General features: G+C 34.9%; 1 protein-coding gene and 1 long non-coding RNA gene across 2 annotated transcripts; both read left to right on the forward strand.

The window, feature by feature from the left end:
• Positions 1 to 4,987: 4,987 nt before the first annotated feature.
• LOC130052964 (uncharacterized) lies at positions 4,988 to 9,273 on the forward strand. The gene is made up of 2 exons (XR_008801372.1): positions 4,988 to 8,689; positions 8,985 to 9,273. It is a non-coding gene; the product is annotated as an uncharacterized LOC130052964 (long non-coding RNA).
• Positions 9,274 to 15,714: 6,441 nt separating this feature from the next.
• LOC125677403 (uncharacterized) lies at positions 15,715 to 58,259 on the forward strand. Its single transcript, XM_056159301.1, has 9 exons — positions 15,715 to 16,220; positions 30,681 to 30,935; positions 42,952 to 43,368; positions 45,782 to 45,937; positions 46,596 to 47,114; positions 47,712 to 47,954; positions 48,101 to 48,328; positions 51,622 to 51,797; positions 53,508 to 58,259. The coding sequence occupies exons 1-9, from the start codon at positions 15,722 to 15,724 to the stop codon at positions 54,729 to 54,731; spliced, it is 3,717 nt and encodes a 1,238-aa protein (XP_056015276.1). The 5' UTR covers positions 15,715 to 15,721; the 3' UTR covers positions 54,732 to 58,259.
• Positions 58,260 to 72,089: the final 13,830 nt, after the last annotated feature.

Consider the following 72,089-nt stretch of genomic DNA (forward strand, 5'->3'; position numbering starts at 1 on the left):
TTTCATCTTGATAGCTTTCTCCCTGCAAAAACTTGGTGTGTCCTGCTGAAACTTGATATATCTACGTTGTTTTCAAGTAGTTTCCGCAACGACAATTTGCTGAAAGCTGATCAAGTTTGCGCAAATTTCGGTTTGCAGAAACTGTTCTGTTTTAGTATGCACATTGCTATACTGATAGTCTACCGCAAAGTTTTGATAAGTTTCCGCAATATTTTAGTTCTGTATCAGTTTGTACAATATGGTGTATACCAATTTTCAGCTTTGTGGAAACTTACTGAGACTTTATCATCGCCATGTAATTATAATAGGATGTTTGTGTTGCAATCAATATATAGAATTTTTAAAAAGATAACTGAAAACACTCGGACTAAATGCAAAGACAGCCTGTTACATGTATATTATAATTTGCGGAATGTGTTTTTCCCCTTTCGTTGTTAGTCTCACCCCCTCCCTTTGGAGGGATGGTGGTGGTGGTGGTGTCCATTTGTACTAATGAAGTATCACCTATAAGGTGTCAGTATATTCTGGTAGATTATTGCAATATACATCAGTGGCGGATTTAGAGGGGGCGTAGGCGGAGAAATAAATGACAAAATCTTTTAATTTTTTTAATTACTTTATTGGGAGAACTTAATATTTTCCCCCCCAAAAACCTTAAAATTTGGGTCATTTTATTAATTTCACCTTATTAAATTGATAGAAAATACATGTAGTACAAATGACTAAATAGGAGAAATATTTCAAGCCCCATAAAATTTGTAAAACCCAGGAGTTTCCGGGGGCTTCGCCCCCTGGGCCCCAACCAGGGCTTCGCCATGGACCCACTGCCTCATAAAGTGGCGCCCCGTAACCACAATTCCTGGATCCGCCCCTGTACATGTAGATATGAGGAGATACTGTCTGTATAAGTTGATAGCTCATCAAACGCACCTCCTGCGATGTGAAAGTGAAAATAGCTGCAATCCTCGCCGGCGGAATTATGGTAAGGTTCAATTTCAGCAACTATATATTTGCGATAATGTGCTCCACGAAGATTTCCTTAAAGATTACAATTATTCTAAATGAACCCTGTGCTTCCTAATCCCCGTAATGTAGTTCTTGTTCATCAGTGGCGGATCGAGAGGGTTGTAGTCACTCCACTTTACTTCCATAGTTTTAAACAAAACTGGTCATTTTACCAGTTTGCGATATTCACCCCTCTTTGGGGCCGGGGCGGAATAGGCACAAACTTGGGTCGCAATCCGCTCATCCTTTAAACAATTCCTGGATGCGCCCTTGCCCACAGGCACCTTAAATATGGATATTACTACCCCCCCCCTCAACTTTTTTTCATATTTTTTTTATGGGAATAATTTCTCTGAAGTGTATGAATTCGTAGTCTATTTCATCCCTCTTCGATTCATGTAATCGTTTCACGTTTTTTTTTGGTAAGCTTTAGAGATTGTCCTTCTACCGGTATAGAGATTGGCCTTCTACCGGTATAATAAAATTCATTTTATTATATACCAGTAGAAGGCCAATCTCTAAATACATGTATCCATACTTCCGGTGCCTGTGCCCTTGCCCGTGGAGAACAATACGTAAAGTGCACTTGTAAATATATTACCATTTTGTCTGTAATGATATTTCAGGGCCGTAAATTAACCTTCAATTTGGAGGAGGCAGGAAATTAGGCGGGGGTCTGGGGGCCGCCGAGGCCCCCAGACGCTGAGCACATTTTGTGCACACTGAACACGTTTCGTGCAAAATCCTTGATTCTAGGGCCTTCTAAGATGTTACTTGACTAACTCATTCTAAAAGAAAGATTTGGAATGCTTTTTAAGGGAGGTATCATGTTCTTAGTTATTGGAAACAACATAAATTCTAATGAACTTTAAATTTTAATTTTTTTTGGCTCAAAAGTTGGAGGAGGCAGCTGCCTCCTCCGCCTCCATGTAATTTACGGCCCTGTATTTACGGGTGTATTCAATACCACCTCCTAATAAAAACACAGGGGTGGGGGGGTGGTATCGTATAGACTCTCATTATTATCATTACAAACAAAATTACCGGTTCCTGTGATTAGACAAATATTGATTTATATTCACAAAATAAAAATTAAATCAAAATCGGAACCAGGAAAGCTTAATTGATTCCCAACTACATGGAAATGGACATAAGATTTTAATAGTGATATTGTTTAGCTACAGTTCATAATGCATAAGATATAATTGCAAAAGTCTATCTGTTAGTTGGATAATATCTTGTATACAATATAAGAATAACATAAGTTAACATCAACACTGTTCCAAGTATCTGATTTAAATCATTACTTCTTTTTACTGGCTAACAATTTATATTTCTATTAATTTGTCTTGAAAATGAAAAATCCATCGTACCACTGGACTTGTTTATAAAATGAAATTGATCCAACTTCGCCCCAAAATCACAGATTAAACAGTGGCGGATCTAGACCTCACTGTGTGTGTGTGGAGGGGGGGGGGGGGGCTTTTTTGGTCAAGCAAAGGAGATATGGTTTTGGTATTAAATGTTAATGAAAATTGAAACATCCATACTTCTTCATTATACTAGCCCGAATATTTAGAAATAATTGTCAAAGTGCACAAATGATCTTACAAAGATTTGGCCTAAAAGCAAAATATGCTTGACCTGGACCATTTAAATTGGCTTTAAAAGTGTTTCAGGTGTTTTCCCCCAAAAAGTCACTAAAATGATTTTAAAAGATTTGAGATGACCTTATAGAAATTAACAAATTTTGCACTAATCAAAATTTATAATCCATAGTTTTGAAATGTTTGAGTGGAGTATGAATGGTTGGTATGAGTGATTATATATCAATTGTACATCTTACCTTTAAAAGTATATATTATGATGCACTTAATTTCTATTTGTACAAATAAATTTAAAAAAAATTAAGCCTAAAAAAATAATTTAAAAAAATTATTATAATCCGAGGATTAATGTGCATTAAATTATACTTTGTTGTACAATATGAAAAAGGTACAAATTAAACAAATATTAGAAAGATATTACATATGTTAATGGTAGTATAAGTTAACCACATTCACTAACTGCAAAATTGTAGCTCTCTGAGAAAATATTGGGACAGATCTGTACCAATTAATATTTTCTCAGAGAGCTACAGTTCTGCAGCTATTGCATTCACATGATTATGAATTTCACAATATTTCATATGAATTTAAACGTAAAAATTAAAATGTATCCTTTGTCTTTGTATTGGGTGATGTATATTGCAACATAATTTTCAATGTTCATGCTGAGAATTGCTTTGCCATTATTTTCCAAATATCACCATATAAGCCTACAATATTACATATTATGTATCAAATAAATTATTTATAATATTGACTGAAATAGCATGATATGATGATCATGATATGAAATGCTTATAAAAGTATTAGATGGCAAATTACAACCTCACAAAGTCATTCACCCAGTAATTGTAGATAAGGAACAATGAGAAACAAAGTCAGGGGCTTGCTGAGCTGTAAAGAACATCCCATGTGTATTATACACAAAGGGATTAGTTGGGGTAAAATTCACCAGACAAAACCTGGGTACAGATATAAAAAAAAAAATGGACAAAATGACCATGCAAGGATAAAGTCAATATTAGAAGTTTATTAAAGCATAATAACAAAATGTCACAGGACATAATACTGATTTTTATATAAATTCAGGTGGGAAATCTGTTCCTTTTGTAAAGTTTACAAAAATGCATGTGTAAAATATATGTTATATTTTTATGAGATTGTTTTTCAATTTTATACTATAGATTTTGATAATTATTATTAAATGCTTATTCCTTTTATCATATCTATTGCAAAATATGAATTAAAATAGGATTTTCTTTTACTGATATAGAATACTAATAGGCTTTGTAATCATTGGGTTTACAAATTGCTACACAAGATCTGACATTTTTCACATAGCTTCTGCTTGCATGCATGTCATTTGATTCCATATCAACATATCAATTAATAAGCAAGATTCAAAATGTGAAATTACTTTGAAAAAAAAAAAAACACAACAAAAAACTTGATGACTGATAATCTATAATATGCATGATAGTTCAAATTTTCTTATGAATATATATGTATATCAAATGATATGTCAGAACAATCAATTTGCTATTATTGTACGTACATGTATATGCTTTCATAATTTTGCTGTTGTGTGATAATGAAATATTGTCAAATTAAAAAAAAATGTGAAATTACAATTTATTGTCCTTAGGTTTGTAATCAAGAATGAAGGAGTAAATGATAACCTAGTGGTGGATCCAGAGGGGGTGCTGGTTCAGGAAATTTTGCTAAAATAAAGTAAAAATAACACATTTTGAGGGTGGACCCCCCCTCCCTTGATAACCAAAATTAATGGTAAAATTCCCCTCTCTCAAAAATTCCTGGATCCATCCCTGTAAGCATTAGACAATCATTAATTTGTCATTCCATTATTCATAATTTCTTCATTGGACACATGGAGGCCAACTCTCACATGTGTGTATATAGACATAATTCCAATTATTTTGAAAATAAAGAGGTCAAAGTACCAATTGAATTCAATATAAAATATATAAAGAATATCTTATCATGGATATAAAGATTAAAACATTTCAATCATGTTAATTAATAGATTTTTAGGTCAATTGATTCTCTCATGTGACCTATTGCTAGTGGTCAGCTTCTGTTGTGACAGTAAACAAAACATCAAGCTTGAAAATATCATGATTCCTAGGGTAGAAATTCTGACTCCAGGAGGAACCAAACTTGATATATAGTGTTTATGTGTAAAACATTTAAATTTAGATAACATCTTCCTTAATGCTATTGATACTTTTAGGTAAAGAAGGAACAGGTAATTGTAAATTTCATGACCTCTATCAGTGATAATAATAATAAAATTTATATACATGCATCCTTATATAAAACAGTTTATTACTCTAAGGTGCTTTACACAATCTGATTAAAATAAGATCTTTGATCCGCTCCGTTATTGTTATGTCGTTTCAATAAGATCTTTGATCCGCTCCGTTATTGTTATGGAGAGGATCAAAGATCTTATTTATAACAATAACGGAGCGGATCAAAGATCTTATTTTAATGAGATTGTGCTTTACAAGGGCAAGAAGAGGAATGCAACAATAAAATAGAATTAAATGACATTATGACAATTAACTTATACATGTATCTGTAAATTAAATTATCAAAATAAAACACTAATGGCTAAAAGTTGGTTGGTTTTTGATACTAGCTTTAAAATAGATGGAACCAAAAATGGTCATAGTAATTACATGTCTTTATGATTTAAAAGAATCCTTCTTTAATTTTGTTGACACTAGAATATTATAAATGATGGATGCATTGTCAAGAAAAACAGAAAGATGTACAAAAATTGTGACACTTGCAACTCCAGGGTTCTGATTCAAAGTCAGATCCAAATAGTGTTAAAAGTGTATATCAAGTTTATAATTGTAAAATGTTTCATCAGTATAGACGCTTTTGGGGGAATGAATTACACCTTATACATGTATTATACTTCTACTGAATATTAGAATTTAGCATATAAATGCATGCCTAGAGCAAGAAAAGTTACTGTATTATATAGATTTCATTCATATTGAGGTTAGTAATACTTTTAACTAAATAACTCAGGTATTTAGTTAAGGTCAGTGTCTTGTTGATATTTTTGATGTGTGTATGCATGTACGTGTATGTGTGCGTGTGTGTGTGAAATACAAAAAAATCCATAAAGATTTGTTTCAGAGTTTTGAGTAGTGATCAGTTTTAGCAATCATCAACAGCTAGGGTATGAATCTGTACACTCATCTTTGTTAATTTCTAAAAAGACTTAAATTGCATTTCAAAAGTAGTCAAGTGTTATGTGAAGGAGATTTGAGGAACATATGTTCCTGCTAAATGTGTGTGATCATACATTTGGGGTGTCAATGGATGGAAAATCATCTGAAGATTGAAGTTTTGAAGAAATTGAAATACTTTATTGAATATTAATCAATCTTATTTTCATTCTAAAATCATGTACTCAAAGGAATTTTCTTTCAATTACATATGTAAGTGCATTAAATTGAATTATTTTTCTATTTCTTACTTACATTTAAAACAGTTATGTTTGTCATTTTGTTTCTCAAAGTAGAAAATATTTTCATGTAGATTTTTCTTCCAAGATTATTATTCCATAGATTTCAATTTAGAACATTCAAGTAAAAGAAAATAAGACTCTAAAAAAGGAGGTCTCCATGTGAATTGAGAGAAAGAAACGGAAATTATAAATTCTGTGGTGACATTAAATTTCATTTCATAATTTTGCCAGCTATAATAAGGTATGATATGAGATTCAGGGTGGTACATTTATGTGCATACATGTACCTTGTATCTCCAATTGAAAATTGATTGCTTTAAATCAATTTCAACATTATGAATATCCTACAAAAGTAAAACATAATGATTTTAAAGTTTAAAAAACACATTGTTTCACTCCTGAAACCTTGACCTCACATGGATATATATTGGTATTTAGTGTTGGTAGGTTTTGGTTCTTTTTGGGTGGATTTTGGATAATGTAGTGAATTTCAGTTAGTTGTAGCACAGTAACATGGAGTGAGCTTGCTTGCTTCCTGATATCTAGTCAATCACTTTTTAAGACATACATATTTTTCAAACTTGCATTGCACATATTTGTTTACATTTTTGGTAGGAGTGTTTTATATGCTCACTATATATGTCATCTTCATATATAGATGTGTAATTGTTTGCAAAAAGAAGAGACATCTAAATTCCTAATAAAAATGATAATTACATTTAAATCATAATTGTGCACTTCATGTACTTTTTACATGCAAAATAATTTCATATAATTATATGGTTTTTGTATTTTCTGTCCATATCTGTAAGTCTGTCTGTCACAAAGTCTTAAATTGTGCATTAAAATGCTTCTCCTCCTGTATGGATTATCTGATAAACTTGAAACTTTGTACAATGCTTCATTGCCATTTGCAGATGTGCACATTGTTGGGAGAGGATTTATTGTTATCCTAAAAGTTATAGTGGTTCGATCCAAGAGAGATGCGGGTGTAAAATAGCTTGTGACCATTTCTCCTAGTTGCAAACCTATTGCAGAGTCTTGAATTTTTTTTTTTTTTTTTTTTTTATACTATACTTTATTATCATTTAATGATGTCTAGATTTCTCTGACCCAGGAATCTAATATTTTCCTAAAATCTACAGTGGATCAAAAACATGTATTTTAAGTGTTGTTTTTTTTTTTTACCCTTTATTGAATAATCTTTGTAAAATTGCATGTGCAAAAGTAAAGATGCTTTGAAAATTCAATTACAAAATTAAACATTTCACTGGTTTGTTAAGGTACTCACTACACTAAAGCTTTATGACACTATGTTACAAGATGGCGATTTAAATGTTTTGGGAAAGTATTTGTATTGATCGATTTATTCGTCTATAACACCATAGCTAAGTGGTTAATTAATAAAGCATTGGGCAAGAGAGAGAGAGAGAGAGAGAGAGAGAGAGAGAGAGAGAGCATTGGGCTGGTGAACTACAGATCTTGAGCTCAAATCCACCAGTCTTTTGTTCATGTGTTGAAATAATATTTTTGAAAATCATGTTTTTATCCAAATTTGCATTTTTTGCTGTTTTTGGCATACACACTTATTGTATATCATCAGATCTTTTTTAAAATATTAAATCTATTTGTACTGATTTGAGAAACTATTTCCCGGTGTAGTGAGCCACCTTAAATGTAAACATAAAAAGACTCCAGTCTTTGTTTACATAACATAGAATGAAGGCTAAAATATTGCTTTTATTCCTGCATCCAGAAGGTTAAAATTTTGGCTGTGAATACAGATTCAGTTATACTTTTCATGTTTAACATTTAAAAAAATGAGAACAAAATTTAAAAAAAAAAAAAAAAAAAAACGTAAACGTCCTGTTTGAGAATTTTTCACTTGTATGGAGACGTCACCATTGCCAGTGAAGGGCTGCAACATTTAGGTCTATGCTCGGTGCTTATGCCCCTTTGAGCAGGGGTGGATTAATATTGTGTCACACATTTAGGTAATGTCATATAACTGTAAACAATGTCTCTAGAGGATTTGGGTGTTGCTCAACCGGAAATTTAATAAATGAATGCATAAGATTGGATCATACTTCTTTTTGGACTAGAACATCCAGGACTGAACTTTCTTAGGGTCGAGATGTCTGTTAACCGTTTATTCGTATTTACCTGTCAAAGTCTTTTTGACGCTTCAGGTATAGGAGAAAGTACTTTGACTTCAGAATGAATGTGATTGTCAGAGGGAGAATGATGGACCGAAGCATGCATTTTGTAAAATGATTCTTGTGTTGTTAAATCTTCGAGAATCTTGTTGGAGATGTCTGATTCGGTTCACGAAACAACTTAGCATCATCTAGCAGTAGCAGATTTCACCGTAAGCACTTAATTAACACTAATTTTAATATATTGTGCCGTTACCTATTTTCGATAGTATCCTAATTTCGATAGGTTATTATTTTTAACGATCATTCGATAATTGTAATGTCATTTTTCGGAATGTTTTTTCCCAAAATCAGCGTCAGTAACAAGAAGTGTCAGATAGCCAAAAAGATCGAGAATTACGCTTTTCAAAGAGGTAAGACTACAATTCTGTATGCATCTATTCTGAAAACGCCATTTTTCCCAATGCCAAAAAAACCACAATGAAAATCTGATTATTTTCCGTCGAAAACAGCGTCCTATTCACTTATGCTGTCGTCTGATAATAAACTCGATGCTGTGTTCTAAAACTAGATAAGCCTCTCTTTGGGTGAACTATCGGTTCAAGAGAACAGTATGGAAACGCATTATAGTCATAATACCATACGTTTTTTAAAAAATTCTCTATTTTAAAATTTGTTTTTATTGATTTCTTGTTTATTTCTTTGCAGATATTTTCCATCCAGAGAGGAAATTATAAGAATGATGATCCAGAGGCCTTGGGCAATGCTTTCCAGTCGGTAAAATATGGAATGAGTGTCCATGCTGAATTGTTACTGCCAAATGTTTCCAAGTCCCCTAGACAACTTTAAAATATGATAAATGGGCATAATAACATTGGGTGTGTGTCTTCAGGACCTCCACCACTATTTAAAATTGTTTGAAGTTGCTTTATTTGTTCATTATTTAATGTAATCAATTTGGTCGAAAAAATAAGAATTAAAAAATCATTCTATTTAATGTTGTTTTAACACTAACAGCGCACCATACTTACTATCGAAAATAGGTGACGTCAGTCAAAACAAATTTGATTATGACGGATCCAACGAAAGTTGAAATGCTACCTGAATTTTGATAGTTTTAAACAAAAAAACAGCATATATGCATTAGATAGAGTTTATTGATTAGAACAGATAAAATTCAGGTGAGAAATAATTGCTGAATATATTAAATATGTAAAAATAGTACTGCACTATCGAAAACCGGTGACACCAGGATATTGTAAACAAATTGTAGAGTCTGTAAGCTAGGCTATTCCAAAATTCCACAACATATCAGAGGAACCGGTAATTTAGCCTGTACATAATGATAAGAGTAGGGGTATATACCACACACCCCTAATAAAAGCACTGGGATTACTGAATCAGAATGACAATTGGGGTGGGGACGATAAAAGCAGAATTTTCGAATTATTTTGAAGCGAAGTTTTGAGTAAGAAATGGTGCCATTCCTTTTGGGTTATTTTTTTCATTGGGGATGGTACCATAGGGCCAACTATTATTATTACAGACAAAAATACCGGTTCCTGTGAATATTCACACCTGACGACCTGTAAAGGGTTGTAAATAGAGAATGTGAACAGCTGCATGTAAATAAGTTAGTGTTCTAACTGCATAATTTAATACCGTTCAATTTTATTCTAATATTTTTGTGATAGGGTTATATGTATACAATTGAAATTGCATGGGAAAGAGTTTAGTAATGCAGAGCTCTAATATAATTTAATTTCTCATGTTGTTTAGACATTTATCCATTAACACATGTATAGGTCTACATAATTTAGGAATGTAATTACTAGATATAAAGTTAATGTCATTCCTTAGCTTGCAAGTACATTCTTAAGAATCATGACAAACAACACTCTTTAAGATACAATTTTCTGCTTTATTACTATATTCATGGGATAAAAGTCCCCATCCTGTGTTTTATTTGGGATATTTATTCCCATTCATGCTCAAATAGGATATTCACTGCCATTTCATGTTCATTATGGGACATTTCCTCCTATGGGACATTGTATCCCATTTTGAATTTAAATATGGGAGTTAAAATCCTATGGGAGAAATTATATTTTTTCTCCCATGGGATTTTTGGTAGGAGTGAAAATCCCCCAAGTGGGATTAAAAATCCCTCCAAAATCCCATGGGATTTTTTGATTTCAGGTGAAATATCTTAAAAACTACAATAGTTACAAGTGTAAATGTTGGTGCATGTCTTGTGGACATAAAATCCCATCTTTTTTTGTAAAGGGTTTATTTGTATCCTTAATAAAAGGGTTGGCGAAACTCCGGACTTTTGTCGTGTCCAGAGTTAAATGTCGCACTGTTTATAGTAAGTACTCGGCTATTTCCGTAACCGCAAATGAAGCGAGTCTTCTTACCGGTTACAGAAAAGGATGAGCGCGTGATCCGATCAGTGATGATCGCCCCGCATATCCTTAAGATGGAACTTTCACAGTCTGCATATAAATTTCTTATGGCAAGATCTTTATATCATACCTTGATCAATTACCTTGGTTTTATCCAGAACAGCAAGACAATGTCAGTCATATCGTTGTTCGGGCATGCCTATGCTATTTGTATTAATTTTTAATTATGTTGTGATCCTTTGGGGCTAGGTTGTGGCCACAATATGGAATCAAAATTTCTCAAGGGAATAGAGATTGATGAAATAATCTCATTTAAATCACAACAGTTGAGCATTGATAGACCAAGGTGACTCAGGTGAGCGAGGTGGCCTATAGGCCTCTTGTATAAAGTTTACTTTGTAAACCCTGGGACACATGCTCCATTTTATATCAAGTTGCAGCTGATACAGGTGTTCGAAATTTGAAATTTTAAAGAATTGGGGATACTAAATCTAAAGTGGAATCTGTATTTTCTTAACAACACACGCACTCCCATATTTACGACTTTAAAAAATATCGAGACTCACTCCCGGTAAAATTACCACGAGAGCACATCCTTAAGAAATAAATTCATAAAATTTGTTTATTTATGCCCAGAAAATAAATGGTAAATTGGGAAGTCTTATTAATTGTGTCATATTCCTCTGAACTTCGAATATGCTAAATATTAAAACTGATACTTATTAATAAACATTTTGATTTACTGAATGATGTTGTGTAACTTTTTTTTGGCACTCTGCTTTTCCATAAAATAGCCCTTACAAGTTTATTGTTATTTCGGATTTCAAAACTTTCGGTTGACTATCACTGAAGAGACATTATTTGTCGAAATGTACGAAAGCCCAGAAGGCTCATTCGAGATTCGAAATTCAAAATACGAGATTCGAAATTCAAAATACGAGATTCGAAATTCAAAATCCAAATTAACCAATAAAAATGTAGGTCACAATAAATTAAAGGTTAGAATAGAGAGTACATGCATATACATGTAAACATAAATATGACAGAGAGCTTATTCTTCTAATATGTTTACCAAACAGCGAAATATTTCTTCTAAAACTATAAATGTTTTGATGTATGCTTAGGATGCAAACAGGCCCGAAGAAAGCGGTAATGAGGCAGACAGAAAACTTGTTCCAACTCCTGCATATTAATTCTGCACTGTATGTGATAACCAGGTCAAATAATGACGAATAGACATCGTGATATACCTTAAAGTGAAATCGTATATGAAGCCTATTAACCGATGAAACCCCTCCAACAATTGATTCTAGTTTGATTTTTTTTCAGTTATCTATACAATGTATATAAACAATGGAGGAAATTCGAACAATGAATATATATTTATCTCGGATCTATGTTGTGTCTTTTTAAAAAAACATGTTTAGACTCCAGGAAGCTGAACTACGTGCATGATAACGGTAGTATACTAATCTATACACGTTTTAAAAATGATCCTATGCACTGATTCATATTATATCAGCCTACGTACCACAGGGACTGGTAATTTTGTCTGTAATATAATACATGTAATACATATACTTGAACATAGAATATAAATGTATAAATATGAATCAATGGGACAAGCTATTTTTTTTAAAACGTGGATAAATTAGTGTTCTGTGGTAATGACTAATGACGACGTAGTTAAGTAAGCTTCCTGTGAAACATGAAACAAATATAAAAAGAGACAACATGGATGGGAGAAAAATAATTATTCATGGTTCGAATTTCCTCTATCATTCACAGGCACCTGAAGTATAGATATTACTACCCCCCCCCTTTTCATATTTTTTTCGATTCATGCAATCGTTTCACGCTTTTTTTATTTTATTATACCAGTAGAAGGCCAATCTCTAAAGCCTACAAAAAGCGTGAAACGATTACATGAATCGAAAAAGGGATGAGATAGACTGGGAATTCACACATTTCAGAGAAATCAGGGGCGGATCCAGGAATGGTGGTTACGGGGGAATCGCCACTTTATGAGGCAGTGGGTCCTGGGCGGAACCCTGGTGGGGGTCCAGGGGGTGAAGCACCCGGAAGCTCCTGGATTTTACAGATTTTATGGGGCTTGAAATATTTCTCCTATTAAGTCATTTGTACTATTTACTATCATTTAATAAGGTGAAATTAATAAGATGACCCAAATTTTAAGGGGTTTTTGGAAAAAATTAAGTTCTCCCAATAAAGTAATTCAAGAAATCAAAGGATTTTGTCATTTATTTTTTCGGGAGTGGAAGAAACTATGACTTCTTTTATCGTTTAGTACATTTTCCGAAACAAGATACCGCAATTTACCTTGAATTTGAAATTTTTAGGGGGGGGGGGGTCGACTGCGCCCCGTCTAAATCCGCCACTGGAAATTATTGCCACCCCCAAAAAAATTATGAAAGGGGGGGTAGTAATAATCCATACTTCAGGTGCCTGTGCTATCATTTACACACAGCGCATAAAAAAATGAACGGGTGAGGAAGATATTTGTACAGGCATCTGAAGTATGGACACTACTACCAACACCCCCCCCCCCCTTCTGATTTATTTTTCTGCGGCGATAAATTCTCCAAAATGTGTGGATTCTTTGTCGATCCCATCCCTATTTCGATTTATATATAATCGTTTCACGCTTTTTGTAAGCTTTAGAGATTGGCCTTGTATTGGTATAATAGAATACAATTTCATTTTGTTACACCATTAGAAGTCTAGGCTAAAGCTTACGAAAAGCGTGAAACGATTATATAAATCGAAATTGAGATCTGATAGACAAGGGATCCACATATCTTAGAGAAATTATCGCCGCAAAATAATAATAATTTTATAAAAAAAAAAAAATCAGAAAGTGGGGGGGATGGATGTTGGTAGTAGTGTCGACTTCAGGTGCCTGTGGATATTTGGTCAAACACTAAAATGGGCGGTTTGTTCACAGTTAGTTTTCCCCTCCCATTCCCCCTTTTTGAAATTGCCGGTTGGCTACGTGTCTGGTTAAACACTCGATAATCAATACCGGTAATTACATTGTAATGTTTCCTTCATACATGTAGTTCACAGTGCTTGGGTACCCCCCCCCCCCCCCCTTGCGTCGAATAAGCCACATGAGTTATAAGTATGTTTGTTGAACATCTCTTTAATGAATATCAACCATGTCTTGCATACCCAAAAAGTCCAAAGTAAATCAAAATAAGCCCTTTTTATGAATTTAAATTTTTTAATAAAAATGCTTCTTTTGAGCTATTTTTGGCCTTTTGGGGTAGGCAAGACATTGTGACATGCATCAGAGAAATTTTGAACAAAATTAATTAAATCAACTCAAGTACGCTATTCGGGTGATGGTGGCGGGGGCTGAACCCATGCGCCTGTGTCATTGTTGACACAGACATGTACAGTTATCTTCATGTAAAATAGGCCTAATTTCAGGCAGAAAAAAATGGTATGCAGGTAAACCTATAGATTAATCTAAAATCAGAATACGTTGCTACGGGGTGTCATAAGTTAATTTTATTCATATAACTTTCGATTTCATTTCAATTAAAGTGTACTCTTTGAGGTGTATTCGACCTGGTTCCACCCCCCCCCCTCCCCGCTTTCTATGAACCTGACTTTCTACAGGCCTATTTGCATATAATGACATGATTTATAATGTCAAAATATTGCCCATAATATGAAGCTGTGGGATAAGATAATTTTTAAAACGTGGATAGATTATTTTTCTGTCGTAATGACACGTGTAGTTTAGCTTCCTGGGCCCTAAAAAATTGTAAAAAGAAGATATATCGGAGATAAATATTTATTCATGGTTCAAATTTCCTCTATTGTTTATATATAATAGATAAGTACTTGACCCAAACACCCAGAGCTACGGGCCTGTCTGCATGCTAAGCATACATCATAACATTTATAGTTTTAAAAGAAATGTTTCGTTGTTTGGTAAACATATTAGAAGAATAAGCTTTTTGTCATATTTTAAGTTTATGCATGTACTCTCTACCCTTTAATCTATTGTGACCTACATTTTGATTGGTTAATTTGGATTTTGAATTTCGAAATTCGAATCTCGTATTCTGAATTTCGAATCTCGTAATTTGAATTTCGAATCTCGAATGAGCCTTCTGGGCTTTCGTAGAAATGCGCATCTGGTGCATTAGAATTGGTACCATATAAGTTTTACGTTTAAAAGGTGAGTCAAATATACAAGGATATGTTAGTATTGGATAGCTACATGTATAATTCATGGGCCTTAATGTGCCATCTCCTTTATTGAAACAATAATGTATGTTAAACACCTGTTTAGTATCATATGGTTATCATATATTGAACATATATACAAAACAAATGGATGTTCACCATGATTATTGTTTGAAGTTAGCAGCATATAGTCAACATGTAATAAAGGTATTTTAAACATATAAACATTCCAATTCTACGCCCGAGATAAGTTGCATTTTTACCTCTGCAGGGTGTGCACATCGTCATACTAGTATCTTTGTCGATTCCATCAATACGGAATGTGTAATAATGTAATGGAAAAAATATTTCCCAACAATTCTCAAGGTGTTATACCAATAGCTCAACACCTGAAGTTAATATGATCTAAGGTAATCGTTTACGTACCTACTATTTTATATTAGAAATATATCGTGATCTACAGTATCGGTAGTGAACATGACATTCATAAATTCCTGTCAGGCTTACATGATGCATGTGATGTACATGTAACAACATGATTATTCATTACAGATTATCGTGTTGTGCTTTGTATTAGTCTTCAAATAGCTAGACACATTCAAACGCGATCCCTTAACGTGTTTGATTTGGAAGGCAATCTGATTAAAACCAGATCCTGAGATCCGCTCACTTAGATCGCTACACTAATGTAGCGATCTAAGTGAGCGGATCTCAGGATCTGGTTTTAATCAGATTGGATTTGAAGACTGACCAACAGTGACTTCAGTTTATGTATTGTGATGCATTATCAGATTTAGCTTTTTCTCCTTTCATACAGATATGATTGGATCCCTACCAGACAACCAGAAAGCCATTTTGTACTCGCTGTTGTGTTATGACGGTAACCAAATCAGCTGGAGGGACAGTGACCAATGGTTGTCAACACTTAACGATATCCGGGAAAAACTCTTTGATGCCGAAAATGTGTCTGTAACGGATACAAAACATGATATCGACAAATTAAAGAGTATTAAGTTAATACAAAATAACGACCGACATCTAAAAATTACCTCTAAAAAGTACGTTGAGGATGCTATGTACGAGTTCGGGAAGAGCACAAACTCAAAGTTCTCTAATCACAGTTACATGTTAACTTTGTTGTGTATGACCATAGTGAGGGATTACTGCACGGCCTGGTCTAGGTATAGATATTCAAAACATGTTTATTGTGTTGATGGTCTCTATCCCTCCCTGGTGTACCGGTTACAGATGGACATCCTCATCCACCCAACAATAGAGGACGATGACTGGGGCTTACAGAAAGCAGCGTCCTGGATATGTAAGTATGAGAGCACTGTCTGTAGTAGTGTAAGAAGATGTGTCATTGTTTGTGATAGTTTAAAGATATACATTACTATATCTATAATAGTTTAAAAAGATACGTCATTATCTATAATAGTTTAAAGAGCTACATGACTATATAAATATATTAGTTTAAAGATATACGTCATTATCTATGATATTTTTAAAAGATACGTCATTATCTATGATATTTAAACATGACTATGTATGACTTATGTATAATAGTTTAAAGATATACATTGTTACGTCATTATCTATAATAGTTTAAAGATATACATTGTTACGTCATTATCTATAATAGTATAAAGATATACATTGTTACGTCATCATCTATAATATTTTAAAGAGTTGCATAATTATCTGTGATAGTTTAAGAAGTTAAGTCACATTAAGTATCACTCTATGTTTAAGAAGACTATAACCCTCAAAATGAATTTAAAAAGAAACGGAAATGTGTTTGTCTTCCATAAATTGCGTTATCGATATTTTGAGATAATGAAATATCCAAGGCGTGTTAATTCGATTATTGTAATTTGCATTAATTAAATACATAGTTTATGGAATTTGTAATATCCCCTATGCCCCCAATATATTCTTTTGATAACATTAATGAATGTTAAAAATATAATAATGAATGAACTAATGAATTGAAGGACGAGCGGGACCCCTTCCCTCCACTTTAGGAGTATGAAGTTTGGGCATATTTTAAGTTTGTATTACAGAGTAATTGTCTGCATGATTTGTATAAAGTAACATCCAACATCAATGTAGAACCGTGTTCAATGCGTACTGACTACACAGTAATTCACTGAATGTAAAATTAACAATACAAATCCTATGTTAATGCTCAGTTGTGACGACAGTTAACCCATGCTACACTTCCCTTCGTAAGAAATGAGACATCACACAGTAATGGAGGGTCTTTGTCCCTCAGGACGATTGGCACACAACCCAGAAAGCCCGTCATTCATTTCAGACAATCAAATTCGTCTTATTCCAAATATCGACCTCAAAAACGGAAATTTATGAAATGAAATCAGAAGTATATAGTATCCCGGGAAATGTTCTTCCACTGTTTCTTGTAAATATTGGAATACAAAGCAGACCCTGAAATATGCTGCTACACCACTTACACCGTACGAAACGAACTCTACACAGGATGATGGAGGGTTTACATGGAACTATGAACAATCTACACAGAACAATGAACGGTTTACACGGGGCGATAAACGGTTGACACGGTACAGTGAACGGTTTACAATGAGCGATGAACGGTTTGTTACCGGGTTCAAACTGGCCATACAGAAAAACACAATCGCTGCTTTCAATATTGTATTGATGGCACTGTGAATTATAGTCTGAAAGAAACATACCTTCACATTCAATCCACAATAAAATAAGACATAGTAACATGAAACAAAGACAGCTAATTTCACTTATATAAATATCACAGAAATTATCTTCGTGTTGTAGAAATGGTAAAAACTAAATTACCTATGCTATAAGTACATGTATCATGATTTGATAAGAATGAAATATAAATTGCCAATCTTTGCTATTAATTCAATATAAAATGAATATACCATATAAATACATACAGATAATGAGATGACGCTATACGTGCAGAATACACACACATGTATGCTATTCCTAATCATATATCCTCCCTTACCCAATCTGTGGTACCAGAGCAGTACGACCAATCAACACATCGGGTGACTCTATACAAGAAATAATATTCCTAATTATATGTATAGTATAATATGCAAAAGAATTGATAATCTCATATCATTCATACTTGACATCAATGGGATTAAAATAAACTGACCTGCACTGCAATAATTAAAGTCCCATGAAAAGAAATATCACAGTATATAGTAAATGCAACCATTCAGCTTAAATGAAAAAAAGTGTTATACTAAAAATAATTGAATAAACTAGAAAAAACTATAAGAAAACCACCTGACCTAAACTTTCAACCAACCAAAACCTCCAAAACTGGGATTTAAAAAAATTACACACATATATATCACACGGAACGATGAACGGTCTACATAGAGTGATGAGCGGTTTACACGGAACGATGAACGGTTTACACGGATCAACGAACGGTTTACACGGATCAATGAACGGTTTACACGGAGAGATAAACGGTTTACACGGATCAATGAACGGTTTACACGGAACGATGAACGGTGAACACAGGGTGATGAACGGTTTATACGGGGTGACGAACGGTTTATACGGGACAGTTAAAGGTTTACATGGATCAATGAACGGTTTCTGAAGAAGAAGATTTTTAATGTATTTGCACTATTTTTGCTATTATATCCCCTTGGAGAAGGGCGTTGTCCTTCATTTAAAAAAAATTGAATCCCCGTTATTAAAGGATGCTTTGTACGAAGTTTGGTTCAAATTGCCCCAGTGGTTCTCAAGAAGATTTTTAAAAGTCGTCAATGCATTTTAACTATGTTGCTATTACCTCCCCTTGGAAAAGAGTGTGACCCTTCATTTGAACAAACTTGAATCCCCTTCACCCAACGATCTTTTGTGCCAAGTTTGGTTGAAATTGATCAGTGGTTGTGGAAAAGATTTTGAAATGTTCTTAACTTACTTTCACTATTTTGCTATTATCTCCCCTTGGAAAGTAGTGTGGCCCATCATTTTAAAACCTTGAATTCCCTTCACCCAATAATGGTTTATGCCAAGTTCGGTTGAAAATGGCCCAGTTGTTCTAGAGAAAAAGATTTTTAAAAATTGTTGATATATTTTTACCATTTTGCTATTATCTCCCCTTGGAGAAGGGCACAGTCCTTCATTTGATCAAACTTGAATGCCTTTGCCCCTAAGATGCTCTGTGCCAAGTTTAGTTGAAACTAGTCTAGTGGTTCTCGAGAAGAAGTCGAAATTGTGAATGTTTACAGACAGATGGATGATGGACAACGGGTGATCAGAAAAGCTCACTTGAGCTCTCAGCTCAGGTGAGCTAAAAAGCTAATCTATGGAACTAAATTTAAAGACGTTGGTTTAGAATTACAAGTAACTCAATTTAGGCAAAGTGCTACTGTCCATAAAGGTGGATACTATTTAGGATATGGAGAGCTGTGAGATTCAAGTATATTGGGGAAGTTTATTCTCTTGTTTGCGTTTTTTTTTTTTAGTTCAGCCTGATGCGATTAATCATCATTCATAAAGAACAGAGAAATAACAAGACATCCCTAAGAATGAATGTCTCCCTCATTCCTTCTAACTATTGGTTAATACGATTCTAGTTGTAATAAAGAGATGACACTTTATATTCTATATCTAGCTGTGGTTTAACCTGTTACCTGTAAAACATTTCGTCTAATGGAATATTAGAATTCACTGAAATGAAGTAACAAAATTTCACACAAATTAAAGAAATCACATTTGAAAAATTAATCCACCAAATGAAACCCACCGACGGAAACAGATCTGAATACAGTCCACTCCACTTATATTGAAGTCGCTTAATATATTGAACTATCTGTTATATTGAGGTTTAAATAAATCCCCCAGTAGCAATATGTGTGTACAGTAGTTCAGCATTAGTTATATTGAACTTTGGATATAATGAACAATTCAGGTCGGCCCCCTGAATTTCATTATATCCGGAGTAGACTGTATATATATTTATAAGCTTTAGAAATAAGATAAAATTGTATGCAAAAATTATATCTTCATCGAATGACGATTATTTCACTTGGATATTGGTTTTGTTGATTTCAACATAACTACAGACTGATTAATGAATGGCCACTTCTGTATCGTTATATTGCATGTTTCAATACACTTTAAAGAAAGGGGAGATAATAAAAATCAGCCTTTTTCAAAGACAGGGATCGCATTAGATAATATACATTGTACATTTTTAAAATGCACTTGTATGATGATATAAAAATATAAAAATCAGGCAAGACTTATCAAACATATTTTCGGGGGGGGGGGGGGGTAATGTTTCCATGACGAGATTCTCAGCTAAGCAGTTCAGTTAATTGAAACTTCCACAACCTCTAGATCACGGGGGGGGGGGGGGGGTCTGTTTATGCGGGATATCCAAGCAAATTCTTAGTATTTTGATTAGAGATTTCTTTCTGATGTTAGATACCTAAAGGTAATACATCTTTATTCGTAATTATATTTCCTGGAGCAATATCATTCAGATTATTTGTTAAAAACAAACTCTGAGTAATGTTGGACACGTTTTCTCTCCATAATCGAAAGAAAAGGAAATATTTGCACTAGTTAGTAACCTGCTACTGTTGGGAAACTATAAACACCGATTTCAGCATACCTCATGGGTCTCAAGCCTTCTCTTAATTCGAAAGATCAGGATTTTCCGATCTAAAAAAGTTATACCAAACCGCAAAACAGTTCCCATAAACAATTTATATGGAAAGAAATAACTAATAATTAACAATCTAATTAAAACTAGAGTCTATGATCCGCTCATCTACTATCGCTACACATAGTGACAGTAGATGAGCGGATCATAGGATCTGATTTTAATTAGATTGTAATAAATAACGAAACGAGATCTAAAAAGTATAACAAAACATTTTATTCTCATATCATCACGTATTCGTTGATAAATAGTTTTTTTTTTTGGTAGCTAACCTATAAAACCCAATGCAGACGATAAAAATATACAATAGTATAATACACATATCATGATATCAACAACTTAGTCCTCTGGTTCATACCCCACCTCCATTTTATTTCTAGATCCGCGCCTGGACAATGTTAATTACATGTATATATGTATATTGTATTGTTATCTAATGTAATCTTTCAGTTGAAATCTGGGTTGGATTTTGCTATTTTTTCATGTACAATTCAATATTTCATTTTTTTTAAAATTTAAATCAACTTTTAAAACATCAAATAGCTGGGGGGTTTCGACATCGTTCTTTTTCCACTATTTTTACCGGCAAAGTTGGTCATTTTTAACGTTCGATCTATAGGCTAGTTCCTGATCCTTGTTTTAAATAGTAGTAGTGAATTGTAGAGGAAATATAATTAAATTAACCGAAGAATTGAAATAAAGGATCAACCCGTGTCCCCTTACAACCAAAATTAGAGTTTTGATTTAATTTTTGAATTTTGCAAGATAAGAAATTTCAGACAATTGTGAAACCAACTTCTTCTCCGGCTGCTCACATTAGATACGGCTGAACCCCCCCCCCCCCCCCCCCCCCCCCACTCCCCTTTTCCCCAACCCTAAAATCTTGACAAAAGTTTTCAATGCTCAATGTAATGCTCCAACTCAGGGGCGGATCCAGAGGAAGTTCCAGGGATAGCACACATCCCTCCTTCGTCAGAAAATTTTGCTTAAAAAGGTTAAAAATAACGCATTTTGAGGGTGGAACCATCCACCCTACCTCTTTTGAAAGCCAAAATTAATGGTAGAACCCCTATTTCAAAAATTCCTGAATCCGCCCCTGCAGTTTGACATCTTATGACCGTGTTCAGTTCTCGTGCAGTCCGTGTACATACAGCTTGATGGCGTGACGTGTATAGCACACACCGCTTGTCAAATACTATCGATATTCTGTCTTCTAATTATAGAATGCTTTGATATGCGAAAATGTATAGTGCAAAGGTTTTTACATTTAGAAATTATGGTCGGAAGTTTTACATATCATACCATGAATTATTTTTTTGTGATCATGAAAAATATAGTATATAAAGCCTTGTGCAAAAAAATAAACAGATATACGGAAGCCGATAGGTGCCAAGGTATAGAATTAATATTTATTTAACTGGCGGTCGCCACTTAATTTATGTGGCGGCCGCCACTTAATTTAACTGGCGGCCGCCACTTATTATATGGCGGCCGCCAAATAAATTAAGTAGCGGGCGCCAGTTATTTTATCTGGCGGCCGCCACTTAATTCATATATGGCGGCTGCCAATTGCAAAAACAATGTAATTCGTATCGCTGAGTAATTATTTTGGAAATATTTAGAATAGTACGCAAACACGCAGCATCGTTTTTCAAGGTGTATAGGGACAGTCAAAGGAGAAATTGACTTCTACAATTGTTGACAAGCAGAAAGGAAACCTAAAATGTATCTTTTGTCCAAACTTCGTACTCCTAAATTGGAGGGAGGGGACTCCGTTTATTCTTCAATTGATCAGTTAATTCATTAATCCATTTTTACCATTCATCACTACCACCAAAAGAGTGGGATGAGGGAAAAATCCACCAATTAATCTTATTTCACATGCGAAAATAATTTAGTTTGCACGTGAAAATAACAGAAATTGAACGTTGTCAAAAAAAATGGAGGGTCTGCCCCGTGGTTCTACGTGTTTAATAGTACAATCGAAAAACAATGATTTAATGCTCTTAATTGTGTATATATAAATGTCACATACATATTACTAAGCATTGGGAGGGATTGCACCCCTTTCATTTTGAGAGAGAGATAGAGAAAGAGAGAGGAGTTGAATAACTGGTGACAGTCATATAAATGATTTAAATTGAGTGGCGGCCGCCATATAATTAACTGGCGGCCGCCAGATAATAAGTGGCGACCGCCAGTTAAATTAAGTGGCGGCCGCCACATAAATTAAGTGGCGGCCGTCAGTTAAACAAATACTAATTCTATACCCTGGCACCTATCGGCTTCCGTACAGATACACAAAAGACGTCATTCTTTATTACAACACTACCGCAATAACAGACATAAATCGCGCAGAAACGCATGCGACTTCTCCAAAATTATAGCGAGCGAAGCTTGCGTAGCGAAGTGACGCAACGAGCTCGCTCCAATGATTATACAATCTTCATCAGCTGAAAGATGATGGGGACTACCCATAATGCTTCCGGAAAAATGTCGCTGTCAGTGTGTTATACTTCATTGACAACCCCGTAGATAAAAGAAATAAATAGTTTGGAAAGTACCACAAATGATTTATATTCCCCGTGTTAAATGAATTGCCTATTTTAAAGTCGTGTTGTAAGATGTTATGGGTCTTCACATAGTATCATAGAATGGGTCGGTTTTTACCGGTCTATTATATTTTTTAACACTCTCAATGTTTGTAACTATTGCTCTTTGAGAATTGTGGGTTTTTTCCCCTCGAAATAGAAGACTCGATAAATTCATTTAAGGTGACTCCACACTCACAGTTTTATCTGATACAAGTTTGAAAAGTGTATTTATTTCTATTCATTAGAGTTAAAACTAACAAATTATCAAATAAAATACATAGGTCATCATACTTTTTAAGATGAGAGACGTACATAAACAGAATCATATATCACCGTCAGAAAATTACTATTTTCCTTAAACAGCGTTATCAAAATTTCATTAAAAACTGGTTATGACGATATAGTAGCATTCATAACAATTTCATGAAACTATATCTTCACAAAAATATACAAAATGTATGTAAAAAATATAGGAAATCTATCGCATAATAGACTTGATAAAGAAATCAATAGAAACAGAGTTATTGCCCTTGGATTCAATATTTTGAAACATATCATTGATTATTCATCTATAACTTAGACTTTTGAAATAGTTTATTTTTAACAAGATTTTTTACAAGAAGTATCGGAAAATAGTCCAACAAAATTTATGTTCCTATGATGCATAAATTTAAATAAATCATTGATTTTGCAAAATCTGATGACATCACAGGAGGGTGGAATTACTTTTTAAAAAAGTTTTTCTGATCACTACTTCTTGAAAAAGGATGTGGTTTTTTTTTCCGAGGGAGGAAATAGACGACCGCATCGTAAATGTTAGACGTAGCTACATACCACTTACCGTCATACATCCGAGGCTAGATGTAGGGTACCGGAGAGTATCAAAATCTGCCGAAGTAGTGTCGAATGAGGAATTCGTTATGTGCAAAACAAAAACAAAAACAAAAACAAAACAAAAACAGAACAAGGAAGAACCCCAGAAAACGAGGACAAAATCTTTGTTTTGCATCATATCATTTGCATTAAATTGCTCACATTTATTCATCAGTTTTAAATCCTTCGCACTTCCCGATATTCAGATCTACAGTACCCAGGAGACACTTGAATTCAGGATAACATATTAAAGTTACTTTTATTGTGAAGTTTTATTTTAAAAATCATATTTCTTAAATTCCTTAGAAATAACTTATTCATTAAATTGGTCGAATTAACAATGCATTTCGTTCTTTTTATGAGCACTATATTTTGACGTGCAAGTTCACAATCCGGGACGCTGTTCCAATAAGCCCCCCACCCCTCCTCGAGGAATATTTCATGACTTATAAAAGCAATGTAAACAAACGGTGATTTATGTTCTAATTCGTTCCACTCAAACGAACATAAATTATTTACAATATAGCAACACAGATATTAAGAGAAAGAAGCGCTTATATGCTCGCATTTATTAAACGTACAAATATTTTTACAGTTTTCATTTCAACTTCATCTGTAATAATCAAAAAATGCATATTAGTAGAAGCACATGATACTTTCATACCTAAAACAATATCGTAACTTTGTGCAAACTGTGGGTGGGAAGGGGGTGTAAATGCAACAAAGAAAAACCTTCGAATGAGGAAGATCGTGCTTTGCTTGAATACCTATTTTACAGGTTGAATGATAAAAATAGTAACCAATGGTAGTGGCTTCAATTTAAGTCATAACATAGAACACGTGTTCTAGAACATATGATAAATTAATTTAGTAAATGAATATAAATATAAGAATTGAACAGCTAGAGCGATTCAAAGAATTTGTCCCAAATCTAGATCCATTCATATTGACCACCAACAGTTTAAAAGTGCTGTTCAATTTTTAAATAACTTACACGTTTTGGGCGGTGGGTAAGTTTCTATTAGAGTGGCTTGAATGGTCTGTGCGTTTCTATGGGCGTTAGTCGACCTTGCAAGAAAGAGTTTGGACAAAAACGGAATTTTTTGCACAGAACGATGGGTGTTGCTAAACGGAAAATACTGTATGCAATAATTGTATGAAAAGATCAGCACAAATAAAATCAAAAGTCTTATTATGATCAAGGGAAGTAAACATTATAGCGCCTGTAGATACTACCTCCTTTTTTGACACCCCCCCCCCCCCCCCCTTAGGATAACTATGTTTTATGGTTTATGGTGAATCTGGTCGTTTTCCTCTGTCTGTCACTATATATTCAAGGGTGATCTCGTATTGGGCAAACTGTTTCAAGGCCAAGAAAATGAAACTGCGTTTATTGTATATAAAAATTTAGATATTCATTTAATCAGTACATGCACAATAATAAGAATGTGAACTCGTGGGTTATTGTTATAAGAATTGTTTTAGATTCGTGTGTTTTTACTAATATTTGGATAGAACAGTGCTCTGTAATGTTTAATGTCAAAAGGATTACTGCTGTAAATAAACAAAAACTAAAAGACCAGTATATACAGTATTGGACAAATTATATGAATGATTCGTCAAAGGGTCAAATCTATAAAAAAAAAAAAAATTAAGCTAAACTTTGGCGTCGAGAAATGTTTGTATAATTACAAAATCAAAGGTATGTACTTCAATTACCATTGTGAATGGTTTGAGCGAATAAATGAAATGAAATGAATAAAAAAAAAAACATACTGAAAAAGATTTAACTCATGCTTTACCCCTTTAATCCACCTGACACCTTGAAAATGATTTTATGAGTCTCACTCAAAAACAACATTGGAAAAGATAATTATTTTTTTCAACACGTTTCATCATACACAGCTTTTCAAATCGAACATTCTTTTCATCAAAATATATAGTTTTAAGATCATTGGTCTTGAGTTCAATTTTAGTTCTACACCTCGTATAATATACATTTCTGTATCACATTGGATTTAAAAAGCCAACAAGTCCGGTGTGTATAAAAGGTTTGCCTCGTGTTGGAATCAATCTATGTAATGTGAAAGTTGGCACATGTAGCGGTATCCTGTGGATTAGTGTTGAAAGCGAAAATATAAAACGGGCAAAAACCGATTGAAACAGAACCACTCAAAACTAAGGCCAACTTTTTTATCATTTGTTTTACGGGATTTTTTTTTTTTTTTGGTTGAAAAATTGGGCCGGGTGGGGGTTGAAATAAAAATATAAATTATAAATTCAAGCAGTCGGTCCAAAAATAAATATAAAACATAATTTTTTTAAAATTTATTTTCTAGTCAGTTCTATTTCAAGCATCCGGATCATGCAGCACTGTCACGGTCCTACAGCTGTTAATAAATGATAGGTTATCTGTCATAATTCAATCGATATATAGATCATTTTTATTGTGGAGCAATTTCATTGAAATTTCCTCTGTCATAGGTTTTGTTTAATTCTTAACTTTTATCTGTCTTTTACGTGTAATTTTATTTAGAAACAAACTGAAAAATCTGTAGTGATAATGAAATATTACAGTGATAATACGTACCCAAAGTCTTGCAAACCTGGAACATAACAGTGTAATCTCGGTTGAGATTCGGCTCGGTTGGATGGCCATCAGTCCAAATATCCATCTGAGCTGAATTTCAGCAGAGATTACGTAACACTGATGTCCACTCTAATGTCACCCTCACCATAACATTTCATAAAAGCCACATAACCGCCCATGCGCGGATCTAGAAGGGGGTCGGGGTCGGGGGGGGGGGGGGGTCCGGACTCCCCCCCCCCCCCCCCCCCCCCCTGAAATTTGCAAAGATAAAAAAAATTACAATATAGCGATTTATAAGAAATCTGAGTTGACTGTTATTATATTATAAAGGGTTGAACATTATATCACGAGTTTGATTTTGTGAAAAGGTTCGACCCCCCCCCCCCTGGAAAAAAATTCTGGATCCGCGCCTGCCGCCTATCTCGTTAATGACATCATTGACAGAGAAAGTGAGATTGACTTTCTAGATCTATGACTTTGAAGTTTTACCATTATGGTCAACAGTAATATTAACTCACGATCAAAATGCCTCATGTCATGGGGGCTGATATCTTGGCGCGACGGTTTCATTTTCCAGCTGAGTATCGTCATACGTTTCAATGTCTTTAATTGGATGATGAATGTGGAATCAGCCAATGACATGTCTCCTTTTATAAATACTCCTATTAGTCTGGCTCCCTTCCCCACCACTTATTGATCTCTCCAAACCAATCAGATCACGTGCTCGTCTTTTTCCAGTTACGGAAATAGCCGAGTAGTTACGATTGACTCCAAAGGAGTGATCAATGTGTGGCGGGCACGGGAACTAGAGAGGGAGTGGCGGGCACGGGAACTAGAGAGGCGTTTTATTTATTTTTTCTTGCTCAACAAGGAACAGTCTGCAGAAATTTAAAAAAAATATGAATGGGTACTTTTATTTTTATTTCAATCTTGCCTAAATTTCGGCGTTCCCGTAAAACAGAAATTTAAAAAAGGTTGGCCTAAGGTGAAGTTTATGATCTTAACAACATATCTATTTCATAAAATATGGAATAGGTAAAGGGCCAACAAAGAATCCATCTCATTATTAACCCAAATAGTGAAATACTAGTATTTAGATTAAAACTGCCAAAAGTTATCTCAAATTTAGGATGGGAATACTGCTGTCACAAAGTCATCAAGCACAAGCTATTTTGAAGTTAAAGCTTATTGACCACATGAGATTATCGTTGTTTTATACATATCACACTATTGTAAGTAAACACATACTCTGTATCATATGGGTAAGTAAATGTATGTGTGTTAAAGACGTTTGGTCAAGAAGTGGGGAGATATAAACCTTGTCTGTTCTTCCCATAGGTGTCGCTGCCCATTAACACCTCTGTAAAACTCTTATTAACGAAGCAAATGCGGATTAGATGTAGACCCATGCGTAATGGCAAATTTAGGTCACATGTATCATACCCGTAGTTACCTATAGATAGTTATGTTATTTTTGAGCTAAAAACTAATTAAGATGATAGCAATCATTAAAAAAGAGGCTCATGGGCCATATCGCTCACCTTAGCCCATATTTAAATAGTGTTCCTATACATTCGTATGTAAAATTTTGATTCATACTTACCACTGGGGGCCATGATTTTTACAAACTTGAATTTGCACTCTGTCAGAAAGCTTTCGTATAAATGTACAGTTCTCTGACCAGTGGTTCTTGAGAAGAATATATTTAAACAAGATGTTCCTTATATATTTGTATTTACAACTTTGATCCCATATTGTGGCCCCACCCTACCCCCGGGGCATAATTTTTACAAACTTGAATATGCACTTCATCAGGAAGCGTTCTTCTAAATACCTTATGACCTAGTTGTTCTTGGGAAGAAGACTTTTAAACATTACCCCTATATATTCGCATGTAAAACTTTGATCCCCTATTTTGACCCCACTCTACCCCTGGGGGCCAATATTTTTTCAAACTTGAATCTCCACTATGTCAAAATGCTTTCATGTAAAGTTCATTTTTTCCTGGCCCATTGGTTCTTGAGAAGAATATATTTAAATGGCCCTCTCTACTTTTGTATTTTTGTTATTATCTCCCCTTTGAAGGGGGTATGACCCTTCATTTGAACAAACTTGAATTCCATTCCCTTTACTCAAGGATGATTTTACTAAGTTTGGTTGAAATTGGTCCATTTGGTTTTGAAGAAGGGTTAGGAAGTATGAAAAGATTAGAGACAGGTGGACAGACAGACAGACAGACAGATAGACAGACAGACAGACGGCCGTCGGACAGACGACGAACAACGGGTGATCAGAAAAGCTCACTTGAGCTTTCAGCTCAGGTGAGCTAAAACATATACAGACAGTATGTCATTAAATAATGACTATTTGATTTCTTCTTCTTTTTTCCCCTTCATATTTTGAAAAATATGACACTGATTTTTAAAATTGTATGGCATGCGACGGTATAGAAGGCTGATAATACTTATCTGTAATTTATTCAAGAATGCTGGCCGTCAGGGGACATTGAGTAATTTCTTGGGAATTTATAAAAACAAAATCGATAAGCTCTTTGTGTGTAGATCCGTGGATAATAAATTTAACCAGTGGTAAGTTTAGTAAATTATGTATATATACACAATAGTCATTAAAATGTCCATAGAAAGAATTCTTCAATGATATAGTAATTCTTTAAAAAAAAAAAAAAACTATTTCGCGCGCCCGTTAATTCAAAAATACATACAAATTTAATGTGCATTAGTTCACTTCGTTTTACCGCCGTATGAACGCGATGTAAATCGAATTAATTCAATGTGCATTATTTTACTTCGCATTGAATTTAATGCGAAGTAAAATTTAATGCGAATCCTTGTGAACAAGGCTTTAGATTCCGCTTCGTTTTCCGTTCTGCGTTTTAGCAACACCCCGAAACGATAGAGGGGAACGGAACACTTGTGGGTGTCGTAGTAGTTTTCATAGTGGTTATTTTTTTGCTTGAATGATACATTTATAAATATTTCCAGTTTCAATAAGACTGTATTACAATTGCATACATGGAACTTTTTGGAGATCTAGAGGGATCAATGTGGTATATTATGCTGGAAATTGACAATTTGAGAGGGGGAATGAAGGGGACTTCAAGATCTCCCAGACACTCACCTACCCATGCTGCAAATACTTCCATAGATACAAATTGATTTTCATGTAAAACGTATTACTTAAAATATTGTTTTTCTAAAACGCGATAATTGGCATGGTGTGAAAAACAAATTTTGTCAATACTGAAAGTGTACATACCGTGTCTTAGTGTCTTATATGCTACACATTCAGGTGCGTAGCTACGTTTACGTCAAAACGCCCGGGCGTACACATAAAAAAAAAACAAAAAACAAAAAAAAACACACCTAATAATGCTACAAACATAGGTGACAAATAAGTATCTGCAGTATCTGCGGTACATTAGTCTCCCTATTGGTACTGATATCTTGGATATCTTGTTAGTGTTACACCTTTCCGGGTCTAAACCGTTGTCGTTACGGCATGTTTTTCTCTATTATTGTTCCGGCAAGTTGTGAAACAGGCGTACACATCAATTAACTCAGGCTACGCCACTGACATTGTACCTGTCAAGTTCATCATTGATTTTACAGTTTACTTCACACAAACCATACAACTACTCATATCCGAAATTCATATTTGACATACTCGAATCATTGGTTTTACATGTAATTTTATATTTTGCATGGAGCAAATTCAGCATAATTAACATGTTATAGTACAGATACAGGACTCCCACTGTTACACTCTGTATGGAGTATACACATACTGATTGTCACACGCTCCTGATAGAGTGATGTCTGTTATATTTGCATCGACAATCAAACATTTAAAAATGAAGGAATTGTGTAACGGTGATTTTAATTAATTGATTTTAAACCCTTTGGTTTTATGGTGCTGTATTAATCTCATTATTCCAATATACTACAATTTATGATTAGAATTTCCATAAAATACCGCATATATACATCATTTTAGTAAACATACCAACGGACAAACTCCAATCAGAGAAAGCAAGAAAACGTATGTACAGAGATCTACGTCGTGACATAGATAAAGGAGATATAAAGAAACTTGGAGTAGTGAGTTGGACCAGGATGACCAGAGAGGAGGAGAATATATACGGGCCCGAGACTGTGTACGAACTGAGACCTCAGTGTGCCATTTCCACCATTGGACAACACGACCACAACGACATCTTTATAATGGAAGGAGAAATGTTTGCTGTGAAAGGTAAATGGTTTTTTTATAATTACAAATACTATGAATTGAATGAGTATTTGGTTTTCATCGTTGTTTGCCGCAAAGTACATAATTGTGGAGCTTTACTGTACCACAGACATGGACATTCAAAACTGTGATTTTCCTCTTTCTGTCATGATAATGACCAACGGTATCAAAGGAACTCGTGAAGAACGTGCACAGGTGAAGATGATGAACAGCGATCAATCCAATTAGTCCTACAAAGAATACAAAATCAAGAACCGAGTAAACACGTTATATGTTACATGTAATAGTGCATCTGTTTTTAATTTGAAACTCAACTAGACGTATTCCATTGATCGATTGATTGAATATTGTTTAACGTCCTTCTCAAGAATATTTCACTCATATTGAGACGTCACCACTGCTGCAAAATTTCGGCCTATGCTCGGCGCTTATGGCCATTGACCAGAGAGGGATCTTTATCGTGCCACACTTGCTGTGACACGAGACTTCAGTTTTTGCGGTCTCATTTGAAGGACCGCCCCATTTAGTCGCCTCTGATGAAAAGGCAATGGGTACTGAGGACCTATTCTAAATCGGACCCCCCCCCCCTTCCCCCAGTGATGAAGCATGTGAACAGATGCAAAATATAAAAAAAGCTGAAGAGATTATAGAAAATAAATAAGAAAAAAAATAATACTACCACCACCTTCCCACATGTACACGAAGTATATTTACTATAAAAACACAGATGTACTAATTTCAGTAGCATATTAATTCAATCAACATTTGCCATAGTCAGTATCTCAGGTTAGATTGTAGTGCACATGTAGTTTTTTTCATGAACACATAAACTCAAAAAGCTGTTATGAATTTTTTATTTCAATTTTCACCATATAATAGGTTTTAATGTGAAGTAGCGTAGCTAGACCGGTGCAAGTCAAAATATGTATGAACCCCCACTAAACACTGCCTTAAACGAATCAAACGTTTCTCTGGTATAATTTGCTCGATTTTTTTCGAAACAGATTGCATGCTGATATATTTTGATAAAATCAAAAACTTTAATCATGAAAATGTGCGACAAAAGAGCAGTGCACTGCCTTCTCAGCAATGCCAGCTTGATTTCCCATGTGTTCAATGTGTGGAAATATCTGTCGAATATTAATATCAATATTACAAAACAGTGAAGAGTAATTTACTTTTAATATATCTAAGATTAAAGAACACGAGTACCGCAAACGACACAATACACTCTCGTTGAACTCGTAAGCATATTATGCACTCTGAATTGATATCATACACACTCCAAATAGAGAGTTCTTAAAGTAAGCCATGATGCACCAATCTATCTGACATGTTAACTGATTATGCATTTATCTGAGAGGGGGTTGTGGCAAAATTTCAGGGCCATACCTGTATCCATTGCTAAGTAAATCAAGAAAACTGTTTGGCCCACTTTTACCCCTAAATTAGGTCATGGTGCAACAATCCATCTGAAATACAAGTTGAACTTGTATTCCTCCGCGAGGAGGCTTGTGACTAAATTTCATAGCAATATCTATATCCGTAATGAAAGCAAGGTTTTTCTATTAAATGATGCTACAACCTTGACCTTTAGAAACACCGGCCATTTTCCGCAAGGCATATGTATCATGTTTGACGGCCTTAGCCTCAACGGTTCGGTCTGTATCCGACCTACAAGGTTTTCCTACGAAGTGATACTACGACTTCAACCGCTGATATTGACGAACAAAAGTCGTCCTCCGCGTGACATGGGGAATATGTGTACCGAGTTTGACGGTCCTAGCCAGGGGCGGATTAAGGAATTGTGGTTACGGGGGGGCACCACTTTATGAGGCAGTGGGTGCAAGGCGAAGCCCTGGTGGGGGTCCAGGGGGCAAAGCCCCCGGAAGCTCCTGGATTTTACAGATTTTATGGGGCTTGAAATATTTTCCTATTAAGTCATTTATATTATTTTCTATCATTTTAATAAGGTGAAATTAATAAAATGACCCAAATTTTAAGGATTTGTTGGAAGAAATTTAGGTTCTCCCAATAAAGTAATTCAAGAAATCAAAGAATGTTGTCATTTATTTCTACGGGAGTGGAAGAAATTTTTCCTTCTTTTATCGTTTAGTACATTTTCCGAAACAAGATACCGCGATTTACCTTAAATTTGAAATTTTTAGGGGGGGGGGGGGGGGGGGGGCTGCGCCCCCTCTGAATCCACCAGTGCTAGCCCCAATAATTCTGTCAATATTCTGTCTGTCAAATTCCCTGTTAATAAATACAACGACCTTGGCCTTTGACAGCAGACCGTAAACAACAATCGACATCTCCTCTCATCACGGTGATCAAATGTACTAAGTTATGAAATCCCGGGGCTTGCGGTTCATATAGCGTTTTACTTATAATGTTTGGACAGACGGAACGCGTTATACCAGTGTTCTTTGATTGATTGGTTGAGTGTATGCTGTTTAACGTCCCGCTTGAGGATGTTTCACGCACATGGAGACATCGCCATTTGCTAGTGAATGACTGCAAAATTTAGGCCTATGTTAGGCGCTTACGACCTTTGAGCAGGGATCTTTATGTTGCCACACCTAAATTCAAATTCAATTATCTTCAATATATCTAGTTCGAATAAAAACAAGGCCGATTTAAAAAGGCTATGTTTGGGCAAAATTGTAGAAAAAATATGTTATCTTTTACAATCTTGTTTGGAGGGGGGGGGGGGGGGGGCTTTTTATTCATTGGGTATTAAATTTGAAAGAAGTTAAACTATAATTCAAGTTTTTTTTTTCAATATTTTATTTTATTTTATTTCTTTAATTGGGAAACAACAATATAGTCACAATCGGGGGGGGGGGGGGAGGTGACAAATCCGGGGAAAACGATGGTATCCAAAGGCGCTTCCTTAATACTTTTCATGGTAGATGAATGGTTTTAAAATACATATGCATTAGTATGAGATGGTGAATTATGTGGATTACTCCCCGTTCTCTTTGTAATTTCTGCTTCCCTTGTTCAATATAAGCCTTTTGATTTTACAAAATGCTGACCTCCTCATAACATTATTGCATACAATATTTTCCGTCTTCCGTTCCGTTTTCCGTTGCGCTTTTTATGAACACCCTCGGATTTTGCGGTCTCGTCCGAAAGATTGTGCCCAGAAATTTAGTCGCCTCGTATGACAAGCAGGGGGCACTGGTGACATATTATAACCCGGATCCTCAAGGATATTTTGTTTTTTGTTTGCTAAAAGTTTTTGTCTATGCCAGAAATAAAACACCATTTTATCAAAGTATGTACAAGTTCCTGAGTGTAAACTCTCTCTCTGTCTGTCTGTCTGTCTGTCTGTCTGTCTGTCTCTCTCTCTCTCTCTCTCTCTCTCTCTCTCTCTCTCTCTCTGTGTGTGTGTGTGTGTGTGTTTCACTTTCTTTTTCTCTCTCTCCTATCTTTCATTTGAAAAAAAAATCGCTTCTATTTCATTTTTAAGACAAGAAACGCTGTGCAAGTCTCCACAACATCCGATTGGTCATCAACCATATCATCCTAGTGGTGAATCATTTTAATAAGTCTGACGATACCAAAAACAGACCTGAGAACTGATAAGGTTAAAAGATGTGAAGTTCATTTTTTCAAATAGCCCACTCTCTGGCTTTGTTATATATATTGATAGTATTGAATACTATTTTGAATTATAGTGACCGTGAATCGCACAATAAATCTATTTAACCTTTCACCCTTCACTTGTACATTTGTGGGAGACACTGGAGAAAGAAATGCTGAAGGACTGAGGTTTACGTTCTTTGGTTGGGGGGGGGGGGGGGGGGCTGAAATGATCTATTTCATCACACAATAGTACTATTTCCGGGTTCATATTGGGGGTGCGGAAAAACGGTATGAACTCGTTGCACAGATTAATAATCATGCAAATCATGTTGTTCAATCACATGGATTCATGCGCCACATGAACCATGGGCGGATCCAAGAATTCTGGTTAGAGGGGGCGTGCAATTTTTATATATATATAACTGATACGGTTGGTAACAATTTTGATGCACAAGATGCGTATTTCGACAAATAATGTCTCTTCAGTGATGCTCAAGCCGAAATTTTGGAGATCCGAAATAACAATAAACTTGTAAGAAATAAAAGGAAAAATAGTGCGAATGAATGAAGCCAATTTCGTATAAGGATCAGAGCTATGCTAGCTGCAGATCTGTAGCGTTATGGTTTATATTCTTGTCTTTGACCATAACGCTACAGTTCCTGTAATGTAAATATTGTGCAATTTACGGCGCAAGATTTTCTGCGCACGTCTGGGGATGTATTTATCCACTTTCCAGCATTGGGCAAGCATCTACCCTTCATTCCCTAATTGTAAACATAGTTTATTACCAACCTGTATATTTTATCCACCTCTCAATCCTTTATAATCCTATATACAGACCGATAAACTCGCTTGTTTTGAATTTTCTGCCATCTGACAGCCATGTTGACCTACTGACGAGATCGGATGGCAGAAAATTCAAAACAAGCGATTCTCAAGTTTCTAAATGCAGAGCGTTTGGCGAAAGAACAATCGCTACATATTCTAACGTCTTGGGTCTCACTTAGAATTTGAAATGCAATTCCTAGAGCTTTATATAAATCATATAGGAAAAGATCGACGTACTTAGCTTCGTACAAGCGTTCCCAAATGACAGTAAAATAGCTACAGTTTTTTTCAATCTACAGAAATAGCCATGCGGTCTTAATTTTGCACACTTGAAAAGGTGAAGATAACAAACACTGTGCTCAATTTCTTAACAGGAATACAAAATTAAGAGTTAGGCAAATACGGAGTCCTGTATATATCAGAGGTTGAATCGGGCACCTAGGAGGAGTAAGCATCCCCTGTTGACCGGTCACACCCGCCGTGAGCCTTACTTTTTGATCAATTAAACACATAGGTGCTTGTGTACATGACTTTATGTACCATTTCCCCTCCTTGTTTTTAATGGTATTTTGGTTCTATTTTTGACAAAATATTTAGATTTAGTGTTTTTATCTAATTGAAATTCACAAATCTTGCATAGAAACCGTTTTTTTTATAATGCCATATATTGATCACAAGAGATGAACAAGGTGTGTAATTTAGCTGGATAAATTTTGAAAAAGTCTGCACTTCGCTGAGAAGTCCTATCTAAAAACCAACTACCAATTGAAAAGAACAATCATTCTAAATCTATTGATGATTTTGGATAAAATCCTCGCTATTTCGTGCGAAATAACTTCACACCGTTCAATTGAATCGTTTTATTCACACCACCTATAACGAACGGAAGGTGTGATGTTGATACATCTCTTTCGCAGCCAAGTAATTTTAGAACGATAGAACCTGAGACGAAGTTTCCGAATGCCATTAGCTGCACGAAAAAGTAATAGAACGCCGAGGATAGTGAAACGACGCTAGTTTATTGTGTACAAGCGGTCGGGTAAGTTTAGGCCCATACATGTAAAGTAGGGGGGATTTCTCTTTGATGTCCTGGGCGTCAGAAAATGCCAATGAAAATTGTCAATGGTCATTTAGATTTGAATATAAAAGGAAACTTTAAATTTCCCATGTCTGGATAATTTATTGGAAACATCCAAATATCGTATCATTGTAGATTGTCAATTATGATTTGGAGCATGATGGTGTCGACAGAATGTATACATGTACTTGAGGGTTAGATATAAAACATAACAATGTATGATCATGATCTAAACTGAAATGGGGAGTGGAAATTTGAAGAGAGTAGTTGTGTTTAATTAGCATTATTGTTATCCTCATTATGCGCACTGTACAGAAGAAACGTGTATGTGTGCGATGCATGCCCAAGTGCTACCTGATGGCACGAGAGTTGTTTAATCTTTTAACATAAAGTTTTGGTTCTTTTCATCAATTCCTCAAAAAACAATAGCATTTAATTTTTTATAATTGAATTTTCTGAACACATGGAAGGGGCTTGATGAAATATTTTGTTATATACAGAGTCACACCTTTTGAAAAACGAATGTTAGCCAATGCTATAAATATGTATATATAGTTACAATCTGGAGCATTGTCAATTGTGCTTTCATATGGTTCTTTCGGATTTCCAGGAACAATTGCCTACCAAACTGTGAAACACTCTGGAGGTTTTTATCATATTTGTGCATATGCAAGTCTTTCCACAGCCGGCTTGGCCAGTTATAATGAAATTACGGTATCTTTGATCAGTTTCAACGCCTATCCTTGGTTTTAAATGATTAATGATATTCATTTACTTTTGTCGTTAAGGTAGTTGTTGATGTTATTTGTATAAAAGACCTCATATCGGGATAGTTATTTGACTGAGACATTATGTTTTTATCCATTTGATTTGTAAAAATAATTCAATTTGTATTCTAAGATGAGATGAATTAATGACTTTATAGTAAACCTAAATTTTCAGTAAATGGTGCATAGAGCTTTTTCTTATCATTCAACATGAAGAGAATATCAAGAAATAAATGAATTTTTTTTTAATTCCCTCAATATATTGAGCAACTTTAACTTTAAAAATATGTGTATAAATAATGAATGAAAATTACTTTGAGAATGTGAGTGCGATTAATTCTACACAACGAGCAATGCAAAAGCCTGCATGCAATTGAATCAGATATCATGAAAAGTTATTTCACCATTTTGAATTTAAAAGGCAATAAAATCAATTAATTTATTCATTTAGCAAAGGAAAACTAAATTGATATTTTATTCACTACATGTATCGATCTTCTAATTTTTATTGTTACACACGAGGTACGCGTGCTCTATCAGTCAATCAGCTGACGTTTGCTGCTTAAGAACTTGGCCACAGACCGCGGGAAGATGTGTATTAAATACGTATATTAAAAACTCTGAAATTCCCTGGCGTTTGGTTTCATTTTTGTAAAAAAAGAAACCTTTGACAAAATTTCTAAAAAACAACAACATATTTTTATCGGTATTTTGATTTAATTTACATTTGAAAGTTTGGAAAATTTTGAACTGCATGATTGATTGTTTCTTTATGAATATTATTAAAATGAATTTACTGTGTAGCTTAGAAGTTTTACCATTAAAGTGGACACTACATGCAGCCACTCAAACATTGAATGTGGCGATGCACGGTGTTTTTGATTCGCTTCAATTTGACGCCAACACAAATCAGTTCTGCTTCACTAGTGTTACTATCATCGCCGATCCATTAATTTCCCGACGCCGACAGTTATCTAGGCCTCCGCTAAAGCGTGGAATTTCAGTCCAGGGGAACCCGTGTGTATTCGACCTCCACTGTATTTTGATCGGTAGTATTCTGTCGGCGTGTATGAAGTTTTGAAGTGTGAAACATCCCCGTTGACATTAGATTGTATTTCTAGTGATATTTTGGTCGTTTTTCAATTTACAGACCGACTGCAGAAAAGTCAATTTTACACAAATCATACATTTAAACGTGCAATACATCAATGGATTACGAACTAGTTGATGCTAGCGAGCAACATTACATCTGTTTGTATAGAAGTGCTAAGATTCACATCACCTTGAGCCGATTGACTACATAGAGAAGTTTAAAAAATCAACTCACAAAAACTAAACACAATTTAGGAAAGCAGAAAAGGATGTTCCAAACATGTGAATTTCGCAATTCCAGGGTATTTACTCTACGCTGGGTTCAAACTACCGTAAGTTGTCGAATATTATACACAGTTGTGTTTAATATGCTTCCCCTATTTTTGGTCTCAAAATCGGGGGGGGGGGGGGGGGGGGGCTTTGTGTATATGATGTGCAGCAAAAATTTTGACCAAGCGGTAATCTTAATTTATATGTTACGGTACTTTTCATTGCATATGTTTGCGGAAATGGTGAACTCTAAACAAAGAATAAGAATTTGCAAACCCTGCAGCTACATTTGTGAGATAACAGTCATCTTAACTTTCTTTATCGTGCTAATCTTCACTGAATATCTTCTGCGAAATACCTGGGTAATTATCATGTTAATTTCAGCAAAGCACGATATTGTGTAGGATTAAAGTATTAACAGACTGGATATTTTCTTTGTTGAAACGTATGATTAATTAGATAGATGTTGTAAAGATAAATTCAAATTATTCAACTTGTATTTAATTTGTAATAAGCACACCACTAGTTATGTACAAAGGTGCAGTACATCAACCCTCGCGTTAATTTATGAAAAAAAAATTAAAATCAAAGGCATTAATGGGTGCCGTAAATAATTAGTAAGATGTATCTACATTCAATACTATGGATACGCTAGAGAAAGGACAAAGTCAAATACAACCCTCTAAAATTTAGTTGCATGAACATGGGTATATCACATATTCATACCAGTCGTTTACATACTCACAATGTCAGGGTCCTAAGTCCATCCGTTTTCCCAGTAAAATGATACCCTATTGAGGCCCCAATCTACAGCTTTAATTTGCTGGGCCAAAATTCTAAGAATATTGAATCAACAGTTCCTTAGAATACTTGTATTACTGAGGAAAAACATGGTTCTGTCGGTCTTGAAAATATGTCTAGGAGAAAAAACTCCTTTATGTCCCCATTCAAAAATGTTCTCTCCCATGTGTGTCCGGGTAGGAATATGTCCTCAGTACCCTTAGTTGTTTTAAGGGGCGACTAAACCGAGTCGTCATTCGAATGAGACCACAAACCCGAGGTCCTGTGTCGCAACAGGTGTGGCACGATGAGTATCCCTCCCTGCTAAAATGTCATAAGCGGCATTGTATGACCAACAGACCAACTTTAATTTTTTATATTGAATATAATATTTCTAAAGATTATTTCCTCTTTATCATCACGTAAACTTCAATCATAAATTGCAACCACATCCTACCCTACCCCAGGGGGGCATGTTGTGCACAAATTAGGACCTACATTATATGTTGATGTCAGTATATCGATATGTTATACATGTAGATAATAATGCCACCGTTGCACTGGAGAATAAAAAATCTAAGATTGTTCCTGTATGTTCTGAGAGAAAAAAAACTGTTTCGCCATTGTTGCTCCCATTTTACCCCATATGACTTTAATTTGTGCAAACTTAAATCTGCATTCACTACGTAAAAGAGCTAACATATTGATATGATTACTCCTAGATTCTTGAGAAGACTTTTGAGAGATTTGTCTTAAATATCCCCGTGTTCTAACTTTGATCTCATATCGTGGTCTTATCCTGAACACGGGACAATGAGTTGATTAATTTCGAATACGTAATCATTCAGAAAGGCTTTCAGATAAGTTTTTTTTCTGGTCCAGGGGTTGCCTCTGATTCACCAGAATCTTTTGGATGCAGTAAACTTATAAAATATATACATCCCTTTTTCTGGGAACCCCTTAGGACAGAATGTATGAGCAGGGGATGTTAGAAGATCTGATGTTAAAGTGGGATTTTATTACTTGTGCAGATAAATTGTATCATTTCATTGAAATTATTTTGTTCAGTCCTGATTATAAGATTACATTCTTCATGGTGTGTTGATATCCATGGCGCATTGATCAGGATTATGACACCCTTGCCAAGATAACCAATTAAGGTTTTGGAAACCTATGTTTAGGTCCAAACTTTATGTTTAGAAACAACTGAAGATCATATGTATCACACAAGTTGGGTATAACAATACAATGTGATGCGATTCTTCACTATAGAATTTTCTTCAAATTTCTAGGTCACTATTTTGTAATGGAGAAGCCCTGGAAAATTGAACACCACTTGTTTTATAATTAAAAACCAATTACGTACTCAAAGTTTGAAAGATAATGTGATCAGTTTTCACTAAATGCAACAATTTCAATACTGTAAGTTGGTTTAATTCCACGTTGCTAAAATTTCACGATTTGTTACAAGGGTACCAATCGCGATGGTTTTATTTTCACGCTATAGGGTTATCTACTTTTTTAAATCCCTCAGTCTGCGACTAGTAGTATCAACTGCCGAGTAAAATTCACAAGAAACTTGCGTTTTGTGTGGTAATTTAATGAGTTCATTTTCAAGGTAGCCTTTGGAGAGTTAACATGTCTATTTGGGTGAAAAACGGAAAGCTTGCGATAAAACCCCCAAATTCTATGTATCAACACGTACAAAATACAATGCCATGAAAACACATTTAAATCATCTATTTTGAACAGTTCAATAAATGAATTAAGATTAATTATCTTCTCAATTATCCTTAGGTGCTAAGTAGGCGCCAATTAAAGGTGTCGGCGACAAGCGTCAAATAACTGTGGTAATAGCGGCAACGATGCCTGGTGTATTGTCCCCGCTGCGTGTACGAACAACCTGCAGCCTCTTGATAATCAGATTAACGGAAGATTTAAAACGCGTTTAAATCCGAATTTCAGACATGTTATGCAAATGAAATTAAAACTTCTCTAGAAAAAGGTGTCGACATTGAGGATGTTGAAATCGACTTGCAGTTGTCGAAATAAAACTGACCCACGCTAAATGGCTTGTGAGAGCCATTGATATACTGGGTCAAGACAAGGAAGTAATAACAAGGGCTTTTGATAGGGCCGGTATATAATTCAATGCGACCTGCAGTGTAAAAGCAGTTAAGAGTATACAAGTACATGTATACTAAAATGTAATATTGTGTGTATGCATTCATATGTTAAATGATGTAACTATTCAATACTTTTCCCCAGCTGATCATAATATCCCTTTCACAAAAATAAAAGTTATTTCTCCTTATTTTTAATTGTAGCTGCATTCAAATATTTTTACTTCATTGTTCACTATGGGTTTAAATTCGCGAAGAAAAGATAAATTGTGAACATTGTGAAATTAAAACCATCGTGATTATTTCCCAATCTACAGTATACATACGGTGTTTTAAGTGTTGTAGTGAAGCATGAGATAAAACAATTTCATAATTTACATATATAAACCTTTATGGATGGTGAAGATAACGAACAGTGATCAACCTCACAAAACCCTTAAGCAATGCAAAATATATTGTTGGGCAGACACGGACCACTGGACACACTAGAGTTGGCATCAGGTGCCCAGGAGGAGTAATCATCCCCTATTGACCGGTCACACCGCCACGAGACCTACATCTTGATCAGGCTAACGGAGCAATATGTAGTCAAAATCAGTGTGCCACGAACGATCTAACAATCAATATGAAACACATTAGACAGCATTTCACCCAATCATGGGCTGTATTGGCAACTAGATCGTTATAACGACCATAACATTTGCGAAATGCTGACTTTAAACGAGCCTGTTGAAATCCCTGTACCATCAACTTGTTTGTCAGCAGCTTGCCTCGACTTAAAACACTGATTATACGTAGAACAAGCTCTTGCATATCGAATAAGTTTAGAAATATAAACTCCATATGCAGATGATAATGGAATACTTCTACATAAATATTGAAAGGTGATGATGGGGAAGATGAAATAATCCTGTTTGTCATAAAGTTGAGTTGTTAGTTTGCCGTTAATATCTACTTTCAATAAAAAAATCTAAGTATGAAACAGAAGTGCTCGACTCTGTGTTGTATTTTATTTCGAGCTTCCAGGGATATATGGAATCGACATATGAATGAAAGTTATTATTGTTATTGGATAAATGTCGTCGCTATATTCAAATGTCGAATTGAAGGCCACAATAAGAGATTTGTTTCTTCTAACATAGACGTTTCTAAAAAACAATTATGCTTCTTATGAATATAAAAGCAGGTTAGCCTACAAAGGAGCACAATTCGTGCCCATGGATTTCCGACAGACTGTTAGAAGACCTGGTCACCAAATACCACAACGATATTGTCAATGAGGAAATCTAGCATGTTTTTTTATTTCAATATCAGAGTACTTGTTCGTGAAATCAGAGTGGTTTTTTAACAAAGCAATGGGATTAATGAGATTGTCCACTCCTCGCTATCTTTTTCATAGTGAGGTTTCCTTCCATTAACTTTCTTTCATTGAAATAACTAGTGTTTCACATTTTATCAAATTGTCTTATCATATTTTGCTTTGCAGGTGGTTTGCCTACTTTTAACGGGAATTTTGAGGATATATTCGCTGTTCTCCTATCCGACAGATTCAGCATTCCCTTTGATAAATTGTACATTTTTGATGGTATAACTGAGCAATCTGGAGGTGTAGTCCGTTTCATCTCCGACGAGATTAGACAACAAGTCATGTACTCCTATGTAGTTAGGAAACTGCAGACGGATGATGACATGAAGAAATTTTTCAAAGTCGCTTCGGTAGACTGTCTGATGGAGTACGGACGTCCTTGGCGTTATAGCAGGAAGGAAAAAGAGCCATGTTTGTTCATTCCTGAGGACATGGAGAGCCTCTACTTCGAGAAACTTGGATATGCTGCAATAAAGCACGTGTTGTTTGATGACGAACTTCTAAAGAATACAACATGGAAGAAAATCTCAGAGATTAGTATGTACAGAATATTCATGATAAATCACACATTAGATAAAGTAAAATAAACTGAAGGATGAAGAACCCATAGCGATAATACTATCTGATAAGAAAATGGAAGATTTTGTTTAAATCACTGGTCATTATTGGTTAAGATGAGTTTGTATGTCAAAGGCATTTATGCTTGAACATGTATGTGTATATAGCCGCTGCACAATCTTGACTTACGAATAGGTGGAGTTTCTTTTTCAATCACACTTCTTACAACACATCATTCAGTAACGGCGTCTCCACATGAGGGAAAATTATCGAAAGTGATGTTAATAAATATATAATCCATCAATCAATTAATTAATCAGTACCAAAGCTCTAAGATGAGTCAGATAAGAAAATATTGTTCCAAGGTCGTGGGTTCGAGTCCTGACCGCGACAGGGCCGGCGTTGTGTCCTTGGGAAAGGCACTTTACATGAATTTCCTCACTCCATCCAAGTGTAAAAGGGGTATCTGGCTATAGATGGTTTTCATATGACGTATTTTGACCCCGAGTTATTCCCCTTGGCCGCCATTTTGTAGGTCAAACTTGTGGATTTTCCTCTTTGGGCAACCAATTTGAAACATGTAAGGCAGAAATATAGGGGGGGATCTTTGCAATATTGCAATTATGAAGTAAAAGATGCATTAACAAATGTATATTAATAAGAAAATCAGTTTATCTCCACCTCAGTGACCAGAATAACAAGCTGATTTGGGTTGAATAATGAAGGAATCCGGGCATGTTAACCTACAATATGGCGGCCAATGGGAAATAACTCTTGCTTAATCGCTTCGATGGAAAACCAGCTATAGACAGTGAAAGATATTGTTAGAGTGTTGGTGCTCTAGCGCCTGTATCGGCGGCTTACACTGTATGCTTTCCAGGAAGCTGTGGAAGTTCTAGATTGATATAAGGTCTGCCGGGGTAACAATGTATTGTAAAGCGCTTTGAGCAGCATACGCTGTAAAAAGCGCTATATACACCACTCATCATTATTATTATTCCAAATAATAAACCTATGTCAGGGATGTATTGCAGAATTGTTTTGTATTTCCATAGGAATGCATAATTGAATAACAATCTTTGACAATCGTCTTAAGAACAACAAAAACATATTTCCTGAAATCAATTTGATAGAAATTATGTAGCTTACTGCTGCATCTATGAGGAGCAAAGCGGTTAAACCTGGGGAATGTACGTTGATCGGTTGAAACGAAACGTCTCTTTGCGAAAACGAAACAGGTCTTATCGACAACAGAAGGATTAATGAAAGAAAAGCAAAGTATGTGCTGAAAAAAAAACCGTTGGGTCAATAGGGGAGCTAGCGATGTTGTCTTAATGCATATTTTACGAACATATACAAGAGTGAGCGAAAGAGAGCAGGAGTTAAATCTCCTTTCCGAATGTTTAAAATCCTTTGTTTGAAGATGACTGTGCTGCATTAACTGAAAAACGAGAATACATTGAAATCTTCACGAGGTGATTGACTTTAAATTCACACCGAATATGAATATTAAAAAAAAAACAAACAAAGGAAGCACACAGCATCAATTTTATGAAGTCTTTAAACAATACGTTGTAACAATCGAGAGACGGGTAAGCACGGATTCATTGAAACGTCACTGATTGGTACATGTCCCTGGGAGTAGTCATCAATGATGATCCGTCACATCCGCTGTCATTTTTCTTATCAAGAATGATTTATGCAACTATTTTAGTTCCTGTTTTAATACATGAAAGGTGAATATAACGAACAGTGATCAATCTCATAACTCCTATAAGCACTACAAAATCGATTGTTGGGCAAACACGGACCCCTGGACACACCAGAGGTGGGATCAGGTGTCTAAGAAGAGTAAGCATTCCCTGCCGACCGTTACACGACTCCTTTTTAAAAGTGTTTGAAGAAATAATTAAATGATCTTTTTCAGTTCATTTAGAAAAATAATGTTTCAATAAAACGATTTTCTATATGATCTTTGACTTTTAACGTAAACCTTGGATCCGTGTTTGTTATTCAATACTATTAAACATTATGGCATTATATCTTATATGACCAAATAGATACACACCTTTACCCCAGAGCAAATGGCAGATATAGAATTACTTTTCGTAATCACCACACATATTGATCCCATAATTTCGAATCTTCAAGGGTACCATTGCAAATTTTCAATTTTTACTCGGTTATTATTTTGGGGTTGTTTGTTTTGGGTTTTCTTTGGGGGTAGAAAACACAAACACCCAACCCCCCAAAAAAACTGAATGAGAATTGCTAAAACATGGAGTGATTCTTTGATATTCTTAAAAGGAAAGGGAATATTTGATAAGCGAAAAGAGAGAATATAAGACAATGAAGAAACTGGATTAAATTTCGTTTCTTTGATTTTTCACAGATGATATTCCCTTTGACCTGTGTATACAGAGCAAGAACTTCCGGAACCGGTTTGTGGAGTACGTGCGTAATGAACGAGGGGAACTGGGAGGCGAAGTGCAATCCTTGAAGTATATGTATTCAGCATTTCTCTTCCACAACATGGATATGTCTGAAGGTGTTTGCTGTGTAATTGTTTACTCTGAAGCTTTAGAACTTGTCAATTGGCATTACACTCATCCATAGATCGATCGAGAGATAGATAACTGAGTTGTTGGGACTTTTAGTTTAGGTTATCTTTAATCTATTATTTTTTTTAATTTTTTTTTTTTTTTGGTTTTACATGTTCGTCCCGTGGAGAACACTACCAGTAGTAGGTCAAATACTACGAACTTAGACCCATGTATAGCGTTTACAGAGGTAACAGTGAGGGTTCTTTGATATACCAACGCCTGGTGCGACACAGAAACCTCCATTTTATGGTCATATCAGAAATACCCGTGATTCACACTTCTAAACACAGATCTTTCGGCGATGGGGCAATGACTACCTATATTTACGTCTTAGGTTTGATGCAGACATGACACGAGCCACACTCAAACTTATGACATGTCGGTTACGAAGCGAACACTCTAGAACTGAGCTACCGTGAATTATAGCTAAGAAAGAGTACGGATAAATGGTCATGCAGAGTGATAAATCTATAGAAAAATAAGGAAATAGAAGATATAGAGAATACGTAGATTGATGGATAGCGATACTTAATGAATATATGCATAGATAATCACACTATCCACTGTTATACTGTTGTAAGAAAATAGTTGTCTTCATTTCAGAAAACATTAATTCAATTCGAAATTCAGATATATCGACGTGGCCAGTTCTTCTGGGAATTCTGATGTCGGACGGATACAAGATGAAGAATGACATTGCAACAACACCCATGGTCAAAGGACGTTTTCTAAATATCGGCGCTGATCAGTACAATAAAGCGTTGGAAGAAATCAAATCAAAGAGGAACATTGTTGAAATCAATGAAGAACACGTTACATTTGCCTCACCTGGGATAAAGCACGCAGTGATGTGTAGATTCGTTGAATCCTGCCTGAAGTCGGACGAGGACCTTGAGAGTTATATAGAGGAGTCTTCAACCGATTCCTTAAAGGAATATTGCCGACTCTGGAGTTACAAGCGGGATGAGAAGGAAGCATGCCTGTTCATTCCCGAAAAATTCAGGGAGAAATATATCAAACGTTTAAATCAAAACGTCATTACCCACGTGATGGTAGAGGACAGAGATGACAGTGACAGGGAATGGCGTACTGCAGAAACAAGGAAGTACATATCGGAGCTTTGTAAGTGTATCACAATACGAAAACACAATTAAACAATTCCTATTTTATGTAGGTAGCAAATATAATTCTAAAGGAAGGAAGACACGCTGTATTACGTAGCACGGCATGAACCTTTCTGATATTTCACTTCCTGTTGTCTCTTCTCTTACAATAATTGTTGACATATTTATGTGTACATGTTCTATACTTCGGGAATTATTGTCAGCGATTTAAACCACCCCCTTCCCCCGAAAACTTCGAATCATAAGGAACACCACATTATTTTACATTTTCTAAATGTTCCCTATGTAGATTCACCAGATACAATATTACGATTTCTCAATTTCCACGTGTCGGGGAGCTGGGGTCGGGTATTATTTTCCTTCGATTGCGTATGATTTCCCTTTTCTTATGCAAGTAAATTCATCATGTTTTCATATTTGGGAAATCTCTGAATGCGGGGATTAGTATATCCCTCTTCATAGATTCACTTAACCAATTGTATTACGTGTAGAAGTGTATAATTCAGTACATTACTAATGCAACAGTGCACTGCTATTTAAGGTGACATTTATTAGATAGGATGCTTAATGTCCTCCTGCATTTTGCTTTGGTTAGTAAACATTCCATTGGAAGTGTTGTCTTGGGACATTGGTGGAAGAAGAAGATATTTAGAGACTATCAAAATGGGAAAGAAGAAAATGTACCGCGCTAGAGGTATGCTTGTTGGGTGCACTGGCGCGGGAAAGACAACTCTTCTTCAGAGGCTTCAGAGTAGACATACGACACAGACTACAGAGACAACCAAAGGCCTGGAGATCCATGAAAATTTGTTTGAAATTGTATCTGACACATTAAAAGGTATGGTTTTACATTCGATAAAATGAACGAATGTATATTTCAAGTTGTTAATATACCAAATTTTGATTTAAAGAATGAACAACGGGAATCTAATTGAATGCTGTCGTACCTATAATATGCTTCATTTTGTACTTGCATGCGATAAGATCACCAAAAAAAGTCAGCAGGGCTCCACAGTGACAAACAGCTGATAAGCATGACAGATTTTGCTGGACAAGCGGCGTATTACGCCTGTCATCAGGTTTACCTGTCAAGAAGAGCGTTTTATCTACTAGTTGTTGACATGTCTAAAAAGCTGACCAAAGAAGCCCACAAGGATAACAAGGACCGTCACAACCCAATAGGGTCGTTATTTCACCACTGGACCTATAAAGGTAATTCAAAACATAGTGTTGCAACCACCTTATTAATGCCAAGTGGACAAAGGAACCCATCATGCGAATTGTACTAATTTCAATGTGTAAAGTGTACAGAAATTCCGTAATTATAGTGACACTAACAGATTATTTGGTTGGTTGATTTACGTCCCTCCCATAATTTTTCATTCGTATTGAGACGTCACCAGTTGTAGGTGTAATACCATTAATTCAGGTATATGTTTAGCGCTTTCTGTTGAAGCAGTGAGGTTTCTTTAACGTGTCAACGCTTGTCATGACACGGAACCTCGTTTCTAAGGTGAATGTAATATTCGAAAGACCCGTAATTCCCCTTTATAAATGTTGAATGTATGGCGAAGGAACAATCAACACTTACGTTTACGTATGAGTTCGTCATAAGTTTGACGCAGGAATAACTGGAACTAACTACATCCCGGTTAGGCAGCAAACGTTATATCACTGAGCTACGATGAGAGCTTACTAATAGAGAAATGGATTCAAACATTTCGGTTGAACATCACTGAAGAGACATTATTTGTCGAAATACGCATATGGTGCATCAAAATTGGTACCGTATAAGTTTTACACTATGACCCCTTGGTCGAAGGCTCTGCTGGTGGACTGTTAGTCCCCGAGAGTCTCTACAGCCCAGTAGCTAAGTACTGGATAGTGGCAGATTTAAAAGGAGCATGGTAATTGCACTCCCTCTCTCTTTGGTGTATCATTTTAATATTAAAAATAAGTCATTTTGGGCTCTTCACCCATACCTTTCTGAATGGTCAACAACTCGACATTCAAACCTGAGTTGCACCCCCTTTTGAAAATCTACGAAATAACATCAGCTGTCGAACTCTTATGAGGTGATAAAAAGTTTGTGCTCTAATATTTTTCTATGCTTTGGTTTGGTTAGGTTCATAGCATGGACATCTCAACGTTGCATTGTCAGTGTACAAGCAATTTGTCGAATGACATTCATTTTACCGGAAACTTAATTATATTTGCAGTTTAATGGCGTTTATTTTATTTTTATATCTGAAGTAAAGTTGAGCTTTAATTTCTGTGATACTTCCAAGTATAATTCAACATTAAATCTGAAATAAACGTGAAAGTTGATGTAAAGTGTAGATTTAATGAAATTTAATTTTATTAAACGCCGCTTTTCATGCAGTGAATATTAAAGATTAATCATCAATAAATAAATAATCAATAAAACAATCCATTATCTTAGCAGATTCAACAAGTTAATCTTAAGAACTACAAAATCACGCAACTTCTTCTTACCAAAAAATAGCAAGACTTCGTCAAAATTTAGCGAAGGAATTCTGACGACTTTTCGCCTTGTGCGCGTTTTTATACCACCTATTATTATTCTTAAATAACGCCTATCCTAATAAGGGGATTCAGCATTCTTATTTCCCTGGCTCTATGTGAGAAGCTATTTATTTCTGAACTGACCCCAGTGGTCAGTTAGTGCATCCATACCCACTGACCACGTACACAAGTTATTTATAACATCTGTGCATTATCTATCGATCAACCTGCAAGTGTCCGTAATTACTGTCGACTAGCCTTGTTTACTCAAAAATGCTTATCGCTCCATTATATTTCTTTATCAACAAAATGCAAAGATAATCAAACTATATCATTTCCATTCAGAAAATAAATGATTTCATTTACACTGAAATATTCATTATGATATAGTCGTCGGTAGAAAGGATTTAGACTTGAGTATTTTTCAATTTTTCGAAGGAAGGTACGAGAAGAAAGACGTGGATATTTTTTTGTTGGAGTAAGAACTTTACCTTAAAAACAATCACCCAGTCACTTTTTCAAAAACCGCTTGGACAGAGACCCTGATAAACTACGAGAAAATATTGAAGCTATACGCACTGGTAGGCCTACAGCATACGTTATGTTTTGGTCTTCAAATTCAATACACACTCGAATCAACTGACCTTCACCTTGTAAAAACATATACAATGTAACTTGACGTGCTCTCATTTTCCACCAACTGGTAGTTATACAAAATAGTTTAACGATACAAAATAATTGAACTTTTAATTATATCAGTAATTTAATATTGTATTTCCTAACTTTAAATTGAATTATGAAATTATTTCCTTATTGAACTCGTTTAATCTGTCCAGAGTGCATCAGCATAACGCCATGCTCCCACTTCCTATAACGACGGTCAGATCACAATTCAAAACTAATGAGATTGCTTTAACAAAATAAAATAATGTGATTTTCACTTTAAATTATTTTTATTGATTTGTGTGGGTTTTTTTTTTCTTTCTTTCTGAAATGCACTCGTGACAGTAGCTTGGCTTAGGGCCTAGTTGTCAACAATGTAACGTATTATAATTTGTCTAATCCAAAAATAAATAATGATTGCAGCGTTTATTATAGAAAAACAGCGCAAATTACAGATGTATCAAGGAATAACATTACCAAATACTTTGTAAACAGCGACTAATATAAACATTATTTACTCCCAATATTGCCGCCGATTGCATATTCGCTTCCCTCGTTATATTTGGGTATTTACATCGCTATTTGCTTGCACTGGTGGCGAAAACATATAAAACTCGGGCAATTTGTCAATAAAAATTTAAATGTTGCCCATGGTGAATAAATTAGGCTCCTAAAAGCTGAGTTTTTAATAATATCTCACAGTACTTCCACATTCCGAAGGGCGCATGTGACGTCACTGTACTACGTGACTACCTACCTAATTAACTAGACTTTTTTGAAATCGGGGCTTAGATTTAAGTCTGATTGTTGTTAATTATCGCAAAATTTCGGCGAAAGAATTATTAGAATTAATTACTATAAGCATAAAGAAGACATAATGCCTGCAAATTTATATACTTTGAAAACATGAGACGTGTCCGTTAATATTTCCTTGAACTGCTTGAGAATCACAAAAGCCATGTGGCTTTCATTTCTAAAAATACAGCGAACTGTAATAGGGCGCAGTACCTATCTCTCGAAAGATATGTCCTGTGGCCTTGATATAAATCCTGATTTACCGTTCTTGAATAAAGCCACTAAGGGGGTTTTCGAGGGCTAATGATTCTCAACGTATTTACATACATTTAAGTTACAATATAAAAGAAATAAAAGCAATATCATTGACTAAAATTCCAAAGTTTCTTCCATCGTGTGCAATATTTATGGCGCATTCAGGTCTGACAACACTAAGCTTTAATACGAAAAGTAGTGCTAGCTTCTAAAATACAACAACATGAAATATATGTCTGAAACTTGCAAATTTATTTTTTCCTCAGATTATTTCACGTTTTGGCTCCAGTGTATACAAACGTACTGTGGATATGGAGACAGGCAAACTGTTGGCAACGACACGGACACAGTGGATAGGCGAACTGTTGGCAAAGACACGGATACAGTGGATAGGCGAAATCCAGTGATTCTTATTGCGTCACACAAAGATAAAGCCAAACGGGTAACATCATGAGACATTGATATGATGCATAGCAGTATAATGATTAGCTCGCTTGATACAAAGAATCAAGTGAGTTGTTCTAATCAAAATGTGGCCACCACCTGTCGTCGCCGTTGTTATCACTTATCTTTTTCTGGGAAAATCCCCGATGGATTTACACCAAATTTGGCAGAACGCTGTCTTGAAAAAGCGGGATATCAGTTTTATCGAAGGATAACTTATTAAGAATTTTAAAAAATATACCTTTGAAAACCATTGGACCAATTTCCTCTACATTTACTCAAAGTATATTTAGATGAGTGGCATTCAAATTTGCACAAATGCAGTATCAATATATTCTAAAGGTGAGATGATCGGGATGTCTTAAATGTTCTTACGATCCGCTTATACAATTCCAGTCTAACGTGGCATACATTACTCTTTGCTGGCAATGATTCCTATTGCGTAGAATGCTGTCTGACATGTGCCATACCAGTTGTTAGACTCACCTTTACTCTAATTTTGGTTACGGATTGTCCCGTTTACCTCATCAATACATGGAACTTGTTTGGGCTGTCGAAAACGGATTTTAAATCCTCCTAGCTACTTCATCCCAAATTTGTTGTTTCCAGGGGTCGGTGTTTGCCTTATTCTGAATTTTGGTATTAGCGGATTGATGAGATTGATCATTGTTTGTTATCTTCACATTTTCATCTTATAGTTTTCTCCTCTCGTTCATAAGTACAACAGATGCTTGTCAAACAATGTAATATTTTCTTTAAGCACAACATTACATATGTATCAAAAATGTTGTCACAAAGCTCTAAGACGAACTAAATGTAAATGGAAATAAAGCTGTGTTTCAATAATCTCAAGTGGGTATACCACTGAACAGCGAATAAAAGTGTCCTTTAGTAATGTAGTTTGTTTAAATCACGATACAGGATAGATACACAATAGGAGTTCGTTTATCGATTGTTTCACAATATACGTAACTCCGTTTTCCTGATTAAGATAGAGGGCTCACGTAGGATACAACCGGTCAACAGGAATGGTTACCTCTCCTAGACATCTGACCTTACCACTGCTATGACAAAAAGTCCGCGTTTGCCCTATTCTTATTTTTGTTTTATAGCATTTTTGAGATTGATCAATGCTCTTTATCGTCACCTTTTTTCACTATGGTCCCCGGGGCAATGTTGGAACTAAATGAGAACTATTACATTTTGTATTTTAAAAATAATTCTAAAACGTATGTTCTTTTCAAGGATTGTAAGAGTTCACTTTTTCAACTCATATGCAAGTAACTTCATATCATTAGAATTTAAACTAGGATGGCGCTAGGAGCTATGAGATTGATCACTGTTCGTTATCTTCGCCTTGCATTGAATGTTTCACCAAGAAATATGTCGAATTCTTTATCAAATATTTTCAAGAACTGCATGGCAATTCAAAATATTCAAATCTAGTTCAAATTAAGAATCACATATCATGACGATTAAAACTATAAAGGTACAAAATATCATTTTGATCTGCAAAGTTCATCATTTAATGAGAAATGGAAATTTTGTTTTGAATATATTGATTTGGATTTTCTTTTTCTTGGAGGCATTACACGGAAAAACAACGCCATGTGACCCTAGGGCCTCGTGTATGATATTCATTATAGAATATTTATTCAAGCAAAGCTATATCTGTGTAATTGATTGTTATTGTTTCTTTCTTTTACAGAAAACATATGCTACAAAATTAGCATTCTTCGAAAAATTAAAAAGTTGTATACCACAACAACAAGCTTTGGAAAATCTTCTGTCACCTGATAGATACTATGAAATTGAATGTCCTCGGGGTTCGTTAACTGAGAAACGAGAAGAAATGATTGAGGAAGTCAAAAAATGTGTTGTTCAAACTGTCCGAAGATTGCCGCATTGGGGAGAAGAAATACCTATATCATGGGTGGGTTTTGAAGACATTCTCAAACAGAAGAAAGCCGAAAGAGTTTGGAAGACATCTACATTGAAGAACATGGAAGAATTACAATCTCTGAAAGAGAAAGAGCTAGAGATCGGTGACATGCTTCGATTTTTCCATGAAATTGGACAAATTATCTATTTTCCAGATGATAGATTGAGGGATGTGATCATAATTGATGTTCAATGGTTCGTTGATGGATTTAAAAACATCATCACAGATGAAAACCATTTTGCACGAGAAATTAAAGATTGCGACAAAAAGATAGAAAGAGGAAGAATTGCAGTGTCAACTTTAGAAAATATATGGGAGAAAGCAGAGGACGAATCTTACATTGACCATATGCATGAAATCGTACCATACATGGAAAAACTAGGTTTAATGGCGGAAATAAAGAAAAGCAAAGAGTTCTACATCCCAAGTATGAATAGAGTAGACATGTCTCCGGTTGATTTAGACACAATCAACGATGGGCAAAAAACGTCAATTCTCATATTCCATTTCAAGACATACTTACCACATTTCTTCTTCTTTCGCTTGGTTGTACATTGTTTTGAGGAAATGGATGTCCTCAAAGAGGACATGTTTAGCAAAAATGCCGCCTTTTACAAGGAAAAAGATCATTTCATCGCCATTGCCGTAAACAAAACATCGATCCAATTGCAAGTCTTCACTGAAAGTAGGAGTATACAGCCCAAAACCGACTGCGTTATAAAAATCAGGAAAAAAGTGGAAGGCATCATTAGCGTTTTAACAGAAACTTTCCATAAGAAAGTTACGTATGACATAGGATATTCTTGCAAAGATATCAATATTACAGATGAAGACAAAGATTACTTTTTTGTGGAAGATGACATATTACTCAGAGAAGGAGGAAAAGAAATGTCTGAACGAAAATGCCCGCGGCATCCAAAAGCAGATGAAAAGCACTACATCAAACCAGATAACCTACTCCGATTTTGGAATAACACGGGTGGAACATAAGCAGTAGTGAAACATTGCAAGAATCATTTCATCATAAATAGTCTATCAGAAAGAAAGTGATTGTCAAAAGCTTAAAAGGATACGCACAGAGGGTACAATTTCGTGAATGCTATGGAATCATAAAACTATATTCGTTACAACTATATATTTTGTTTTCCTTTTTCAATCGCTAATGAATCACAATTGTTAGTCTTCACGAATTAGTAAAATCTATATGTCGTGAGGTAATCCCTCTATTGTACGTATCAAATGTGTAATATGTTCTTTCATTTATGCATTCCGTCAAAGTATTGATGAATTTAATCAACATGTAATCATTATAGATTGCAGTATCGTTACCAAAGTTGTTTTGACAATTTATCAAAATCAACAACACACATGTATATAAATGTATATGCCGAAGGACTTTTAAAATCCAACACTTTTTTGGAAATTTTGGTCGTGTATTTCATTTCATTGACTTGGAGCATAAATTATGTCTGGTATATAAACTTTGATAAATAGCCCTACGTCCATCAATTTAAAAAGCCATTCCTTTTCCTCTGAGAGGCTAGATGTGAGGTCAAAAGTGGCAGGGATGAACCAAAACTCTGATGTGATTCACTAATACCTGGCATGTTCACCCTCAGCGTGTATGTCGATGTGTAGGCGACATTCCATTGACTTACAAATGGTCTGAATGTTTCTTTAAGGAGTATCCTGTCATCTTTCCAACAACGACCTCTCTGATTCTTCTACATTCTGTGGTCGAAGCTGGCGCCTATGCATTAAGGTCTGGGGATATGACTGAGCAATCAAGGACACTGATGGTAATTTCTTTGAATGGATACCCTTGCCCGATCTCCAGTATGTGTGCATGCAAGTCCTGCTTAAAAAAACAAAACTCTTTGAATTGTGTTTTTCAGAGACATTTGTAAAATGATTGAAATTCATTTTTACTGTGTGATGTTGTTGTAAATCAATGTTTCATTTTATCCATGCAGATGTTATATACAAAATTAAGGATTATCGCCCTCACGCAGAGCTCTTAAAGAATTTCACTCCACTTTTTTGGCACACTGTTTTTCCCTATAATAGCTCTAAAACTTCATTGTTATTTGGATTTCGAACATTTCGATTGAGCATCACTAAAGAGAAATGCGCATCTGGTGCATCAAAATTGGTACCGTATAAGTTTTACATACAAGCTACATGTAAAGTTGTGTTTTATTGAAACATTTCTTACAATTTGTGTTGCGGTCATACATTTATTTAGGTATCCACGAGTGTCATGGAGCTTTTTGCTCATAACGTAATGCATTTTTCAAGTTGAAAACGAGAATTGCACTTTGACGTCATTCGAAAGTTTATGTATATTGCATATATAGGTTTTAACGATACATAACTAGATTTAGATGTAATCTTTGTTTCTGTGTTTGCAATTTTTATCTCTGTAAATGTACATCTATTTAAGCACATCCATATTCGTTATCTGTTACTCCGTGATTAGTTGTATTGATGTTGTTTCTTGTTATGAGAACCATATCAACTGTTGAATGTTTTATGTTATGATTTGCTATATTTCAATTATGTTGTATTTTCTGTTATTATCTTACCTACATGTACACATTTGCATACTATTTTGTATATATGTATCAGTTTTGAATCAATAGAAATAACCCGGAGACAATTGATCTATAACATTGTAAATCACGGTGACATGTTTTATCAATATATTCATATTCGCAAGCCACGTTCTATTGTCGCTGTTCTACTTCAGGTGGGTAGACAATGTACTCCCGGATTCAATAAGTGTGGCGAGCAACATTACAATGTATGTAGCTTATTAAATCAAAATAGTCCGATCTTCTGACATATCTATATCTGCTGCACAGTATCATATCATCATATGAACATTTGAAAAGTAAAGGTATCATGTTTGTATTAATACATGGTTTGTATGTATTGTAGGTTTATAATTTTCATACTTTAGATTTGAACTTGTACTGCTTATGTTTTTATGAAGTCATTACTTATATGCCGTAAATACTGCAATTGTTTATTAGTATTTTTTTTTCTATTTCAAAAGAAAAGAAGACGGAAAACTCAGTGTAGCGATTTATGGAAATATTGTGCTGACAGGTAGTCATAACGTGGATTAAACTAAATAACTCGATTTTTCCTGTATTAGTTCACTGTTCAATTTGTATTATATGTGGAGAAAAGGATGGTAAAAACAGCATATGTTTTGTGATTCATGGGCTCATGTAGATGCCTTAGTAGCTATAAGAATTCGACATACTTCATCATTAAACACTTGGTTATCTTTTTTTGAAATTTTTGTAGCTTACTTTATGAAATTGTGCGTAAATAATGTTTAATTCTTTTTCTGTCTTCTTTTACATTTTTTTTCTCATCATTTCTTAAGGATTTTTTTATATACATGTAGTCAAGTGTAACTTATAAGCATCTCGTACTTTAATGTATTTGAAGGTGTATGCGTATTCACAATAAATAACAATCAATTTCATGAATGTGTATGCTATAGATGTATAAACAAATAATCCTAAAATATATCTAAATGATGTCTGATAAACATTCCATATTTGTGTTTTATGCGAAGAAAATAGTGAGAGAAAAAAAAAACATATTTGTGTGATTCATAGGTTAAATTCACTGTCCGGGCAACTGTTATACCACATTTGAGTGAATAATTGCATGTAAAGACTTCAATATTGTTTTTAACATTTTGAGAATATCACTAGACAATGCCTTAATTTCAATATGAACTGTCAAGGAAAACTTTATAGTAGTTAAATGGTTAAAGAGTGTATCCATTTATTGCAACTTTGGTATATCTGATGTTTGTTTTCCAAACCAATGTGGCATCTTTGCGTGAGCCAACTTCCGTAGGAGAGCGATGTGGTTCATTCGTCTCCTGACTGTTTCTGGCAAGTGCGTTTTAAATTTACGTTTTTTTAAATTTTCACAATCGGCATTCTTCCATGAATTACATGATACTACCACCCCATAGTTGATAAGGTACGTGTTTAGTCTTATGTAATCGTTCGTTATCTTCACGTTTTCATGTGTATAGTTGTAATTGCTGTACTTTAGCCGAGTACATGTACATACAAACTTGTGTGTCTACATGCGGCGGATTTGCATCATACAATTTCTTCAGTGAAATACTTATCTATTTAGAAATTTATTATTGTGCATCTTTTTAATACAATTTGTCATTGGTGCACATGCGTGTTTTTGATTCTGTGTTATGTAATGGTACTCACTATAGGTTACTGCATCAGTTTTGTCAAAATTAATCTATCTATAAAATAATCTAAGACTAAGATCATTTATTACCGTAAAATGAAAACCAAAATTGGGGGTCTATTCAGTATAAAAACTTTAAGGACGGCTAAACGGGGAATACGAAGCTGATGCAGACATCACAATAGTAGTACGTTTAATCTGTGGACGCCTTGAATATCATGAAAACATAAACTTGTGCTTTCTGATTTATTATCGCTTAATAAAATTACCATAAAATATGGTCTTGCTGTTATATGTTCAATAGCAAGAAAGTCGGACAGACTCATTTTAGAAAAACTAAAACACATCTAAGTCGTTATAACGAGTAAGAATATCATGATTATGAGTTAGTATTCCATTATAACGAGTTAGGATCTTGAAGTAACGAGTAAGTGTCTCATTATATGAGTTAATATCTCATTATACGAGTAAGTATCTCATTATAACGAGTTGGTGTATCATATAATGAGTTAATCATATCGTAGAAGGAGTTGGTAATAGTAAAAGTTATAACGAGTTAGTATCTCATTATAACGAGTTGGTATCTCATTATAACGAGTAAGTATCTCATTATAACGAGTTGGTGTATCATATAACGAGTTAATCATGTCGTAGAATGAATTGGTAATAGTAAAAGTTATAACGAGTTAGTATCTCATTATAACGAGTTAATATCTCATTATAACGAATAAGTATCTCATTATAACGAGTTGGTGTATCATATAACGAGTTAATCATGTCGTAGAATGAATTGGTAACAGTAAAAGTTATAACGAGTTACTATCTATGCAAAAGTCACATTAAAAGAACCCATTTTTCCAATCTCGCAACATAACGATTTGAAATTATTCAAATCATCACAACTGCCTCTAACAGACAAAATCATTTTGTCGAGTGAAGGATATCAAAATCCCACTGAGAGGACACGATTCACAGTCTGCTGATCACGTGACACAATTCACGGTCTGCTGATCATGTGACACGATTCACGGTCTGCTGATCATGTGACACGATTCACGGTCTGCTGATCATGTGACACGATTCACGGTCTGCTGATCATGTGACAAGATTCACGGTCTCCTGATCATGTGACACGATTCACGGTCTCCTGATCATGTTAGAAAATAAATTCCCTGGCTTACATACGAGTATCTAACAATGACTTATAAGTATTAATGTTCGTCAACTTTATGATCACGAGACAATGTTCATTTCTTACTCGAAACAAATTAATAGGTGACAGGCTATGTTCTTGAATTCAACTAAAAAAAAACTGCTTTGTCAAGATGTGATATAAGTATTATCATTTTAATAACCAGTCAAATTGTACAACTATAATTTGTCATATTTACATGGCAAAATCAAGATTTCAGCGAACAATCTAAAGGCTATATACATATTCTATCTCGAGTACACAAAAACATCGCATGACAATCCACTAATAGATTATACAATCCTTCATTAATCTATTGCAGGTAACAGGCAGATACCTTTCTGGCCCAGAAAATCATTACTAAAAACACCACATATTCAAGCACGTAGGATCTTTTATCAAAGTGTGTGTGGGGGGGGGGGGGGGGAGGGGGCAGCCGGAGGAAATGTTGGAAGTTGACTTCTCTAGATTGCTTGACAAACGTTTGCTCCATCTTCAAAACTCTAATTGATGGGAGGCAGGGAGTGTATGTTTGATCTTCATCAGCTAAAACTGACTTAAAACTTCAACGCCTAACTGATTTCATTTCTTGAATCGGAAATAGGAGTAGTCGTTCGTTCTTCGATGCAGGGCTTTAATTGATACAATCTTCTCAGTCATTACTACTATCAAACACAGTGTGGGGAAGTATGGGTCGGGGAAGTCAACAAATGTGTATATTTTCATATAAAAATAACAGATAATGATTGTTCATTGTTAAAATGTGACCCCCTTTCCAAATTCTACGTGCCTGGCATTGAATTAAAATTTTCCAGAGAAAATACATATGCATATTCAAATATTTAAGAGATTAACAGCACATTTGAGCTGTTCATGGTCAATATGAACGGATTTGGATCTGAGGAAAATTCTGTTAGCACGATTCACGGAGATTTTGCCTCAAATCCAACTCCGTTCATATTGACCATGAACAGCTCAAAAGTGCTGTTCATTTCGTATATTTATAATCAATTACTAAATCATTATTTGTTTAAATTGCTTGTATAAGTCAAAAAATATCTTTTGGCAATAAAACGAACTCCTACAATCCACCTATGTCACAGTACGCGATTTCCGAGTTGCCCAATAGTTCTTTCCCTTTGTGGAACTCTTACGCACAGTGAGACGCAAAACATACTATCGTCCACATGCGGTGGGTACAAATGCTTATCGCTGCCTTCATATATTGCCGAAAGGCCGATTATCAGACATCATGCAACCACCCAAATTGCAGGGACATACAATATTATTTATTAGTATCTAATAATAAAATACCTCGAACGAAAATCGATAATCACCATTTTTCTTTGATTCAAATATTACTCGTACAGAAGAGGAAATAAAAAAAATCATATCTAATTTGATGACCTAATTCAATCAAATATTATTCTTGATATGGGAAGTTTAATGTATAAACAAACTTTACACTTTCATTATTTTTATTCGTATTTACATAGCTAGTCTATAGTGTATGTATACATCTTGTAACCACCCAAGCGTTCAAAGGAACACTGAACGTACCTCTATCACAAAAGAGCTGATAACTCGGAAGTTGCGTACGTCAAAACATAGACATGACGTCTTTTATCAACATTGCACGGTGCACTGTATGTTGAAGCTAGAAGACCACAAGATTGGAATGATAATCCACGTAAATTCTCAATCTTGATCCAGGGTGTGACTTTGCGAGATCTTTGTACCACGTTGTATTTTTTCAAATCATTACACTCTCTCAATCGCATGCTAAAAAGTAGTTCATGATCTGTTCATAGTCAAAATGAAAGGATTGTGACGCGTGCTGAAATTGGATGGTTCATAGAGGAAAATGCGATTTGTAATATAAATATTAACATATGCATAACCTTTCAAACACCCTCTGTCAAATATTATATTTTCTTCAAATTGACATATATATATGTACCTTGGCAACTTTTTACAGCAAACACTAATACATGCATGCATTTTCAAAAACAAGAACAATTAATATTAGTATGAAGATAGATTTGTCAATATCAATCCAATCAGTTACATGTAAGTTCAATTAGCAAGTTGTTTAGACCTGTAAGCCGCAATTAAGAAAAAACACCTCAATTTATTTTTTCTGATAATTTCTTGATCTAACTATACCATAACAACATACTGATTTGAAATATAATCTTAAATTCGGGGACAGGAGAAGATCCTGAAACGTTTCAGTAAGTTTCAGGAAAATTAAGTTATTTATCCCATTATAACGAGTTATCTCGCGATAATTATCTCTTTATTCCTCGATACTTAATTCGTTCTAATGAGATACTTACTCGTTAAAATAAAGATACGGGATAACTAACTCTCTTTAACAAGATACCGACTCTTCCTAATGAGATAACTAACTCGTTATCGCACTATAAGTAACGAGTTATAACGAGATAACTGACTCGTTATGATAAGGTTTGGAATAACAAGATAACCGATTCGTTATAATGAGATAGTATTTCGTTATTTTCTTTTTTACTTTCCTAACAATGAAGTAGGCCGGCTTTCGTACAGTGTATTTTATATTTCACGAATAAAGGAGATTGACATGATACATGTACTTATTTATGATTTGACCACCGATAAAACCGTGTAACATTGGTGTTTCCTACAGTGTCAAACAAAGCATCATCCAATAGTTCGGCCAGTGTCTTCCAACTTAGCTACAATTCTGAAATTTCTATGATTGACTGGGTTTCAATAAATGTAAAAGGATATATAAGATGTTATACCTTGAGCGTGTATTGCAACGACGTATTATGTAACATTGTGCGTGTACATTCCCCTCCTTAATATAATGATCACACGATAAAACGGTGTAGAATGTAAATGTAAAAGGAAACCATGCACAGGTAATGGTGGCGATTAACAAATGAAATTAATTACAAGCTTTACTGGTCATTGCACTCCATTCAATAACCTCTTGAAATTCACTCAATATTTTATAACCTTTGTCATGACAGCCTAAATCATAAAACCTGTTTTTGTATTTTTGCTTAATATTATATTAGTTTACGATAGTCGCAAATACGTGAAAAAATATTTTCAAAAGAAAAACAATGGTAAACTATGCAATCTAAATCATGCAAATCAAACTTCAATTATGTGAGTAAGTTGTGATTTCTTCAATAAATCTAGACCCTTACAATGATCAAGGCGCACATGCCTATAAAACTGCAAAATGTGCCTTTCTAAATTCTTTTAGAATTTAATTTCCATTCTACACCGTTTCATCGTGTGATAATTATATTAAGGAGGGGAATTCACACGCACGATGTAACATAATACGTCGGTGTAATACACGCTCAATGTATAACATCTTATATTTCCAAAATAAAATGAAAAACTGAAAGACTTTTTCCTTCATCATACATGAAGTCAATAACGAACACCATTTTTTACATTTATAAGATGAATATTTCAGTACGATGAATTTAACTGTATACATGTACATATATATGAATAAATCAACCATAATATTAAAACAGAAAAACAAAACACATACCGCACATTTTTAAACCCCATATATTCAGTATTACTATCATTTTAATTTTTGTGATTTCTCCCTTTAGTTTAAGATCACGGTGAATGAACCTCATATTCCCACCATACATAATAACCCACATTCACTAACTACATTTGAATGAAAAAAGAGATTGGTTGTATCTACAACAGTTTGTTTTACTAGGATATTTCATAGAGTATGGGCTTTGGAGTTATCATGGGTCGACTGCCATACTTACCACGTCTTATAATTTAATGACATTCGAATGTTATGTACACTAAAATAGGGATACCAGTGTGTACAATTTAGAAATATATTTCGTTTTAGCCCACCTGAGCTGAAAGCTCAAATGAGCTATTCTGATCACCCATAGTCCGTGGTCTGTCTGTCTGTACACTTTTCACTTTCTTGATTTCTTCTCCGGTACCATTGGGCCAATTTCAACCAAACGTTTTACGAAACATTCTTTGGTAAAGTTGATGCAGGTTTCTTCAAAGGAAGGGCCATGCCCACATCAAAGCGGATACAATCACGACAATACAAAGAAATAGGGTGGATCATTTACAGACATTCTTCTCCAGAACCACTGGTACGGAGATTTTAAAATTTATTTGAAAGTTTCCTGACATAGTGAAAATTGAGTTTCTCAAAATCATTGCGCCCGGGACAGGACTAATATGGAGCCACAATAGGAGATCAAAGTTTGCATACAATTATATAGGGACAATCTTTAAACATCTTCTCGCAAGAATCACTTCGCCAGAAAAGTTCGAATTTACCAGGAAGATCCTTGACATAGTGAAATTGGAGTTATTATTATTTTTTAATCATGCCCCCCGGAGGTAGAGTGAGGCCACACTAAGGGTCGACGTTTTACATGCGAATATATAGAGAAAATTTCTTCAAGAACCACTGGTACAGAAAAGTCAAAATTGACATGAATGTTTTTGAAATAGTGCAGATGCAATTTTGTCAAAATCATGATCCCGAGAGTAGTGTGGAGCCACAATAGGGGATCAAAGTTGTACATGCGAATATTTAGGGAAGCTCTTTTAAAATCCCCTGAAGCACCATTGGGCCACCAAAGTTCAAATTTACACGAGACTTTCCTGATATAGTGCAGATTCGAATTTGTTAAAACCATGACCATCGAGGGTAGGGTGGGGCCACAAAAGGGGATCAAAATCTTAAGTGCGAATATTTAGGGAAAATCTTTAAATATCAGCCAAGGTGACTCACGTGATTGATGCGGTCCATGGATTTTTTATTGGAAAAAATACATGAGATGATGGACAGTGTTGGCGCTTTTAAGAAAATCACGCCTGTGTGAAGTGTTGTAATACATCCCTTCATGTAATACCGATATTTATATTTCATTTGTATATCTCGCATCCATATCCTTCGGGATTCTTAGTTGTTATAATAAAGATAATGTATCTGTATAGATGTTTACGTTCATTATTCACAGCTGCAACACATTCATGGGGAAATGTCTACCACTACGATTTATAGAACTATCATAGACAAAATAGACAGACATATAAATTTTACCCCATGGACTATATTTAATGCAAAGTGTTTAAGGAAGGTGAGGTAACGGCGTGTTTCTATTTCATTACTCTAGTTTACAATGTTTCGGTCCGGTTTGAAATGTGAACCTCTTCATAAATTGTCTTGTTCTTGTGTTAAGCAAAATAAACCAGGCGATACCTTTATTCAATCACCTCTAAGTTAAAATCATGTAGTGTATGCTGATGGGAGTACATGGTAGAAGCTTTTAAAGAAACCAAACAAGACGTATTTATAAAATACTATGTCCGTAGTGGCAATGAAGAACTTCAAATCAGAAAAAAATCTTATCATAGGGAATGTACGTATGAGAAACAACTATAGCAATACGTCACACCGTTTAAAAGTTATAGACAATGTTAAAGGTTTATCTATAGTTTTGAAATTGGAGTCAAATATGGAGATTAGGGTCACAAGGTCAACGATCATGAAATCAAATGGAAAATCTTACCATAACGAATCTATATACAAAATATGAACACCCTGCAGGGCATATTGTCTATGTTAGGGTGTCAAGATAGTACATATTGGTCAAACTCCATGGTCACATTCACTAGGTCACACAGTTTGGTAATACAAGAAAAAGTTATGAGCAAGGTCAAAGTTTTGAAATTTGAATTGAATTCAAAAATAAAGGTAACAAGGTTAAACATCATGGAATCAAGTGAAATTAGTTCTCATTAGAAATATATATACAAAAGATGAAAGTCCTACCTAAAACAATCAGTAAATATTGCCTAGGTTAGGTTTTCATTAAAGGAAGTCAAACTCGAATGTCATAGTCACAAGATTACATACTTCGGTATGAGAAAGAGAGGTCTTGTCACATGGAATAAATATGAAATATGAGAGTCCTATCTTTCACGATACAAACGTTAAGAGCAAAAATACAATATCGGACAGACAGACACGACAAAAAAAACATGATGTTTAAAATACGGCACTTTCATTATTTGATTCTCAATTGACAGGATTTCCTGTCGGCTTCCCGCCCTCCTCATTTACTGCAGAGTAGTGACCTGCCATTTGGAGAATGTAACGTTCTGTATTTCATGAATGAAAACCGTTCAGTTCCGGCAGTGTTACATGTATCAGTACGCGTGCACTAGACAGGTGTCCAATGACCTCCTTTAATTAACTGTGATTGACCTGTCCACCAATGGCAACTGCTTAGATAATATAATTATGTGATAATTTACCCACAAAACTAACAAAAGTTAATTTATGAATTTTCAAACATCAAATCATCACTTTCATGGAGATCAGGGGCAGATCCAGGAATTGCGGTTAGGGGGGGGGGGGGCACTTTATGAGGCAAGTGGGTCCAGGGAAAAGCACTGGTAGGTGCCCAGGGGGCAAAGCCCCCGAAAGCTCCTGGATTTTATTTTATAGGGCTTGAAATATGTCTCATATATAGCTATTGGTTCTATTTTCTGTCATTTTTAAAAAGGTGAAAGTAATAAATTGACACAAATTTTAAAGGTTTTGGGGAAAATAAATTAAGTTCTCCCAATAAAGTAATTCAAGAAATCACAAGATTTTGCTATTTATTTCTCCGGGAGAGGAAGAAAGTATTGCTTCTTTTATCGTTTAGTACATTTTTCTGAAAACGACACCACGATTTACCTTAGATTTGAAAAATTTAGGTGCTCGCACGCCGGCTGCACCCCTCCCCCCTTAAATACGCCACTGGATATGGTATTGTATCCCATTCAATAAACGAGTATGTAGACAGGAGATACATTCCATTAATATATCGATTGAAACTCTCTCTCTCTCTCTCTCTCTCTCTCTCTCTCTCTCTCTCTCTCTCTCTCTCTCTCTCTCTTTCTTTCTCTCTCTCTCTCTCTCTCTCTCTCTCTCTCTCTCTCTCTCTCTCTCAGCTTTAGTCTTGCGGACGACATTTTTTAAGCAGCACACTAGACCACTCTACTATCTAGACAACATATACAGTGACTCTTTCTATTTATCTATGTATATGTATATATATTGTACATTTGAATTTTGACACCTAACAATAATTTCTTACATTATCGCCAGTGTTTGATCGACTTTACCAATATGAAACAGCCATGCGAATTTTTTCTGTATTACACTGCTACGATGCATTTTCTATGATTTACTTGTTTTCGTTCAATTTTCAATTTGATATAGCTCTCTGGTGGACAACCTTTAGATTTTCAGTTTACATTTACAGTGTAAACCATGCTCGGGTATGCTCTTTCTGGCTGTCTAATAAGGCTTTGCTTTAAAGTTCAAATAAGGGTTTTGATAATTTTGAATTGGGGGGGGGGGGTATGGGGTATATTTATAGATGATAAACATTATGTGCACATTAAGACCAGACTTATATATTTGAGGTAGACACCTACAGGTTTCATAACGATCTCGACGCAATATGTAATAATTGCGCTCATATAGAAAGACAAAGATAAAATTAATTCCATAAAAGAGAACGGTAGGTAAGTATTGCTCTCAATGATTGATAATACAGATGTCTTTTATTCATTCAAACCACGCAATGACCTGTGTTGATATCGACACAACACGTAGTAATGGAAAATGTAATTATTGAGTTTATCATCTTTTGCTTCGATATCAGGTATGTGGAATGAGAGGGGGGGGGGGGAGGGGGATTTCAACATGAGCCAAAACGCCTTCCATTATTTACCCCCCCCCCCCACCCCGCTTTTGGTTCATTATTTTCCATAAAGGTCTTCTGTTTGCAACGGATGACTTTATAGTGATAATATAGTTTATTATTGTTCCCTCTTTTTTTGGCGACAGGATTTTTTGGAAATGATTGATCAGATTTTCATGAAACTTTCAGAGTTAATGGAGAATAGAATTGTATAATGGATTTTTTTTCTATGCTTTTTTTTTTAAAATGGAATTTCTTGAAATTTTCAGGGATGATAGAGAATAGACCTTCCTCCGAAAAGCTACATCCGGTTTGGTTTTCGCTTTTATGATATATTTTATCACGTGATACCCGACATATGTTTACTCGATACAAAATGGACGTTAGTACAATCCGTGCATCAACAGTGTGTAATTTACAAAATTTCTTGAAAGAACGGGGGATTAGCGCTCAGAAATTGAACAAAGGACATCTTGTAAGGCTTTGTGAAGCGGTACTTCATCTTGACTTACCAAAAAACCCCGAATATATAAATATTTCATCAACTAATGACGTTATTCGCAAGCTCGATGCACTGGGGTGCAAGGATCCTTTCACCATGGATGGGTTTTCAAATACTCTGTCTGATATTCCAAATATTACTCTTTATGACGTTTTTAATTATCTAATAACATCGAGATCTGACTACGACAGAGAAAAAACTCAAAGCTTACAAATCATGCGAGGATTATAGACTATATTTCGATGGTCATGTGGATGATTTGGAGTACCACGGTCTCTCTAAAGAACCCTTATGTCTCTTCAGAGCAAAAGTCAAACCAACTCAACGAGATAAAACTTACTTGAATGAAAGTTACTATAAATTATGGATCTGCATTGGAAAACAGCATGGCAATGTTAGATCAGCATATTGCACATGTATTGGAGGGTAAATAGAGATTGGAAATGAATCACAGTGGGGTGTACAACATGTAATCTGTGATTATTTAATTAATGAATGATAAATGATTATCATATAAGGGGTGTTTACTATTTACCATTATGACTATTGGTAGTGACATATGTACATATACATACTCTCAATGTGTTTTGTAGTGCTGATGGTGCATGCAGGCACATAACAGCTGTACTGTATGAAATAGAGGCGTATGATGAGAAGTCATCCACTGACGGGGAGAATAAATGGATCAAAAGACCAAGACATCATGATTGTCCAGTTCCAATTAAAAGATTAAAAATTATGAAAGCAAAGTAAGACCTAGTGTACAGATGTAAATACTTGATTTCATTGCAGTGGATGCAATATTAAAACTTAAGTTTATGATTTAAAAAAATATGTAATTAACAAAAGGAATGTGGTCTTAGACTCACAGAATAAAGTAAGATTTTCATGCACCATAGATTGTAACTTCCAATATCAATTTCCTTCATGAAAGATCTTACAAGGGACTGATTAAATTCAGGAATTTCTTCACATTTACTTTGGTTTATAATCCATTTTATCTTGTCATATATAGGTATCACCAGAATCCAGCTGCAGCAAATGTCAATAATAACTACACAAACGACGAGTTTGATCCTCGTGCTGTTGTTGAGGAAATGAATGATGAAAAACTGGATTCTTTTTATGCATCTTTACAAAAGGTATTCTTTCACTAAATGGCAAAAGTCAACACTGTATCGCTGTTGTATACCTGTACCAATTAATGTTAATAAGGAACATGAGTACCATAAGATATTGAATGTGTAAAACTTACTTTGTTTGTATATTCAGTGGTATTTTACTTCATTATTCTAAAATCTAAAAGATTTTAGATGATTTTAAACCAAAGAATATTCTGAAATTCCTTTTTTAAATAACAGATTGACCCAAATACACAGGCTTTGGATTTGCTGGAAAGTAAATTTGATGAGTCGGATGTACGAAAAATAAATGATGATCAGTGTGCCATGTGGTCCATTTGTGAGAAATCAGTGGATTTTCTTGATGAAAAAAAGCTAAACTATCAGTCTGTTGATGAAGTACCAGATTCTTTATGTGATACCTTTCTAGAAAATATCCATGCCAGTGAAGAAGACATCCAGTATGTTGAGTCGCACACATATGGACAATCTGATAATTCCAACTGGCATGTAGCACGTAAAGGAATGATTACTGCATCAAATTTTAAAAAGGTGTGTGATTGTGTGGCTCATAAAAGAAATCCCAATTGCTTGAAGAAACTATTATTGGGTGCATATAGTGATGCAAAATCAGCTTCCCTTGCATGGGGTGTAAAGAAAGAAAGATGTGCAATAAACTTGTATAAGAGAGTGGCAGGAAAGAAGCATATTGGCATGGATATTAAATTTCCTGGATTGCGCATATTCAAAGATAAACCTTACCTAGGTTGCAGTGTTGATGGACTGTTAACATGCAAATGCAAACATCACGGTGAGACAAAAATTATTGAAATAAAATGTCCATATAGTGACAGGGAAAAGCTACCGAAGGAAGTGGCTCTTCTGAAAGGATGCGTTATGAATTCTAATGGAAATTTACAATTAACTCAGAGTTCAGACTACTATCCCCAAATACAGGGTCAAATGGGTATCTATAACTGTCAATTTGCTGACTTGGTCATATATACCAAACAGGGAATCCATGTTGTTGAAGATATTGTGTATGACGAAAAATATTTCAGTGATATGATTGAAAAATTAGAAATGTACTTTAAGAATATTTTGCTTAAAACTATGTTTGTCAATTGCAACAAAACTACATTTGTAGAATAGTAAAATTGTATACTATCTGGATTTATCTGTTTGTATTACAAAATATTGTCAACCACAGTAAAACATGGTATATAGCGAACCTCAAGGGTCAATGAAAAACAGTTTCTTATAACCAAACTTTGTTTTATCCAATACAATTTTCATTTTTTCCTATCTCAGAGGAGAATAATATCACTTCACAATAAGAATGAATTTGTTATATGCTTGTTTGTTATAAGCATGTTTTACCGAATATTGAATTTTGTTTTAGAAGCCTGTAAAAATTGTTTTAAAGTGCTGTTTAATCCAGAATAGGGTGTAATTCAATATTTTGATTGGAATGGAGTCAGTGGTATCTGGACGAGAGTATTCAGATATCCTGAGTGAAAAAATTAAGCAAGACTGGTTATGACACTTCACATTTATTGTAATTTTAGTTGTATGTATAAATTTGATTTATTTCATCCGAAATAGATTGGATTGTCAATAAATCTCTAGAAATTGTAATATCTTATGTATACAGGTGTTTGTTAATTATCTTCATATGTTCAGTGAGTAGAAAACCACACCACCGAAGGACCTGGAAATGACAGTATCCAACAGTGAATGGCTCTCTAGATAGCAAAATTCCGCCAGACCCGCACAATGATGCAGCTTCAACATAATGTCTCTTTCCGCACAATGATGTACCCTCAACATGTCCCTTTAAGAAGTCATGATGCTGAATCTGAAATTTAAAGCAAAATCCTCAGCAGAAAAAGTCCTCTTAACCATGCAGGAAATTTACCTATACAAAAGTTGGGGATAGTGGGTGGAGATTTTCATGTGACCAACCCACTGGGAAGTTTCAAGCAAAAAAGGAGGAAGCATGCGCAAAGGAATGCTTGCGTCATTTTGAAAGATTAAATGTAAAAGTAAAACCTAGTACATGTACTACATGCAATAACCGAAATACAAGCAATATTGACTTGATAAATTAGTTCGAATCTTTGTCAATAATTTTGTTTATCTTAAATGGATAAACTTAAATACTTTTAAAATATCAATGCAACAAATCTATGATAGGTAATCACTTAGAGAAACATTTGAGTATTACAAATTCTACTCATCAACTCATTTAACAAGTTGCTTGTCTAGATTACAAAGAATACCACAAACTTTAACTACATTGTCAAACTGAGTCTTCATTCTTAATGGTAAGGTACCCTGTAAAATGGCAAAGTTTTTCAGTCTACCTATTGCTCTTTCAACATGAATTCTTGCATGAGCAATTCTCCTTGTTTTCGTTGTTACTGCGCTACACATTTGTTTTCCCATTGCAAATGGAGGAATGTTTAATGTCGCTCCTTTAAGAGCTAACTCCCCCCTGATCAAGAACCCTCTGTCTGCCATAATGTCATCTCCACTTTCCAAATTCTCAAGGAAACCAGATTGCTCAACAATTTTCTTATCCAATATGCTGCCAGTGAATAAGTTGGATATAAAGGAAAATGATCCCCTTGGTGTTATTCCAACTAAACATTTGAAAGTGTTATGATGTTTGTAGGAAGAATAAGTTATTCTTTGTGATGACGGCAGACTTGGCTTTTGCACAAAAAACTATGTACATTCAATAATACAACGTGTTTTGGGAAAATGTTTGAAACATGCTGGACGTTTAAATCTTACTTGTTCTCTGCTTGGCCACCGAATCAAGAATCCGAGTTCCTTAGATACCAAAGAAGTCCATGTTACAAAAATCCTGCTTACCAAAGTGTCAGATATTCCAAACATGTTTCCAAGAGAAATGGTGTCATAACCTCTTGGCAGTCTCAGAAGCATTAAGATCATCTCCTCCTTTAGTGGCAGTACACGTTTAGGACCTTTCCTTGGAGTCTAAAAATTAATTGCTTAAAACTTCAATTTTGTGCGATACATCAAATTATATAATGTTGTCATTAAATTAGGATAATCTCATTTATAATCATTTCCTATAGTGCAAAAAGAATTCATGCTGATCTGTTACCTGCTTTTTACATTTTAGGATATACATTTAGGACATGATATATAAAATTACTGTATACTTCATTGTCTGAAATATTGACTACTGTATTCAGACAAAATCCAGAATCTGTTACCTGTTTTCTTTCATTACTTGTCTCATTGCCTCTCCAGTACGTCATACTCTTTGCCGACTTAGACAGGAACACAAAGAGAAACCCAAACATTGCCAGGGACAAACCTAAAATGAATGGATATAAAACTAATTACATTTGAAGAGTTTTGTCGCCAATTAAAGAACTATGTAGATATATGTAACATTCCGAACTTATTGTGCAAGTAGTAATAAGATAATACCTCTAATATGTTACTGATTGATTGATTGTATATTGTTTAACATCCTGCTCGAGA

Source organism: Ostrea edulis, chromosome 3, assembly GCF_947568905.1.
Source record: "Ostrea edulis chromosome 3, xbOstEdul1.1, whole genome shotgun sequence".
NCBI classification, from domain to species: domain Eukaryota; kingdom Metazoa; phylum Mollusca; class Bivalvia; order Ostreida; family Ostreidae; genus Ostrea; species Ostrea edulis.

Bases quoted from the DNA above. Each gene is read 5' to 3' on its own strand.
- LOC125677403 (XM_056159301.1), top strand. From the start codon at position 15,722: ATGATTGGATCCCTACCAGACAACCAGAAAGCCATTTTGTACTCGCTG. The intron at 45,938-46,595 runs GTGTTTGCTGTG...TCTTCATTTCAG, and splicing joins CAACATGGATATGTCTGAAG to AAAACATTAATTCAATTCGA. The intron at 47,115-47,711 runs GTAAGTGTATCA...TGCTTTGGTTAG, and splicing joins GAAGTACATATCGGAGCTTT to TAAACATTCCATTGGAAGTG.